The sequence below is a fragment of the Oenanthe melanoleuca genome, chromosome 1 (assembly GCF_029582105.1).
Source record: "Oenanthe melanoleuca isolate GR-GAL-2019-014 chromosome 1, OMel1.0, whole genome shotgun sequence".
NCBI classification, from domain to species: Eukaryota; Metazoa; Chordata; class Aves; order Passeriformes; family Muscicapidae; genus Oenanthe; species Oenanthe melanoleuca.
The window spans coordinates 83,542,455-83,614,543 of NC_079333.1; the positions used below are offsets into that span (position 1 = coordinate 83,542,455).

Genomic DNA, 72,089 nt, shown 5'->3' on the forward strand with positions numbered 1-72,089 from the left:
GATTGCATGCTTTCCCTTTCACTGTTAGAAAAAATAAATCAGATTATTTGATAATTTCAAAACTTTGAAATTTTTTATACAGGTCTACAAGAATACAAAATGCTGAGAATTGTACACAAAGAAAGAGGGACATATATCTGCCTTGGAGTTCAGCTCTACTATACAAAGGCAGCTCACAATACAGGCTTGTAACAAATTGGGCAATCCAAGATGCCACAGTCAAGAACTGTATGAAACACAGGGATCATTTGTACACATGGAGCTGAAAAATGCGGCTGTTGTTTTCACTCAGAGATTATAATCACATCCCTGGGCTGCAGGATAAGGCTGCTTTCTTGGTCCACAGGCATTAAGAAACAACTCTCCCATTGTTAACCTTCCTGAGGAGAGGCTGCAAATGCAGGGTTCTACAGGAAACAAAGATGTGGAAATCATTTAGTGCAACCCTACACTTAGACAGGTGCCACTCTTAGCCTTTTTAATTGATCTAATTTGTTACTTATACCTGTAAATCACACTGTTATCATCTCTGAACAAGCAATGGAAACCAGAATTTGTCACTGACTAAAGATAGCAGACCAAGCCCTGAAATGGGCTCATCATATAGACTTACTGGCTTAATTACACAACAGTACATTAGATTGAAACGAGATACTTAGGAAAATCCAAATTACATGCAGGCCTCTTGTTTCTTTATCCCACATTGACACAAAACACAGTTCAAATGCAACTGCTAAAAGAGTAAGTTATAGTCTTCTGAGAGAGACAGAGCCAGACAAGATGCAGGCCTAACCCAGTCAAAGATTTTGGAAGTAAGATTAATCTTATACTGATATAAAAGTCTGTGTGGATGGCACAATGCTCACATCCCAAAGCTGCTGCAATGTCATGACAGGAACAGGAGTATCATGAAGATGAAGAGCTGGGAGCCTTCTCAGAAGGATAAATTCAACTATTTAGGAATGGTTCATAGGATTTAATTTTCTCTCCTTGGAATCACTCAGTTCTAAATAAAGTGCCTTATATAGTAAAAGGCTGCTTCAATAACACATATATAACTCACAACTTAATTTCTTGTTTTTCTAGCAGGTTTTCCAGAGTCCAGCTCACACTGAAGGCCACCACTTAAACGTCTTAAAGCCAGCTCTTGGATACAGTAGTGTGGAGAAATCATATTTCTTTAATTTTTTCCACCTGTTTCCAAGATCAGACATATTTATCTTTTTTAGTTTTTCTGCCTACCTGTGACAAAGCTAGTGGGCAGACACAAGTTCCATGACAGACATTCCTCAGTTTCTGAATCCTGAAACCAAATCTTAAGAAAATGGTAAATAGACTCAAGGAATCACAGCCTTATTAAGGTTTGAAAAGACCTCCAAGATCTCCAAGTCCAACCTTTGATTGAATACCACCATGTCAACTAAAACATATCACAAAGTGTCATGTCTGCTTGATTTTTGAATACTTTCAGGGGTGGTGATTCCATCATTTCCTTGGGCAGCTTGTTCTCATTATTTAACAAGTTTTCATTGAAGATATCTTTCCCAATATCCAACCTTGGAGCAGCTGAGCACTGTTTGTCCTGCTCCTGGTTGCCTGGAGGAAGGGACAAACCTGTACCTCACCACAACCTCCTCCCAGGGGTCTGTATCAGGTCTCCTCTGAGCCACCTTTTCTCCAGGATAAACAAGCCCATCTCCCTCAGCCATAGGGCTAATGCTACAGAGCCTTTCCCAGCTCTGTTGTACTTTCTGGAGATGCTCCAGCACCTCAGTGTGAATTGAGGGCCCAAAATTGAGCACAGGACTCGAGGTGTAGCCTCTCAGGTATTGAGTGCAGGGGACAATCCCTGCCCTGCTCCTGCTGGCCACACTCCTTCTGATACAGGCCAGGTGCCACTGGCCTGCTTGTCCTTCTTGTTCAGCCCCTGCTGACCAGCACTCCCAGGCTCTTTTCTGGTGAGCAGCTTCCCAGCCACTCTGTCCCACTGTAGCACAGCACAGGGTTGTTGTGACCCAAGGGCAACTTCACCTTGTTGAACCTCATACAACTGGCCTCATCCCATCTATCCAGTGTTTCCAGATCCCTCTGCAGAGCCTTCCCACCCATCAGCAAATCAAACCTCCTGCCCAGCTGAGTGTCACCTGCAAACTGACTGAAAGTGCCCTTGATTCACTTCTCCAGGTTACTGACAAAGATATTAAACAGGACTGGCCCCAAAACTGGGTCCTCAGGAGCATCACTTTTGACTGGCCACTAGTTGGATGTAGCACCATCCACCACCACGGATTCATCCCTTTTTTTTTCACCCAGTAAACCCAGTATACCTGCCCAAGCAGTGAGCAGCCAGTTTCTCCCAGAGACTGCTGTGGGAAACTGTCAAAGACTTTACTACAGTTTAGGTAGACTATATCCACAGGCTTTCCCTCATCCACTAGGCAAGTCACCTGATCCCAAAAAGGAGATCAAGCTGGTCAAGCAGGACATCCCTTTCCTAAACCCATGTTGGCTGAGCCTGTCCTGCACGTGCCATGTGATAGTATCCAAGATAATCTGTCCCATAATCTTACCTGGCACTGAGGTGAGACTGACAGGCCTGTAATTCCCTGGATTCTCATTCCAACTGTTCTTGTAGATGGGGGTTACCCTGGTGATCTTCCAGTGGTCTGGGCCCTCCCTGGTTACCCAGGGCTGAGGAAAAGGAAAGGCAGTGGTTTGGAGAGCTCTTCCACCAGCTCCCTCAGCAGCCTCAGCCAGATCCCATCTGGCCCCATCACCTGTGCATGTCTGGGTGGCACAGCAGCTCACTAACTACTTTCTCTTGGGTTGCAGGGAGTCTAGGCTGCTCCCCATCCCTGTCTACCAGCTTGGAGCCTGAGTACCTTGAGTATAACTCATCTTTTTGTGAAAGACTGACACAAAGTCTTTGGTGGCAGCGTTCCCATCTGCATCCGAAAAAGGATGGAGACTCTTCTTGGTTCTTTTATTTTGTCTCATTAATGTATTTGTAGAAACATGATTTTTAAAATCTTTTGCAATGATGTTGCAGATTGAGTTCTAGTTGGGCTTTTGTCTTTCCAATTTTATTTCTACAGAAAACACTGACTTCAATTTCCCTTCTTATCTTAAAGCTGCTGTCAGATATGTTTCAATAATCTGTGAGCAATTGTTCAGCTGTCCTAGCCTTTGATATAATGCTGTTTCAGCCACAAGCCTGCCAGGCACCAGTGATGGCACCCCAATGCAGTCATGTTGCAGTATGGGGAAATGGCAAGCTTCAGCTCTGCTTGGCATGTGAGTCCCAGTGGCAGCAAAGATCAGAGACAAGATGGCAAAGATGTGGAGTTAGCCCATGCCTGGCACCAACCTCATTCAGACATGAACTCTGAGGAGGCCTGAACTCCTCTTGCAATGTGGCTTAAGGAGAGTCCTTGTCACAGCCAGCCACGCTGCTCCTTCTGGAGTCCAGAGCAGAAGCTCAGAGCACAAGCCAGTCCTTGTAATATTATTTACCCTGTGATCTTAAAAGCACTACAGTTAATTAAGATGGTTTCCCTTTGCCCTAAACTGTCAAACCTCTGAGATATTGAAAGAACATCAGTATTGATGGGGAGAAGTCACTAATGCAATTTCCAAGGACAACACATGCAGTATTACTCTCTTATCTCCTTTCTCACAGTACTATGCATTTTTCTCAAGTCTGTGTTCTGATGGTCATGATGGGATGTAGCCTTTGGGTTTTCACAGACATGATCATAAATGTCATAATTTTGGAAGCAGACAAAAAAGGATGGTGCTTCTGTAATTTTTCTGTTAAATCACCTTTCACCTGAAATGTTTTTTTCACAAATAAACTCTCATTGAATCAGTGTGAAAAGATTTTTGAATAGAGAATGCTTGAAGAGGTTAGTCCAGATAAAACAGGGGCCTGAATTTAAAAGAATTTAAGTAAATGGTGATACTCTTATTTGGAAACAGTCTTAATTCAGTTTACTCTAATTCATGAAGCTATGTCATGTTAAAGACAACTTGAAAGTTTGCAACACAATTTCCTGTGGAATTGAAGTAGTTTAAGAATTTACTTTAAAAATTAATTCAGGTTAACTTTTCTCAAATCCTCCCAAAAAATAAATTACCAATTATGGTAGGTGTTCAAGAGTGGATCAGTTCTAAAACCTTGTAATATTTGTTTAAAGGATATGATATTATGTGTAATTTTTATTTTTCTTTAGGCATATGGAAAAAAGTTTAATGCTTTTATGGCATGATTTTGGCTTTTGAAGCAAAATAAAGTGTTTTCAAATTATGATTTGAAAATCCTGCCTCCTAATCCACATGGCAAATTCAGAATGGGAGACTTTGTGGAGTATAAGGAGAAATTGCCACATTTTTGTCTTAGAATAGAAATCAATTCCATGAAAATTAAATTTTAGCTCCCCATGCTCCATTAATTTTAAGTTTTATAACTGAACTCATTTTATTGGGACAATACTGTTGGAAGTTGTATTTAATTTAGTAATTTCAGTTTGTTTAATAGTTGAGCTTGCAGGAAAAAATCCTTTGGATGTTGACTAGAACTGCTAGTAGCAAAACTTTTCAAGAGATTAGAGCAGATTGGACTTTAAAAATTTCCAAGGGAAAGTAAGCAAGCATCTGTCTTGCAAAGAAAAAAGAATATAATGACATTGATTCATAACAGCAAAATAAATATTTTTATCAGACAGACAGTGGTTATTTTAACATATGCTTTTTTAATCTGCAGTTGTACCCTGCTGGACATATGCAGCATAAAACAGCAAATAATAGATGACTCAGCTTCTAATACAGTTGTCAGAGCACAGGTTTGGAAGTTCAGACCATCAAAAAATGAACTAGAAAAATGATACCTACCAGGAGATTTGAACACTTCTATAGACACCAATAGACCCTGCAAGTTGATTTTTTGGATTGAATTTTGATTTTAACATATATTCATCTCAGTATCAAATGTTTAGATATTTTTACCCTACTAAAGTATGCTAATAAATCACAGAATTACAAGCTTTTATTAGCTTTAACGAAGAAGCAACAGTTGGTTTAGTGTGGCCTGTTTAGTTCTACTGTCCTCTTTTCTAGTGCAACATTAATAATAAAAATTGAAATATGAGTCTCAGTCTTTTATTTGCTTGAAGCAGAAGAATGGGCAGGGCTTTTTCTGTGTATAGCAGCTCCATAAGTAAGAGTTGTCTCCATCTTTTCTTGCTTTAAGATCTCATTGTGAAAAGTGAGGTGGAAATTATTGTTGCCTGGCGTTGCACTTCTGACTCCACAGCTACATTTTATAAGGCTTGTGTGCAATTAGCCAGTTCGTTATTTTATCCTAATTTTATAATAAATCACTTCACTCTTTTTCTCTCATCCATCATCAACTTATCTGCCCGCAAGTCAAAATGGTACCAATTATTAATCAGGGCCAGAGGCACCCGTTCCTGCATAGGAGCACCATGTTTCAACTGTCAGGTGGCATCCATCCCAGCCCCTCTTTGTCAGCAATAAAGAAAATGAAATTGGACTAATATGAATCTCATTTCTGCCCTGATTAAAGGCCTACATTTTCCCTAGGCATTGCCTGACCAGGTCCTGACTTGTGAGATATTCAATGTTCTTGTAATGTCATTCGGACACAGCGCGCCTGTCTCCTTAGGTCATTGTTCTTCAGATTCACTTGTTTTACATGGAATATAGGCTAGAAAATCTAGACTTCCTTTGGGGTGTTAATTAAGAGGAGCATCCAAAATTAATCAGCAAATTCACTAGGGCGAAGGGGAGCTGTCTGAAGGCCTCGATATAAAATGCACTTCTAGTACAGGGAAATGAGCCTTCGGCTATTGACAAAGAAAAAACAAGTGCACAGACGGCAGTCTGACATAAAAATTCATATACGTATACAATTTTACATTCATTTTCCTTGTCAGCTTGTCACCTTTAATTATAAAGGATGATTTGCTATTTGGCAGATCTGGAAATTGTAAACGCTTGGCCATTTGAATATCATCATATGGTCAATGTCTTCAGAAAAGAATGACACAGGAACGTATCAGCAAAGGAACGTTCTAAAATCCAAACTGAACTTCTCTGATGCTCACCTGGAAGGATTTTACAGGTCTTCAGGATAACTTTGAGCTTAGCTATAAAAGCACACAAGTTATGACCATCCAAGTCAAACCATTGTCTTGACAAGTTGCTAGTCCCTACCCCTTCTTTACTTAGAGTAGTTTCTAATCTTCATTTCTTTAGTTCTTTTATCACTCACTTCATTCTAATATTATTAGTGTTTGGTGTGAAGGATTTGCATAGACCTCCAGGCTACTAATGACCTTTATGTAGAAACAGCAAATTCTGTTTTGCCCAGTGAAGATGAAAAAAGATAAAAGATAAATGCTAAGCCCATATCATGCAGATACCTCAGAAAGAAGCTTTTTAGAAAGTTAAAAATTTTAAGATAAGTTTGCTTGTTTTCAGTAATAAATAATTTAGAAAAGAGTTTTTGTACCTGAAAACAGGACTTTTTATTCATACCTTGAAGGAAGTCCATGAGCTCAGGTTTCAGAGGGTACCTGTTGTAAGTACTTTTTGCAGTTCCATCTTTCTTAACTATTCCATCTTTCCAGTTGTCTCTGGTTTTGTGCAGTTTTTCACAAGCTAGCATCTTTTTAATATTACAGGATGTCACAGCCACATTGCTCAAAGTTTCATGTATCACTATTACTCTTCATGAATTCTCACAGACCTAATGAAAATACAAAATTAGGCCTTAAAAATGCAACAGACCCATGCAGCAGCACACACGAAGGAACTTTAGCTTTCCAAATCTGTTCTGAACAGTCTGATAGAGAAATATATTACTTGGACCACCTATTGACTCCTGATAAACTTAAAATGCAGGCAGGCAAGTTGAAGAATTCAGACAAAGTAGACTTTGTACTGATTTTTGAACGCTTCCCTAATGTTATGGAACAGTAAGCACATAGTGTAGGGCTCCATATAATGAAACTTGCCACTGTGATGTTTGCTTCAAATAACTGCTGCACAAGAAATAGAATATTCCAAGCTGGAATGATACCCTGCACTGCATCAGACACTAATTTAATATTATCATTCCCTCCTTTTTTTTAATTTCATCCATTTATCCCTAAGTGAATGCAGTAAGTTAACCTTATACCACTGACTTTTCAACTACTGTATTTTTGAGGGTTTTTTCACTATGGAAGAAGGAAGATTATCAAGGGTCCAAAACTCACCTAAGGAACTTTTTTCTTGTTTTCACATGGCAACCAAAGGGAAGTACTCACTGGCCACCTATACTGCCAGGGCAGTTGTGTAAATACATGGCAGAACAGTCTTCATGCTGAGGACTGCCAGCAGTTCTCTTTGTGATTTTGAAATATGATGAAGTTGGGTCAAAACTTGCAAGATTGAGTATTGTTACTTACACCTTTGTATCTATAGGAAAGCAGTCAGAGCACTGCAGAATACTTGCTACTCTTTTGTTTTAAATTACTGCCAGCCTTCATAGAATCAATGATCCCATGACATGAGACCTGATACCAGTTTAGGAACTTCATGATGTCTTCCAACTCAGACAAGGTGAGACTCAGTCACAGTTCTGTGGTCTGCTATTCCTTTCCTCCAGCTAATATTATTTTATAACTATAAACATCACCTTTTACCTTCCTTTCCTTCATCTCTGGTTCTGAGGAGAAAAGGTTTTTTCATAAAAATCAATCAGGCAATCAGAAAGATTTTCCAGAACTAGGTGAGCATGATTGTAGCCTTAGTATGTTTTTATGCTCACTAGATATAAATGTAAAACAAACAAAAAACTAGGAGTAGAAATAAACTCTGTTGATGTTCCAACAAGAATTTAAAGAACTATTTACTAATCAGAAAATAAATCTCTTTACAAATTTTAATTTCCCTCTAAATAAACCAAAATTCCAATGGGAATAACTTTTTATATTATATCTACAAAGATTCTATGGTACAAAGATGGTGTTGTCCTCTATTTTCCAAAACACTCTTATCCCGTCAGTGAGCAAAAGTAATTAGAACCGCCAAAGATCTGAATGCCAGCAAAACTTTCAGAGAGATAATTAATTAACCAATAATTAATGCATAGTAAATTAAAATTTTTAGTAACTCAAGCCATTTCCCTAGCTATTTTTTCCTTACCTTTTTTTCAGGGCTTCACAGAGTAATTTTGTTACATTTTCACATACCCAAATTCCCAAAGCTGCTACAGAAGAGCTCTGTTCTGCAAGGACTGCAGTTACTCGTAGCCACCCTGCAGTTGAGTGCCTGAAAGCAAGTGCCAGGTTTGCAAGGGATACCTGCATCTGCACACTGTGGTGGTGGGTGGGCTGTAATCACAGGGGATAGACATTATTCCTTCATTACCTGCATTATTTTTAAAAATTTTAATACCACGAGGCTGAAGCATTTGTCACTCAGACTTCCTGCTAAAGAAGAGTGAAGCCAGACAATATTTGCATCTCTCAGGTTCTCTTTATGGTGTATAATTTACTCAAAACCAGGGAATTCACTTCTTGCTTTAATAGTAACTGATTGCTGGCTATTAAATTAATATTAATCAATAGGAATTGATTTTACGCACTACTTAAAGTGTGGTTAACATCAGAGTTTATCTGTACCTTTTGCAATTGCAATATCAAAACTTGAGGTGGATGAAGTTTCATTCTTGTTGTACCAGTGTCTCCTCCTAAATGAGGGAAACACCATATATCCTTTTGCACTGAGAAGACTTTGATGCTGTAGGGAGCCTTGCCAGTTCATCCTGTAGACTTATGAGCTGAGGTCAAGAGAAAAAGGACATTTCCCACTTGAAAACTTAAGCTTTAGGGATATATGTTCACATATCTGTAGGGAAAACCTGATTTGTGACAATAGCAAAACCTTCCACAAGTTTGGGATCCGAGTGTGCACTCAGCAGTAGTTTGGGGGCATATCAACATCTGTGAAATATCAGGAGGATGGATGTACCCTCCACATGTCAGGTGCTCCTCTGGTGGAGAGCTGCTCCATAGCATACAAGACAACATCTTTGTTGATCAGGGTAGCATCTTGGCTAATGAGGAAGAGAGCTCTGAATGTTTAGAGTTGCCTCCCTGCAGCCCAAAATGCAGGGGGCTGAGCATCGTAGCGCAGGTGAGTCATCACTGCCAAACCAGGCACTGATGTATTTGCATTACTGCCTCCAAACCCTTGCTCTAAGACAGACTATAAAATATGGGCCTTTCTCAGCTGAAGGAATCTAGCAGAACCATAGCCTCAGAGCTGTTTTGGCTGAAGAAGTGTACCCTCATTACTTTAGAGTACATTAAACATATAAGAGGTTTCAGTCTGGTCAGCTCTGGGATCAGTTGTGAGCTCACTTGGCCCTGGATAGTTGGCCACCAGCCACTCTATCACTATTCTCTTCAACAGGATGGAGAAAATAAATAACAAAAAAAACCCCTGTGCTGCAGGGTGCTTTAATAAAGGTGCTTTAATAAATAAAAAACAAATGCTGCACATAAGAATCCAAGGAAAATGTTTTATTTTTTGTTTCCCATCAGCAGGCAATTCCCATCCACTTCCCACAAAATAGGGCTTCAGCATTTGCTCTGAAAGACAAATGTAATAACAAATGCCCACTCCCAATGCCCCCTACTCTTCCTGCCTCCTTAGCTTATACTGCTGAATAGACATCCTATGGAATGAACTCTCCCTGTTGTCATTTTGGGTCTGCTGTCCCAGCTGTGTCCCTTCCCAAGACTTTGTCCACCCTGGTCTACTGGTGAGGGGGGAATGTTGAAGAGACAGCCCTGAGGTTGTGGAGCCTGGCTCAAGAGTAGACAAAACATAGGTGTGTTACTAACACCTTTAGAGCTGCCAATACAAAGCTCAGCACTATGAGAGCTGCTGTGGGGAAAATTAACTCCATCTCAGCCAGATCCAACACACCCTGTAAATTTCTTAGGGGGAATCTTGACTGAAATAATAGGTTAAGCCCTAGATTAGGTTGATATCCTGTTGTGATTATCAATAAGAGGCTTAACTTTGCTTTGGCTCCAGTCCAGTCTGTATGCTTTCAGTTAGCTTTCTGCAGCAAGCAAGAAAGAGCCATGGAAGGAGGGTGGGTAGGGAGTGGGTGGGAACAGATCCAGAGTGCACCTTCTATTATGGAGCATAGCTTTGGGACAGGACTGTGGAAGCAGAGCCTAGTTCCAAAATTAAGGTATATTTATAGATGTATAATCCTCTTCATCCTTTCAAAGAAAATAAATTTATAAACCTAGGTATTTTTCAGCATTCATTTTAAATGTAATTTATTTAATTTTAAAACTGAAGCTTAATTCAATTTTTTGAAAACACTGCTGACTTTTTTAGGATTTAGATTTGAACCCTGATTTTCTTCCCTTTGTTCTGTTTTCAGTATATGAAAATTGTCTGGCTTCAAATGCATGAGTAACTGAGAAACTGTGGAATAGCATGTTACACTATTCAGAGCAGTTAGATAAAATACCTGCCAATCCCGCTTCATATTTAAAAGATATGCAGAATGATGGGGGTTTTTTGGGTAACACTTCTATCACTTCTGAATTTTACTCTTAAATAATTAATAAATAAACCAAAGATAACTGCATGGAGGAGCCCAGCTCTGATTTACCCACATTTTATTGTGATTGTTTTCATCACACAAACTAGTTGCCCATACTGAGATACAGATGTGAGACCTGGGGGTTATGGAAATATCAAACTATGTCAGACCCTCCCAGCTATTCACCATAAAGGGATAAAGACAGCCAAGATAACTGCTGGTGAAGTTGCTCAGGTCTACAAGCAGGATATCTAAGTTTGAGGAGTGCCAGTGGTGAGCTAATAATCACTGATGATTTATGACCTCCTTGACAGGGCATATCAGATTGTCACAGGGCTGTGATAACTCACTGAGACTGTCTCCAGAACAGCACTGTACAGAGGGTTTGTGGTTTTGTAGTGCATGGACTGAGTAAAGGTCCTCACTGCTCCTCACTGGGAAATCTCTCTTGAGATGCCACTGTAAAGTGGCAAAATATTGCTGATCTCTGTAGTTTACTTTTACATACCCAAATATAATCCCTGGGAAATTTAGCATGCCTGCAGACTTCAGTGGATTGTATGAATTGTTTTCTTTAGTATGTTTCTAAAGGAGATGAACTGAAAGTCCTGGGCTTACTGCAATGTCTGCAGCCTGCTGCAGAAGGGTTTTCAGTCTAACTCCTTGTTCTGGAGTAGAAGGAGATGCAAGACTTTCTTTAAAGAAACTAAATGGCTGCATACTACACTGTTGAGGAGGTTGCACAGGGGTCAGAAAGTAACTTAAATTCCAAGAATTTCTGTACCCTGTGTTCATCTAGCTAGAAGGCACTTCTAGACTGTATCACACTCACAATTTGATTCACAGTCCTTCAGTTTCCTCATGTTACTGTACTCTGTTTTGTTGGACAGTGTAGTTTGGTTCCTGCAAACTAGATACTCCCAAGATGGATTTCAGAGACAAGTGAGTGAGGTTCTCCACTTCAGAGGTGCACTTGGTGTGGTACATCCCCTAATGCAGCCCTAAGCATTTGGATGTTGAGCAGGTGACTTTGAGCAATGAAGACACACAGACCAGGAGATCAAAATGAACATGAAACTTTCAACCACAGGATGTAGGGCTTCAGCACTGACTGCTTTGATCTACTGATTTACTCTTATCAAACTGAATTATTTGCTAGTATAGACACAGCCTTAATCCTCATTTTCTAATCACATACTATGTTCACTGCACACTGAAATGCAGATGAAAGTGCTTCATTATGCAAGGTTAATAAACCTAGTTCCAGGTTTAGGATCAGTAAGGTTTCCACCTTGTATTGCAGGGTGTCAAGATATTCCCTCAGCAAGATGTTATTTAAAAAAAAAAATCCCAAGTTTCTGAAAAATCTAGAAGTTCATGCAATTTCAGAAACACTTCCTGAAAAATAAAGATGGAGACCTACTTTTCCTCACCAATAATAATAATAATATTGATTTTTTTTTTAATTCATTTTGGTTTATTATCTGAAGCCACTTTTCATATTTAAGTTCATGGAAAGTCTCTGTAATCTGGGTGACAAATCCAACACTTGCTTTTGTATATTTCTACACAGGCATTTAAAGTAACACTACACACTGCAAGTGTGCAGTGAACAAGACAGAATTTCCTGAACAGACAGAATTTCATAATTTCTATTTTTTTTTTTTAAATATGCTTATTTTTCAGTAATTGTGAAATAAAGAGGTATTTAGGACAACAACAACAATAACAGCTCACATTAAATATTACTGTACCACCCTTTCTAGCAACAGCTGGGAAAGGGGTAAGAAAATGCCAGTTTATTGATATCTTGTTTCATATAAGGGTTTCATACCTTTTGGGACTGATGAGATAGGAAGGGACCTTGTCTCACAGAACTTTGACCCAAACTGTTCAAAACAAAAGATATTACGAACTGCAAAAAGAGAAGGATATTTTAGATCAACCCATCGATTTTTCAGATAGGGTGAGATTAAAACACTTGCACATTCTTCAGTTAATGGGATCTATCTCGTAAATAAACATGACAAAGATAAAACAGCATCAGTGTCTGAGAACTTAGTTGTAGCCAAGTTTCCACTACATATGTGAATATTTTAGTTACTATCTTTGTAATGCTAAAAGTTACATTTATAGCCACCAGGTAAAACTGGTAAAAATAGAAATGATTGTGTTTCTACCTCAGGAAAATACTCTACTTTTTTAGGCAGAATTTTCTTTTTTGCTCTTTGTCCACATAGAAATTTGGCGTGTCAGGATAAACAGAGCAGTATTACAGACTTTCCCTAAGCTTATGAGCTGTTTCCTTAGTGACAGATGGGAAAAGCAAAGCTGAAGTAGTTAATGTGCATTTCTGTTAAGCAACAAAACCAGAACAAATATTTAATTAGTTACTTTCTTAAATATTCAACTATATGAAGTGAATGTGTAGATGTACACTTTAATATACATGTATACAAAAGAGTAGAACTCTGAAACTTTTCCTTTAATGCAGAGAAATGCAATCTTCCTGTAACTCTGCCTGATTTCAAATTTTGTTTCTTTTCCAATCTAAACAATATTTGGAAAATGTTCACTTGTACAAATTAACACCATCAAGATTTTTTTTTAAACCAAGGCCTAATTTTAATGATAATATTTCACCTATAAAAAGTGAGGATAACAAGTTTGTATTCATACAAAAGTGTTAATTAATGAAAGACAAACCTTTGCCAGTTATTGACACATTCCTCTGTAATCCTGTTATGTGGAACATTCTAATGAAGTCATAGTTTATTACTAATGATCTAGCTTTGTTTAAAAAAAAAAAACTGTGAGGGGGAGGGGGGGTTTGAAATAATTTATTTGCTTTGGTGTATTTTTTATCACAGCAGGTAAGAATGCTGCATTTTGACTGCCACATTGTATGCAGGATGAGGGGGTATGACCTCAGAAGCAGCAATGGAGAACTTGCTCTTTCACACTTCAGCACACACTGCTGTGAACCAGCACTTTGGTCATATTATCCAAAGCTGTCCGCTAATTATCTCTGAATACCAATTTTATTGAACCTTAATTTTCAGTAATGGGGCCTGATAGTTTGAGAAGAAAGACAAAAGAAGGGTCCCTTTGTTTTTCCCTCACAATAACCTTCTAGTGCTGGAGCTATGGCAGAACTCATTAAACTTGAACAATGAGTTGAAATATGATCGTGTTATTTTGGTCCCTGCCCCCAAACCAGGCTGGTCCTGCCTGCCAGCCTGTCCATCTGTCTAATGATATGGGAAGAGACATTCATTTTGTAGTGGACACTGTTAAAACACATTCCAAACTCCTACTGAGTCACTGGGAGCATGAATCTGAGCAGAAACTCGATTCTTTTGTACACGTTTGGCAAGATCTCACGGCAAGTTTAGCAGCTATTCGGATGCTGCAGAGAGGAGATTTGAAAAACCCTGATTAAGCCAGGTTAGACGAAAGCTGATTTGTGCTTGAGGTGCCCTGCAGAAATAGATTCACACTAGCTGGAAATAGTGTTATCCATCCAGACTGTGAGTTAAAAGAAAGTAACACTAAAACAAAAATAGTGTGTGCAGCTAATTTGTGAAAGGACTGTAGGTTCTGCTCGGCTGAGAGATGGTAGAAGTTTTTGCACTGTCTTCAAAACTTGGCCATCACAAGGCATCTTCCACTAAGCAAAGGAGCTCTTAAAATTTATTGCCTTTGAATTTAGGGTTTTTTCTCAATTTTTTCGGTCTCCACTGAACATAGGACTGGATGTTGGGCTGTCGTTCATATAGTAACATACCTCAGAATATGCACAAATGCAGTTAAAATAAATGGATTATTCAAAACATAAATAATCTATTACATAGAAATAGAGTTATTTGTTCTCATGTAAGAAATGTATTTTCTTTCAGGATTGTCTTATTAAGTCATTGTAATGGCCATTTGGATTGCTCATAAACACTTCTCTCCCTCCTGAATGTTCTTATTGATTATGAGAACCATCAATGTGTTTTTGGAACATATCTTCCTCTTAAGCCTATCTCCTCTGTCCAAAATACTGCTTCAGAAGTATTTCATACAATTCTGAGGGTGATGCATTTGTGGAAAATTTACAAAAAAATGAGCCATCAACACCTGTTCCATCCAGGAAAACCTTACTACTGTCCACTTTAAGATTCTCTTTTGTACCTGAAAAGTCACACATAGCCTAGCCTTTCATTTTCTCTCAATTTTTGTATTAAATGCTACAGAATATTACAAGTTATATGACATTTTCCTTTATATTCAGCTTAAGTTTTCTTTCTGCTAGGTGCTATTCAATCATTATTCCTAAGTTAAGGTCATCAATATAAACCCAGCTTGTATGTTCAAACTGATTAAAGAATAAATTTCTAAACAAAACAATATAAAGGCAGCCTCCTCCCCCATCTCTGTGCCGTTGCAGAGAATTGACACACATTTAGAGGCACATAAACTCCTGTCTAGCTAGGACTGTGAGCCTGTTGAAAAAATTGCTCTTTTGCAGAGTGGAGAAACAGGAGATTGTTTCAGAGGGATTATAAATACATATATATTTATACTTTTTATGTCTACACACAGAAATTCATATCCACATGTATGCACATACACATATGTATTTATATGAAGACACCAAAGCAAAAACTCATTTCATTTTGACTTAACCTATTAAATGAATTTTATTTTAACACTCCATATCAAAACAAATAATCTATTTTGTTAATAATATTGCTCTTTTTATTACCCTGAGTATTTAAAGGCTGAAACGATTAGTAGCTCTACACTAACTCAATTTATAAAACTGAACATCTGGTTAACACAATGTGACTGTAAAGATTTTGATTTTCAGTGTATGAAAAGATGCTCATTCTGCAAGCATTTTGTACTAGAATCGTCTGCATTTGATTGTAAAGTAAATCAAAATAAAATCAGAAAGGGAAAAATATTTATTAACAGGCAGTAATTGAGTGCCCTTCAATGATATAATTTTCACATACTTTTTGCATCATATAAAAAGCCTGATTCTTCTGTCATTCTCACATTTGTCAGTCAGTAGTAATTACACTGAGATCAGCAGAGACACCAGTATTGAAACTGGCATAAGAAGACAAACATTGGAAATATAAAACTTCTAAATATAGCATTTGGTTAAACTTCTTAGTTCAAAATTTGGGAATTTTGAACATTTTCAATGACCTTGCATTTTATTTCACTAATCTAAAAATCTCCCCTTGGTCTTTTAAATGAATGCCAACTTCATTCAGGTAGTTGTTCTTCTATTAATTTTATCTTTCTTTTAATTTTGACACATTAAGTGAGCCATATGGAAAAATGTCAGTCTGATATTTGAGAAAGAATGAACTAAAAAATAGCCTTGATCTGTGATAAATGTGCACTGAAGAAAATAATCCAAAGAACACAAATGATATTTATCAGGCCTCCTTTAAAAGATGTTATTTGTGCTTGATTTTTTCATCTAGACAGGGTAGTGAGTGCAGAGTGTGCACACCTGTACCTCTGCTCTTCGGGCTGGGTGTGTGACCCTGTTTGCCTGCTGGTGTGACACTGGCAGGAGGGGTGTCCCTGACAGCTTACACCAGCACTGTTTGCAGGAACTGGCTCTGGTCTTCCAGTGGGAATCCCTGGATGCCACTGAGAGAGAGTGAGACAGCAGAGGAAGGTACTGTATATTCAAAAAATGTATAGTGGATACCATATGCTCCTTTCCAACAACCGCTACATTGCTGCATTAAAGTTCAAATTCCAAGCGTTCAAGGATGTAAATATATTAAAAAATGCATCTATTTGTGCAAAGGATTCTTTATGAGGGACATCCATGTGCTTTTAATCAGTTTCATGCTGAATGAAAGAAAATTGTAAACTATGCATTAAAAGAAGGTTTGGTGAAAGTTATTTTTCCTCTATCTTCTGCATCCTAATTCAATGCTTCCCCTTGCTTTCAGCGATAATATAAGTAATCTTCTAGCAACATTCATGAGGAAAGTTTGATGTGGATTTACGCTAGTGGAGCTACATTACAATGGGTAGATTTAAGGTATTATAAAATGAGTTTTTGGATTTGTTACAGAGGTATGAAACCCCTAAGACACAGACAGATAGGACTTCCAACATATGGCAACCACTCTTATTATAAAACAAAACAGTGTTAAGTCAAAGTACCTGATTACAATTCACTAGTGCAATGTAGCTCTGATAGCAGGCTTATATTTAATGCCATAGAAACAATATAATTTATTTTTCTGTCTTCCCTTATCCCTTCGTTATTGGGTTTGTAGGCTTTGAAACCTTAAGCAAAAGGACAAAATATAAATTATAGAAAACATCAAAGTATAGTGAAATCAAATGACATTCCTTACGATCCTTACAGAGATATCTAACACATTTCTCATGTGCAGTTTGGTCGAACAGCTATCACTGCAGAGCTTTAGTGGTTATAATTAGTAATCTTTCGGGAGCTACGGTAGCACACTTATAATGTCAAAAATATTTAATTGAATGCAATAGTTAACTTGGCAGTGCAAAAATTCATTTGATAATGAGTTAATCTGGCCAAGATTTTACCCTGTTATCAAAGGGATCATTAGGAAAAAAACATAGCTATATAATTTTACTACATGCTACTTCTTCAGCTAAGTCTGCCTATAGATTTCTCTTAAACTGCCTACTCTGTGATGTAGATTCTGGAGGTAGAGCTTCTAACACTGCACCTACTCACAGCTACACATTCAGTACTAAATACAATTTTTTGGTGAACATTTTATCATCTAAAGCATGTAAATTGAGAAATATGTGACTGTGATGGACATGTCAAAAGAAAAATCGCTAAGCCCTGTAGTTTAATAAACAAAATTCCGTTTGGGAAATGAATTGACTGACAGGCAGTTCCTAACAAATAAATGCACATTAGATTCAGATGCATGCTGGAGTATCAAATAACTAGATAATTTATCACCAGTCAAATTCAAAACCGCGTTTTTTTGTCTTGGTCTATGGTTCCCATGCACTGCTATCTTATTAACAAGACTCTAATTCTCGTACTGACACACAAAAGTGTTGTACTCTAATGAACTGTCTGCTTCTTGCTGAAATCTGTTGGTAATGTAGGATGTTAGTTACAATAATGATAATCTTTAGTATTTTTAGCCTGTCAGAACCCGCACAGCCAACAACAACCAGTCTTTTACTAAAACTCTACCTCATCAAACTAACTTAATTAGCAATTCAACTCCTTATTTTTGTTTTGGATTCCCCTCTGGCTACTAATTAAAGCTTAATCGAAACTGCTGAACTGAGGTTGTAAAGAATTCATTAATATTAAAATTAGCCCCAACAATTTTTTTGGGCTGGTGCAATTTGTATTTGTTACTGTCAGGGTTTGAAATTCAGTTGAATTGTTAAGAAAGCTGTACCAGAAATTTGCTGTATATTCATATTATAAGCAGAACAAATACGATGAATTCCAATAGTTGAACAAGTAATTCATGTTTTGACCATGCACAGTTCACATTACTTGTGTCACTGTTTAATACCAACAGACAAAATATATTTTCAGATCATTTTTCCAAAGTCATCCACATTTCTTTATCCTCCTAAGTGCTTTCATATTTTGGATAAAAGGGAATAAAAGCCTCTGAAAAAAAAAAAGGAAAAGATTGATTTTATGTATTATCTTGACAAGATTAATATGTTTGAAAAATGAACAGATTTACCACTTCACTTTGATTTTTCCACTTTTCTTAACATCAAAGATTACTCCAGCTGCAATAATGGTCATTCTGAACACTAAGATGAACTAAACTATGAGCTTCTGTTAAGGATGTGTTTTTGCTGGTAACATATATCTCACTGAATTATTTTTTAGAAGGGCAATACTTTATTTTTTAAATTGCAATCTCTTCTATATAAATTATTTGCATATATTCTTTTAGGAACTCAGTTTATTCTTTTTAATTAGTTTAAATGTATTTTTAATTAAATTGCTTAGCTTAAAATAAGAAATGAACTAATAATTTAATATTACTAAATACTCTTAACAATATGAGTGAAACATACTTGTGTTTGTTTTTTGTAAATTTCATAAAAATGTAAATAAGAATCTCATTCTTTTTATAGCAGATAAAAACGATTTTCATAATTCAAGTTCACTTTTCATTTTAACTTTTATGTTTTTATATTTTTATCGGAACATGTATATTTATTTTACCCTACAGGAAATTTTTGCAAGAATGTTTATAGGAAACAAACTTGCTAGGATTAAATATACAGCAACTAATACTGTTTAACATATTTTATTAAATATAAATATTAAGATTATTTATATAATGCAAAACTTTACAAAAATATACATGAAAAATTACATATGCATCTAGGTTTCATTTAAATAACATTTATGACAAAACAATCATGCACATATTTAAAAATCAACATATGTCCATTTTTTACTTACTGACTAAATCAACAGTGGCATACAAGGCACACAATTTAAAATCTTGGTGACAATTTCCATGAAGTTATTCAAATACAATTTGACTTCTGACAAGAGGATGTAATTTATAAAACAGAACATGCCTATCAGTGGAACCTAAATTTGCATAATGAGGATACTTTCATTTCTGCAAGCACAGTTTTTGACATCCCAACTTGGAGCGCTGGAAGAATCTGGTGAAAAATGTCAATATACATAAGCAGGAAAATGATTAATAAAATACCCATAACATTTATCTGATTTGAGTAAACAAAATAAATTTTGCTTGCAAAAAGTAATGATTTTGAAAACTATAATAACGTGTTTCCAAAATGTGTAGAAGTCTAGCACTGCCTTTAGCTGCAATCAGCCTTGTAAACTAAGGGAGATGCTCTGAGTTTATCATTAGCTGATAAAAACACTGCTCTGACATTAATGCTATGCATTTTTAAATCAGTGTTTTGATTTGATTCATTGCAGCATTTCATATAAATATACTGAAGTACTACCAGAAGAGTGGAAAGAAAAAAAGCCTTTATCCTTTCTTTAGTTGATAAACTTGAAATTGCTTCTTAACTTGGTCAGATGGATAAGAACATTCATCATTCTTGAACTAGAGAAAAAATAGCTCTTTGCCCTCCTCAATTTTTTTGAGCTGTTATTTCAGGTAAGCACATGCTCAGAGTTTAACTTCAAGAAATTCTGAAATAAATTTGCTTTAATTCAGCATCTCTTACCCACCCTAACATAAAGGATAGTATCACATGACAGTCAAAACCAAGTTACCTTTTTGTTTCAAAGCCAGAACTCAGGCACACTGATACAAATCTATTTCAGGTTTGCTTAAGAAAACCTGGACTGTCAAAAGACAGCAGAAGAATAACATTGTTAAAAAAAAAATTAAAATTATACTGGAAATGTGGCTTTCCTTGAAACACATTACTAATAGGATCATCTAGAATTAAAACCAAAGAGACTTGTTTTTCATTAATCTTGCTGCTCATTTATAGCTTCCTAATTCTCTAAATGATGAAATTATGCCTGGCTTCCTTTTGTTTCTTCTGAGCATTACTTTAAGGTCTCTCTGATATTACTATTGAACTGTAAATATTCTGAGGGGAGCTGCTTCAAAAGCAGCTTTTTCACTTAAAAAACCATAAAAATTGTATGTAAAATATATGTACAGACTCTGTGGCAGAGAAACATTTTTGCTGATCTTCATTGCTATAAAATTTAGAACACACAGTATAGTAAGAACACACAATAAGAACAGAAGAATAAAGAAAAAATTAAATGCAAAACAAATCAAGGAGGCAAATCTCAGTGCAAAGTACTCATTTAATTCTAAATCACACTTGTTTGTATTCAAATTAAAGAACTAGATAATGGCTTTGAAAACAAATTCATCATAGGCTTTATTTAGGCTGATACTTCTCACACACACAAACCATTTTTTAAAGTGAAAGAAGGGCAAGTCACCCTTATTTATTTGAGAACCCCAGTCTGACAAATAAGTACTTTTAACAGCTGATTGATAAATATGGCTATAAACCTGGCACTTTTGCAATTAAATAACAATCTAAATATAAATAATACTTTTTATTTCAAAACACATTGAAAATATTGCCTGGTATAGTTCCAAGCAGAACTGGAAGATGACTGTCACTGCCAACTATAAAAATCTTGATGCAGAGAAAATAAAAAGAAAAATTATACAATTTCTGTCAAATACTGTGAAACTAAAATAATAAATAAAATCATGGAACAAGACCACTGGCAGTATATCGAAGCAAATTGTAATTGCTTCTTAGCTGTTCTTATCATTACAATTTTGAGATAAGTAGGTATTTTATAAACATTTACAGCTAAGAAACTTCACCATTTCTCTTTAAAAATTCCTTTTTATTATCAGTGTAGATTAATAGGAAAGAAAGAAGCAGCTTGCTATTCAAACAGCTGAAAGGGGGAAAAATTTGGTTGTTTCAACATTGCTTTTGCATCTTTAATTTCTTTCAATGCTTTGTACATCGTGAATATGTCAGCTGAGCAGACATCTCATTTTCAATTGCTAACATTCCAGGTACAATAGGAACAAACACAGTGGCTTGATGCCTGAGAGCATTTGTGTGGTTGGGATGGAGCTTGCTGCAACCTGCTGGGATGCCTGCACATCCAAGGTGAATGGGACTGGCTAAAGCTGAGCTCTTCAATCCTCTCCCTCTCTGGGGCAGTACACGTTCATCCTGTGTTCATCATACAAACTCCTTCTAAAAATAAATACACTGATTTTGGTTGTATGTGTTTAGAAATTGCTATGAAATACTATGAAACACAGATTTTTAAAATTACTATATGACTCAGATATGAATATTTTTGGTTCTGAATTTTCTCAATATGGAATGATCACAAATGGAGCTCTGTAGCAGCAGGTCACCTGCAAAAACAAAATCCCACCAACCTCCCCCCATCCCCAGTTTTTAACAAGGAGCACCCTCACTCCCACAGCTTACTCCACACTCAGAAGTGGAATCAGACATAAATGCATATTGCTTTTTCTGCAACAGAAAAAAATTTCAAATATGTTGGCATATGTCTCAGAGATATTCACATTTGGGAAGGCTGGGAAAGACCTACAGATTTTTCACTAAAAAAGAAGTTCACAAACATTTTAAAATACACTCTTGTCACATGGCAGCTGGTAAACTCAGAGGAATAGGAGGGGACAGGCGTGTTCCAGAACACAAACCTTCTTCAAAACCAAGAGAGAGAATAGACTCTGTGCTTGGACTGGAAGGAAATCAGTGTTCCCTCTAATCCCTTACTGAGAGCCTATTCTCTTAGAAAACCCACAAATACAAAACTGAGGCAAAATTTGGTTGCTTATTAAAACTGGACAGCTGAGGCAGAGAATGTACCTCAGATTCTTGGGAATTATTCAAAAATTGCTGTTCCAGAAGAGTGGGGGTGGAACTCTTCAAGAAATAGCTAATAGATACTTGAAGGCAAATCTGAAATAGTGCTTGTTACCAAAGGATGAGAGCAAATGAATTATAACAAAAATAACTAGATATTGAGATTAGTATACCCATATAACTACTATTTTATTAAATATAGCTGAACATTAAGATTTTCAGTCCCATAGTTTGGATTTTTGCTGCTTTGAGTAATTGTTGCTGCTATTGTTTAAACATTCATAGAAATACTAAGGCAAACATTTCTGTTTCCAATTGTGGTTTTTGTTATGTTCATAGACTTCTTACTAAATGCTTAAAATGGCATCTCTTCATAACACTAATAAGTGATTCTGCTTCAAGCATTCATTGTCCTACCAGCTGAAAGGGTTACCAATGGTAAGTCCTCAATGTCCTGAGTGAACTGAAGTACATTTTAATATAATTTCTGATTTGAATAGTTTTATAGTTTTCTGTACTTGTGCCTTGAAATAAACAACAGCCCCCCTCCCTCCCCCCTCAAGTGCATGCATGCCACTGCTTTTTATTAAGACAATCAATGTTAAGTGTAGTATTTGACACTGGAGAGTATTTATAAAAATTCAGGGATGGAGTCATCTATAAAGCCATTTTCATTGGTGACAGCAATTTTGTTCATGCATTAGGAATGTTATAGTGTTAAAAAAAAAAAAAAAAGATAGTCCTCTTGATTTAAATCCTATATTATTGGACCATGTTTGGCTGCCCTGAAGAGAAGTGCTGGGTGGTGGGAAGGAAAGCAGTGCAGAGCAGGGAGAAGAGATTATGGAACCAGGGGGATGTCCCTCTCTATTCCCTCCCCAGCCCCATCTTCCACAAGCTGCTCACAGGAGCTGTGTGCTGCCCCTGGCGAGCCCCTGGCCAGGGGATGACCCATGGGTCCCCCCCTCCCTGGGTACTTCAGACACCATGCCTGGGAGTGCCTCACCACACTCAGAAATATCTCCTACACCCATGTGCTTACATTTCAAGGGTATTGGAGCACTACCTCCACTCACACAGGTTTCAGTTTTTAATGTGGAAGCCAAATGCACACATTTTGGAGGTAAATTATGCAGAAAAATACTTTACATTTCTGCTGAGGCAAATGGTTTTTAAGTAGGTCTCATAATTACTTCGGGTGGAGAATGTGCTTTTTCTCTTTGGTCTGTTCACTTGCAGTTCATATGAGGAAGGATTATATTACTATCATTACACAAATACTTAAATGGGTCCATTGATTTGTTTAGAAATGAGATATCAATGACAGTTAATTATTCAATAACTGATCATTAATTTTGGGCTAATGATCAGAGAACCCTAGGTCCTTCTAATTTTGCTTGGCTCAAAGGAGTAAATGAAATCTGTTTGTTAAAAGCATACAGCAGACTACTAAGCATTCATTTTCATTCTGCTACAGTAAAGTAGTGTTTTAAACAGATTCATGAAATGTTTTAATACTACTCAAGCAAACCTATCAATAGAAGGAAAGTTAAACACACAGTCAAGGGGATTATTATCTAGCTGTCTATATCTTTCATCTAATCTGACACCTTTCCATGTGTTTTTTTGGTGGAAAACAATTTTTTGCTTACTTAAATGGACTGGTTTTAATTAATCCTTCCCTCTTTTCTTTGCATTTTAAGCTATCCTAAAGATCAAGGACTGTTCATACCTACTGGGCTATAGCAGAACCGGATGATATTCAAAAAGCATTGCTTATATAATGAGAGTATCACCAGTTCTTACATTTTTAATTCAAGTTCATTCTAAGTGTGTTTTCCAATACCTCTGTCATTACCCTAACAATTAATAAGCAACACAATATTTTTTCTCACTTTGTCTGCATGGGATTGAGTTCTAAAATTTCCAAAGAAGAAATTAGAGAGGAATTAAGGCTACAAAATAGAGCTAATGTCAAGCTGAAACTCTTTTCATTAACTCAACGCTCACTTCTGCCAAGGTCTGCAGCACATATTTGATTCTGTAACATCAGTGTGCTGAGATCATTCCAATATAATAATAGAGCACACTTAAAATGAGCAATTGAAAGCTTGCAGTCTTAGCCCTGGATTTATTTGCTTTTCTTGGCTAAATGGACAAAAAGTAGCCTGGGTGGAGATCTGGTTTCCGTTCGCTTCAGCAGAGTTAATGTCGTGTTTGGCAAGTGCAAGGAGAAATCAGGGAGCTGAAGTGTGTTGCAAGAAGCTGCACAGTGTCAATTTTGCATGGGCCAGAGGCTTATTCAGAATGTTTTAGTAATTAAAGTTCCTGTGAAACATAATATGCAAGTCAGTTTTCAAGAAATAGTGTGACAGACGATAAACTTCTCTATCATGTGCAATATGTATTTTGAGAAATGTATAAAACTTATTTGAATAACAGAAGGACTGTGATAATTCCCATGTGCAAAACCAGAGCTGGAGCAAGCCCATAGGAGATGTACAAGTGTCTGTCCTTCATGGTGGAAAAGAGACTGAAAAATAGTCTCATTAATGGGGAGACACTGTTCTAGTAAAAAATCCCACTGTAGTTCACAATTGCAGCTGTGTCACTTCAGTGTGAGTGTTACTTGTGTGATCACCAGAGGTCAGTGTCACCACAGGCTGCAGCACAGAGAGGGAGGGAGATGCTGCCTAGAAAGATGAAAACAAGCTTGCCTGATCCCTCCAGAGCTTGCCTGTGCTCTAACACCAAATATAACAAATTCACAAACCTTTTTCTTCTTTGTGAGACGGAGGGTAGATGAGTAGGGAGAGTACTGAGGAGAGAAAAAGATAAGGGGAATAAAGAATTGGGGAGCAGTAAGGAAATGGGAGCAGGAATACAATAAACTTGGCCGGCTGCTTTGTGACCATAAAAAATATTGCATTCAGATTCTCAAGCAGACAAGTCCCACCTGCGTTAAGGCATGTACCTAGCAATATAAATTATTGCCAGCTTCAAATGCTGAGAAATTATGAGGCTGGCTCACAGTGCTTAAATAATTAAAAAGTACTGTTTTCTTTTCCTTTGTCCACAGACTTGGGCTGGTTCTTCTTTTTGCCGTATTCTCAAGCTTTGCTCCACTAACATAATACCTGAGAAAGCGTGTATGTGTGAGTCTGTATGCATGCAATTTTAATGACATACCAAATCTTCAGGTTGTCTAGTTTGCCTCCAGGGGTTGCAGTTTAAGAAAAATACAGGATGAGGAATAAAACTGTGAGAGCTAGGGAGACTGCTGCCTCAGTTGCTCACCGTGCTTTAACAAATGCTCCTATAGCTGTGGCCTTTGTTTTTGGGTCAGAGGTGATGGATGGAGGTGTGTGAGCTATTGCTGCTCCCTCACCTTGGTGTGACACCAGACCCTGACTCAGTGAGGGTATCAGCTGTGCCTCCTCTACCCTTATGTACCACATCCTGCACATGTGTGGGGCTGGGAGTGGGCATGCAGACACAGCAAAAGCTGTGCTAGGGAGCGATCATTCAAGAGCAGGAGGGAGAGTAGGAAGACTCACTTATTTTTCTTGGGCCACTTTGAGGTGTGTGAACAAGTTTAACAAAATGTACTTTCTACTGTTTTGTTCCTACTGGTATTTTTTGAAGTTAATCTCATACCAGTGCTAAAGCAGGTTGCAGCAATTTTAATACTGGTACAGAGAAATCCTGGAGTTAGATGCCCTGTATTTTGTGGGATTTTTTTTGACAATGGCAGAATTTTCAATTAGGAAACGAGATTTTCTCCTGCTGGAGTATAATTTATCTGTTGAGCATTTGCAGTCCACCAAAACTCTTGTGTTTGCCATGCTGGGGTTCAAACATCAATCCCGCCACGGTTTAGAAGCAGTGGTGTAACTTCCATGAAAGAAACAAGTTTGTTTCCAAGCTCCCTCTGTATAACATTGTGTTTCAAAATGAATACCTTCTTTATGTGATTGTATTAATGGTCAAATTTGTAAAAGGAACTACTTTAAAATATCACCTGTGGAGAATCATTTCTTGAGTAACCTGAGGTATTTTTTACAATCAAAGAATACAGACAATCTCTCATATGGAAGGCATTTACCTGCTATCAGGAAGAACTTCAGTATTTATCCAACCATATCAGCTGCTCTCAATTCACTTCAGGGTAAAGTCCTCTTCAATACTACTCCAGAAAAATGATACTACTTATCAAAAAGAATTATCTAGATAATGTCATGACAGATACATGACAAAATTGCTTTCTCTGCACAAGTCTTAGGGCAAAGCAAATACAAATTGAGCCTCTTTCCCACGGCAAAATGCAAGCTGATTTTTGCGTAACCCAACAAAAGAAAAGTGGGACAGTTCTCCAAACTGAGCTTGAAACTAGCACAGGGTAAAAGTTCTAATGCTGGCAGTCCTTAATGGAGACTCCATATTACTAAAATTTAGAAATACCAGATATTTTGGAATATTTGTTCTAATACACCTTCATGTGATGAAGAGTTGGGATTTGAATGATGTTTACTTGGTTTCAGCAAAGTGTTGTGACCTCTCTCAGCAACTTCTACAATCTACCATGAGCATGCTGTCACAGGTTGCAGTGCAAAGGGCTGAACAAGTGTACACTCCTATTTACAGTCTCACTATCTGAGATCCATCATCAGGCTAAACAATCCATGGCAGCAGAATCCTAACAAGTTCACATAGCTGCACTGAATTAAAGACCCAATTTTAAAATAATAACAGGAAAAAATGACATAAAAATAAAAGGCAAAAATGGAGTAAATTTGTGTATTTTAAACAGTTTGTTTTCCTCTAAGCATTTCTGGTACTTTACCACACATTTTCTTGTAATAATCATTCTCTTTTCTCCCCCTCCCAAAATATACTTTAACTTTCCAAAATGCAGACATATCTCATATCAAGGTGAGCCTTGAAAAAAGTTGACACATCTGGGAAGACATTTCCTTAAAAATTTAACATAGCAAAAGTTCTTTGACCTCTAAAATCATGATCTCTTCTATAATTCTTTTTATAGGTTAGTCTGGTCTGAAAGTATTAACTCAGAAACACTTTCCAGCCATATTTAATGGTGGTTAGTGAACAACACACTAATTGTAAAGTAATAATAAAAACAACAATAATAGCCATGTCAGTATGGGAGCTGGTAGAGATGAGTACATTTAATAAGTCCGATAGAAAGCATGAAATTTAATTAATGCTCTTTGGCAAACTTCCTAGTTGTGTCAAGACATGGCAGAAGCCCACTTATGGATTAACACTATGAGAGCTGCTTCCTCTCAGTAATAGGCAGCTGAAAAACTTTCTGTGCCACTTAAGCTGCAGACCACTCACACCATTTCTGTACTTTCTGCACCTCACAGGAGCAACAAGACACTACGATGCTGCTGGTAGCAGATGCAATGAAAATTTTCCCCAGAGGATGAACGTGTGTAAAAAAAGAGATGTGTTGCAAAAATATTCACCTCTCTTGCAAGCTTGGGATAACAACACATTGCACCCTGTAATGATCTCTGAATGCTGAGGCATGCTTTCAGCTCTTTGGAGAGAAAAAGGCAGCAGTGAAGGCAGTAGCTATGCAAGAAAATCCCGTGTTGTATCCACCAATGTTTACAGGTGCCTGAGTTTGTCTGGGATGTATGAACTGTGAAAGAAGGCAGGCAGGATATTCATATTGTTTAGCTGCAGGGACTTAATACACACATTCAGAACTGCAAATTTCCTTCAGTTTCCATATTTCAGTGAAGAGAAATAGGTTCTGGAAGGGACTGAGCTTAGGTGATCTACTTCTGCATCTGGCTGAATAGAAAGGATGGGAATGCTCCTAACTCAGGTACTTAATTATCCTACCCTTCACAAGTTAGACATCCAAGTGAGCTGCCTGAAGCTATTGCTCAGGCCATCTCAAATGTGCCCTCCTGCTGAATGCTCAGGCTGATGCCTGCCAGGGTTGGCTGCCAGTGCTGTAGAGGAGGAGCTATATCTGAGGAAGAGGTAATGAAACAATCCAGAGGTTTTTAAGGTTCCACATGACATGTGGTGAAGCAGGACGTCTGGAGAACTTTAAAGTCCCTGATGGTATACAGTGTAACAAAGCCAAGGAGAAAACTGCTGGGTGAAATTAGGTGATTAACAGAGAAAAGAAAAAAAACCAACCTATTTTCATAAGGAAATAGTTTGGCAAGATTTTGTTAATGTGTCCAAGGTTAAAAAATGAGGTTGGCTTTGGGTTTTTTCTTGCTGTTAAGTGATGCACATCCAGAGTGCCAAAGAAGGATGCAGAAAAAGACTGGAGAGTTCTGTGTTACTGAAACCTCAGTTTCACATATATCTGCCAGCTCCTGCTCTGAGACACTCATTTCTACCCCATCTAAACTGCAGAGCTATGCAGTGCATCCTGAGCTACTTCCTCACATCTTGGTCTTCCTCTCCTGGGATAGAGATAGTGGTCACAGCCTTACCCACAGAGGCAGGGCAAGGTGTTTTTAAGGGAACAATGCAATTGGGAAGCAGAGAGCTGAGGCACTTTCTGCTGGGACCTATTGACAGTTGGACAGCCTCTGGAAAAATTGAAAGGCCTAGTTCCTGCAAAGTTGGGATTTCTCTAACTACATATTTTGTTATAACCACTGGACAATTAACTGTGACTACATCTTGACAATTTAGTCTGTTCTGTAACTGCATGCTTATTTCTGCTGCCTGGTATGACTCCTAAAATGTATGTAAAATATATGTATGTATGTACACCAAAATGCCTGGTATATATACTAAAAATCTCCAGGTGCCCCAGTTGATAAATTTGATAAGTTTGTTCTAGGCATGCAGCTGATAGCATTGTGGGCTGAAGCTGCAGCAGTGCCTGTGATGCTACATGGAGAGACAAGTTCTGCATTTATTCACACAAGGCCCCACACTACAGCTCTCATAGGAAGGCAGATAAAGCACTTGTAGTTTGGATTCTTCTTGTCTTTTCTGAGGTCCTGTTCTCAGGAACCTGGGGCTGTCATAGGTAGTTTGGGAAAGTACCTAAAAACAGTACAATTTCATACCATTTGAGGCTGTGTTCTACATATTTCAAATTAAAAATTACTAAGCTTGTTTTTTACTTCAGAGCAAGATACTGTAATATATACGGCGTACATTCATACACATGTACATTCATACACCTTTACTTTTAAAAGACCACCAGGGAGACTTGCTGGCAATTTTCTATAGAGAAGGAAGTGGAAATGGATGTGGACTGCTAATACCAGAATATTACCTACCATCTGGATAGGCTTAACACATGATAAACTGTGAGGTTTGGACATAGATTTGTGGTGCTTGAGGAGATTGCTTAAAAGCCTGTCTACATTGTACTGGACTGACTCTCATCCTGTGGAGCCTTACTCTGTTTCTTTTTATAAGGTGAACACAGAATAACAACTGAGAGATATAGAAGCCTCAAATTTAGAATCATAAACTAGAAATAAGAGTGTGTTTAGAGCTTTTCTACTCATTTTATTTTTTTAAAGTTCACCTCTTGGTACGCAATTACAGAGCTCTACATTCATGGATTATGAAACCAAAGAGAAAAACTGTATTCAACCATTTTTCTACCTGCCATTTAACGAGGACCAAAAGGCTTTTATACTCTTTGGTTTAGCTCCAAATCTCAGCTTCTCTAGGAGCTACACAATTTATTAAAAATTTCTAGACTTGTTTCAATATGTTTTTCTGATGTGGAATATATTAAATATGTTAACACCTTGTTTGGGACTTAATTACTGTCACTGATAGAAAGTGTAACTTGCAACTACAACTTATGACTTCTGTAGGCTGTTATAGTTATGATGTCCAGCGGGGTGTAAAAAACCCAGATTTTATACGGCCCAGTAGTATTTTTTGTAAGACAGATTGATACAGTTGAGAAAAAACTGAGATTTAGTGCTTTTGTACCTAAGAGCTCACCTATCTTTTACAAATGAAATTAGTTAGATGTAAAAAATCATACTTTTCCCTGATAATGTTGCCTGACATAGGAACCATACAGGCACAATTTGTTGGGGTCAGTTATTGCAAGGGTAAGTTATAAAGCACTACTGCCTTCTGATGGCTTTTCTCCAGCCTGGGAAAAGCAGAACAGAGTGACAGAGGTTCTGTGATGCACAGTGTTAATGTACAGCTACAGGAGGGTGAGTTTTATGCTCCCTCTTGTCCCCTTCTCTCCCCCTGACCTCTTGCTGTGTTTTGTTCCTATAAGGTGTTGCTCACACGTGGGTTATCAGGAGACTGATTCAGCTGGCATTGTCTTTTTTTATCTACCTCTGCTACAGTTTCCTAACCACCCTCAAAATTGTGATCACTTTGGCTTCAAATCATGCACTTCTGGAGGGGTCTCAAAGGGTCATCTAGACAAAATCTCTGCTAGAGATCAGACAAAAGTGAACTTACATAGGCCCAACATAGCTAGTCAATTAGAAATCTTCATTGAGAAACCCTCAGCTTTTATAGGCATCCTCTTTGTGACAGTTAACTGTACTATATTTTGGAAAGTTCTTTCAAACACCTATTCTAAGTCTTTTCCTCTGAACCAATACAAATATTTCACAGCAGGGCATTAAAAAGTGACCTCAGAGGGCCTGGCTAGGAAAACATAATTTCTGTGAGAATTCCCTGTTTTACAATTTCAAGAAAAGCTCAGACTTTTAAATCTATGCAAGATACACCATATTGAATTTATTGTTGTTTTGCTTTCTTAATCAAAATTTTGTGAGGTACCAAGTCAAACGCCTTACAGTATTTGTGTGAACATTATTACCTTTATCAACCAATCTAAGACATTTGCTTAATCGTGCCTATTCCTTTCCAGCAGAAAACTCCAAACTTAATCCTTCCCCTGCCAAACCCCTCCTCTAGCTTATTTGAAATACCTCTTTTTTTAGAAAAATGGGAGGGAATGAATCTTGTTTTGCGAAAGGGGGAAAAAACAAAGCTGTTGCTTCCTGCTTTCTCCTTACCTCTTCTCACTGCCTACAAGAAAACTAGCTGGCTAAGTTGTTACGTGTTCATATAATTAAAGTGAAGCCATTTTGGAAATAATTCCAATTTACGATGAAAAAGTGACATATTAGCTCGCAAATGATGTGTTTCAAAATTAGAGGTGTGCATAGGTTAAGTTTAAGTTGATTGTTAAACATAAAATATGTCAATTAAAAAAACCAACAACCCTACTAACTACTGTCATTTTCAGAACAAGTGAATGAGAACAAGTAATGAATTGAAATTAACTTGTTTCTCAGTAATCACAGTCTATCTAATTTCTTATGTCTTAAACATCTGTTACTTACACATCAAAGGAAGGATGGTTGCATTGAAAGAAACTGGACAGTGTAGCTAGCTACTGGGGAGCCTTCCTTACCAAACAAAATATCCTACTACACCCAGAGGAAAAAGGAACCTGAGCTATTTTTAGCTAGATACATTTCAGCCATATATGTTATGGCTATGCTTCCACAGAGATTCCCTGCTGAATCATATGCTTTGGGATAAGAGGGCAACGAAAATTAAAGTGATTATTCATAACAGTTGTTTCCATTACATTCATTATAAACTCAGTTTCACTATCTTTTCTCCCCAGGTCCTTTAACTGAAATCTGGCTGAAGTGAAGCCTAAGTTCAGTGCAATGTAATTTAATGGAAGGTTTAGCTAGGAAGAGGTAATGAACACCTGTATCAAAAGTAGTGGTTACCATAAAATGATACGTGTGTTAAATATTTACCAGATCGCGGTATTATTTTCTGCTCAAAGTTTACGGAACTACTTAGTGTCCCAGGCTTGATGATGTGATAACCCTTGGTAAATATTGATTTTTAAATGGTGACCACTGTACAAATTTATACTTGCTAATGGAGGTCCACAAAGCAAACAGTACTAATTGAGCAAAAGCAAGGCACTTCTTCAGCTCGTATGTTTGACTTGACATATTGTGCCAGACACAATGCAGCTCCCATGTGTTTCCCACCAAAACGAGGGATGTTCGCCATGCCTCTGGGCAACACAGAGATGTAAAGGTAAAGAATAAAATATACAGAAATTTTTCCTTGTGTAATATACACCTTTGTAGAAGCCAAATGAGCCAACTGTTCTCAGAACACTCATCATTCTACCTTCTCTTAACACATACTTTTGCTTCCTCACAATTCCTTTCGTATTTTTTAGCCTTTAAATCTTAGTGTTTTCAAACTCTTCGGCAAAGCAGAGTCATTGCTAGTAATTCTAATGGCAAAGCTTTTCCTCAAACCATGATTCTAAGGATCTGTCTTGTCTTTCCTCATTGCAAAGACTCATTCTTAAGAGGAACTGAAGAGTCACTCTGCATCACAGGGCTAGACTTTTGGGCTGCAGAAAGTAAGGTGTTAAGACTTAGAGAACACAGATCTCAGTGACATGGGCCGGGATCTGAAGGGGCTTCATTGCCACTGCACAATGGCTTTGGAGCAACATTGGAAAGACCATGTAGAGACTTGTACTCTACCAATCTGTACTTGTACTTAGTTATCCGGCATTTTATGCAGAGCAGGAAATAATTCACTGTGCAAGTGATGTAGAGTTACTTACTGGGTGCAAATGCTTTGACCATGTTCCAAAAATACTTAACATACTGCAGGCTGCACACTACAAGATTCTTCATTTTAAATGCATAGAATTGAAGAGATTGTGAGATTACAGAGAAAAACTGCTTATGTATTGCTGGACCTTAAATTTCACCCATTTACCCTAGACTGAGCACCCCAATTAAGGCTAGAGCATATCTTCTGAAAAGAAATCCTGACTTGAGATGAGTTGAATTTAAAAAAAAATGGAAAATCCCCAACTTTCTTGAAGAGGACTTTATCAGATTGTGCATTGCTCCCCTGGCATTTCAAGTGCAGTGAAAGTCAACATGCAAAAAATTTCTTCTGTCACATTGTAGAGAAGCAGCAAATCAGTCATAGCCAAATTTGATATACTGTATATAAATGAAAAATAATAATAATAATAATTAAAAAATAGCTGTGTATGTATAGTGCAAACTTTTATCAAGAGCTTTATGCTTAGAGGGGAAGTTATTTAGTGAACTATTATAACCAGATAGAGCAAGAAGAGCTGAAATCAGATTTTCCTGCTCTGCCAGTGTCAACCAGCCAGTGAAAAGCTGTTGAAGAAGCACTAGAAATAAGGCAGTAATGACCCTCCCAAGCTTACCTTCATTTAGTCCTTGCAGTGCAAGGAATAAGTATAACCTAAGACCACTGAATACCTTCAGGCCAGAGGTATTTATAGGCTAAACTTCCCAAGAAGAGCTTGTATGAATAAACTCCTGCTTTACTTCTACTCTTCACCTCCTTCTGCAGGGGCAAGCTTTTCTAAAATATTTAATGATTTTTGAAATGAATTTTATGTTCCATGTAACAACGTACTGCAGCTAAGCTTGACAGCTAAAGATCTTTCATGTTACACTCATGATTTGACCTGTGTTTCAAGCATGGCCTCCACAGATAAATGGTAGTATTGGTTGATGTTGTGTACCCCTCAGCAACCTAGGCTCAGTTTGAGTGGGATCTCTAATTTTTAATGGTGCTCTAAGCTTATGTGTGTAAGTAATGAAGTTGTAGCAAATGACCAGCTAGCAGCCAAGAACATTGCTGGGTGTTTTGAATGTTTTTGCTGCTATAAATTGCAACTTATTTGTTACACTTCTGTAGATACAGAGCAATTGTATATTTTCATAAAATATATGGGTCACTGGTATGAGAACATAAATAGGTACTTCCAACAACCTTATTGCTTTCTTAGATAAGAGTGATGTGTTATCAAAACCTACAGCACTGTCCCCATACTATCTTTACTTCAAAACACTGAAACTGAAGAAGGAAAAAGACAAAATTTGCCCTTTCTAAAGGGAAAACCTGAGCAAATTTTGCTTAAGCAAAGATATCAGGTCTCACAGTCAGCAAGGGTGGGCAGTGAACAGAACAGAGTTCTCAGCTGGACAGTAGTGAGGGGCTCAGCCTTCCTGTGGCATGTTTGGGGACAGGTGTCCCACCAGCCACACATGCTCTAGAGCCACATGAGAAGCCTCCCAGCAGCCTGGCTGACAGAGTCTGCTGGAAACCATACACTTCAAACTGTTGTAAACTCGGAGAAAATCCTTGGCACAAAAATCATGTGGAGCTCAAGGCTTTCAAAAATCCTACTAGTGGATTATTGAAGATACTTAAGTCTTTCCAGATAAACTTTCCAAACTGGCTTTCCCAAGGTTTCAGGACCAATCCATCTGAGGATCACCAGCTGTCAGATCTGGAGGTAATCAGCCTTGTTGTCCACATGGTTTTGCGAGACCTTGCAACAGCTGAAGAAGACAACTCAGCCTGTGAACTTTATACACAGCTGAAGTTTAAAAATCTCATGAGAAGTCATATAAAATCAACTGCAGTAGAAGCTGCCCTAGAGCCTTGCAAACACTGAACTACACCACACAATACAGCAACATAGAAACTGTTTCATAACAAAAAACCCTTGCAACTCTATCTATTAATGGCACAGAAAATCACTAAGGCCAATAGGGAAGAGAATCTCCAAGTCTTTTTCTTCAGCTCCTTGCCAAATTGTGGACTGAAATCTGAGAAATACCTTTAAATCTGAAGCAAAATCTGGCAGCCCCTGCAAAGATTTGGGCTGGATTATTTGCATGACTTCAACTCTGAATCCAATTTATTTGTCCTAAACTTACAGTTACTATTAGCAGGTTTGAAGCTAAACATGTATACTTCAGTTTAATATATATGTGCTATTTTTTCCTGGGTATATACTTAGCTAATAAGTGTTACAAACTTTTTTTTGTCTTATCTTTGTACATTTACTCTGTATTCTCTGTGGAGAGTACCTTACATATTCCTAGCATCCTCTTCTCCTTTTTCTCTACTAAGACTTTGATTCTACACAAGGGAGACACATCAATGACTTGTATGTGTTAGTATCATTTAATGGTTCTCTAGGTGTTTTTATTTATATTCTCTCCTTTTCTAAGTTACTCAGCTATATAGATAAATGTATACATGCATACATACAGCTTTACTAGAAATAAGGAAAACATTTTACAGGATTCTGAATCTGTGTACCAATTAAATTAGTCAAAAGGTTTCGTTATCAGTTACAATCTGCTCTACTGAAATCACCAGATAAGTTCCATTCTGGACTTCAACTAAAATTACAAACACTCCTTTCTCCCTCATGCACATTTTTTTTTTCAGTTTGCACTGCTCACTATGTGCAGAAATGTTGGTGAGCAGTAATATTAGATGTACCCAGAACACAGACCAATGAAATATTTACAAACAGATGAAAGTGATAGGCGTGGGGGTTGTGTTGTTTGGTGGAGGGGTTTTTGTTGGTTTTTGGTTTTGCTTTTGTTTTTGTTTAAAGAACAAAACTGAAGTATATCTTGATCTTTTGGCAGGGTTTGGGAATGATTTTTAAAAATCCCAGAAGTAGGAAGAACAGGCTGAAGGAAAGCTGCCTTTTCCTACCAGTGGCTTGGACAAGGCAATTTATAGTGTCCTGCTCATGTAAGTGCTTGGATGTTCTGCAGGTCATTTCCCTTGTGACTGAAGGAAGTCTAGATTTTTTGTTTTTGAAAAAAATGTTTCATAGTATGGACTTCCAAGAACAGTTAGGCAAAACTACAATAAGAAAATGTAGTTTTTGACATGGATGTGAGAAATCCTGGCTTATATTTGGAAATTCTTAATTCCATACCATCTCCCCTCCTACCCACCAGAAAAAAAGGAGCAATAACATGACACAAATTTAATGAGTTAATATGTTGGAAGGGACCCATCAGGATCACTGAGTTTCAGGTAATTCTCTTGAAGACGCAGCTGATGAGAAGTCTCATTAACTGATGAGAAATCTACAGTGGTTCAAATATTTGCAACTCTCTGGACTTAAATTATTTTGCTATTTTGATTATTTATTTTTCTGGAACACGTGTGGGGTCTCCAGTTTTCCTAAAGAATCACATGACTTTTTCAAATGCCACAAATTGTTTTGGTTTTTTTTCATGAGAAAGCGATTTCCTACATTTCTGTTACATCTACCCATACTGTAAGACTATGAATTTTACAGTGAGAAAAAGCAAAAATATCTTTTGAGTAGCAGCACTAGATACTTCATCCTCTTACATATATCATTAAACACTTTTGGCCCATTTATTGCTGTGACAGCCAATGAAGAGTGCTCAATCATAATGAGTTTTTAATTGACAACTTAGATTACTTAAAAAATTAAGATTGCTGGCCTGGATTTCAACAACTGGACAGAGCAAAACCAACAATTGACAAACAAGACTGGGCAAGCCAAGATGGACTCTGACCTCATCTTCTTCCTAAAGAGACTGAATTTCTACTTTTTAGGCTTCATACGTATCAGAAGAAAGAATCAAAAACATTATCAAGTCTTTTGGGGTTCTGATAAGTCACGTAGCCTACTTTTTTTTTTAATCTAATTCTGAAATGTAAAGAAGTCAGAAGTCAGCTAAAGTAACAAGGAAATGAAGTGTGGGGATTTTGCCACCCCTCATTCTTGTTATTCAACCAGCTCAAATTTTCTGCCTAAAAGCTAATACAGAATTTTGCTGCACTTGTGTTGTCTGCCCAAATGGCTTCTAACTGGGCGCTGTCAAGAGTACTTGCTCTCCATCTGTGACATGTATGTGTCAGATAGAGCATGCATAAAAGGACACTGTTTCTAACTGCTCAGAAGGAGCCCAGCAAGCCACCAGGGCTCAGGGCAAGCCCAGCCCGGGTCTCTTGCTGGTAAATTCATTGTGCTGACTGACAGTGCCCTGCAGGTCTCGCTATTCAAGGGAAGGATGAACTTCCTCTACAGGAAAATTAGCTTTCCAATTTTCACCTCTGAATTTCAGTGACCATCTCAGATAGCAACAGTTCTCAGCCTGAGCCACCCCAAATGTTCCCTCTTCTCAAAGAAAAAAAAAAAAAAAAAAAAAAAAGAAAATTCTCCTTGCAATTCTGCAGAAGATCTTAGTTTTAATCCAGTACTGACCTTGGACTATCTAATGATCTCCACAATGCTACCCAGCTCTGAAATAAGCATCTAATTTTTCATTTAACTACACGAGACTAAATATTTAGTTTAATTATTTGTGGGTGGCCATCCATTCTTAATCAGCTAAGAAAATCAATATTTATTGTATTTGTGGAAAACAATATTTAAGGCTGGAATAGCTCATTATTTAAATAAACCCATATTTTCTCATTACTTCACATTTGTTTGGTTTTGGAGAAAAGTTATGATACCATTTAATCATTGTAAATTGCTGAACTGGAAGTTTTCAAAATTTCCCTAATTTGAAGTCACAAAAAATTTAATCATGTCCCAAAGCACCCTCTTCATATATTCTGTCTCTGAGTATATATGTTAATGTGCATTAATTATACTCTTTCTGAGCACTGTACATGTTTCTGACATGAGGATTCTACATTACAGTGAAAGATTATTGTACTTTCTAGGCCCACTGCAGCTACAGCAGCTTCAATCACTTTAATATATTTTATTACAAGTAGCATTTAATTAACAGTACATCTACTGTCCATGTGAAGGATCCAATATTGCACAGGCTATGGCACATTCTCAATTTTGTGCACTCTGGACAGTCCTATGGAACTGAGGGTTTTGTTAAAAGAATAGGATTCTACCCCCCAAAAAACCCATTTAGACTTTCACTGCTGCACGAAGTGGCTGGCACTGCAGAGACATGAAAGAGGAATGAGAACTGTGGCTGAGAAAAATAAGGTATTTTGGACTGGATCAGGTGATTAATTTCATTTCTGCCTATATTTTATTTTTTAAAAGGAATTGATTTGCTGGTACTGTAAGGTATTGCTTTGTGTACCTGAAGAGGCCTTCCTAATATGCTGAGATCTCTCTTGCAGGGTAGTTTTATGGTGATTGTAAGGGACAGTAAGCAACTGTGTTGGGACTGGTGCTTTTACCACCTCTATTGTGAAAAAGACTCTTTCAAATATATACTTCATAATTATTATGTTTTAGAGAAAAATTGGCAATTGGAGAGTCAAGAAAATACAATATTAATCTTTTGGGGAAAGGGCAGAACAGCTTTAAAAATTTGTCTTGGTCTGGTACCTAAGTCACACACATTGTGCATGTCTCTTCCCTACATGAATTTCCTGTAGGTTCCTCAAGGCAGATATAAAGTATCCTGAACATCAGAGAGTTATAAAACACATCACTGTGCAAAGGAGAGGTCTCAGGGCATTTTAAAAATCTTGCTAGTTGTTTTGTGCTTAATTTGTACCTTTGGCCACATTCTGCATTAGATATGTGGCTGCATGAAAGATGGGAATCTTCCAGCACTGCCTGAGAATGGTTTTGATGGGGTTAGAAAAAATACGCTGTGTTAAAAATTTGTTTTTCTGTTGGTAGTTGAAAGTACTTATTAACACTAACAAACAAAAGAGCCATTATATAATTGCACATGGGAAAAAAGGTCAACATTTAATTATCTATATCTATCTATGTATCTATCTGTGTATATTTAACCACAAGTTTTAAAATATTTCCATCAGAAAGAATGCAATTTCTTCACATTGGTGTTGAACTGCAAATTATCTGGAAGCTCACACTATTTGAAAAACGATTGCTTCCCCTTTCTGTGAAACCACTAGGTGGAGATGTAGGTTTACCAAGCTAGGACTGCATAAGCTTTAAAAGGAACAAGATTGAAAAACTCCTCTTAAAAAAAAAAAGTACCAGATTGATAAATTATGTATCTTGTTGGTTACAAATTCCAACACATCTTTGAAGGAGGAAAAATGGGAAAAAACTAAATGCTCAGTTGTAAAATTGTCCAAGCAAATTATTATTTTTTAAGACACAAGTTCTGATGTTTAAGACTGAGAGAATAATCGCTTCATGTTATAAATTGTCTGCTGCCAATACACACACATTTTCCTTTATTCTTCTACCAGCTGCTAGCTCGTGCTATCAGTGGTCAGGAACAAACAAACAAAAACTACCCCTAAATTTTTTTAGCCTGCTTTCAAACTTTCAAACCAGTGGATATATGCCAGCATCTGGCAAATTTCAGGACTGTTTGCTCAAGTTTAGGGAATTACTTTTAATTCTGGCACTTTTTCAGCAGCGTCCTGATATCCGGTATAAGATGTAAAAAGCAAAGTATGATATTCTGAGCTGCTTCCTTTAAAATAGACTTGCTTCTTTCTGTCTTTTTGCCATGTATGGTAAATCATGGAAAACAAAAATAAGAAGTTGAATGAAAGAATTGTTTATGTGTACTGCTTCCACTTTCCTTCTACATAAACCTTTCCTGATTCTACTGCTTATCTATGTGCAGTGCAAAGTCTCCCACATCAGACAACAAGAATCTGGGCATTTTACAGCAGTGAAGAAGGATTCAGAATTCATTCTTCCATATTCCTCCTGTTATTGGAAAATGCTCAAGCAGCTCATGTTAGTTTTTATGATGAGTAGGAAAAACAAGCGCAATCTTGACTTCCACCCCTCAGCATCAAAAAGATGTTCACTAATGTAGTCTATCCTGCCTTCAGATTGGTGTATGGGTTTTGTAAATTTTTCTTTTTGTTACTGTAACTTTCAAAGTCCTGTTAGAAAGGATGTGGAAATGAGCTCCCCTCCTTTTGAAACATTAGAAAAAGAAATGTGTGCCAGATATTAGTTTGGAAAAGGTCAGTATCTTCATTAAAATGACCCCTCCTTTTCTTTAACCTTGGATATGGACCTGCTTTTAGCCAAGTGTCTGAGATTTAATACCATTTACTACAGGCCCTGTAATTCTGCTAATAGTGTGTGAAAGTCTTAGATATAAGTGGGTAAATCATATATCAGTTCTAGCTTTTTTTTTTTTCTTTCTGATTTCTGTCAAAGTCTTCTTGATTAATGAGAAAAAAATTGGGAATGATACTTCAGAAGTAAAAATTGAAAACTGCACTGTTTTAGATTACATTATTTGGTGATACTATTATTTCTGTCAGTGCCTGCAATTTCTAGGGCTATTTCTAGGAAGGACAGCAGAAAAGGGAGTTACTACTAAATATTTCAACAAATTAGGTCAAAAGAAGGGAAATACTTCTTTTTCTGCAAGAAAACTCTTTAGACTCCCACCATCTGACAAACTCCCAGTACTGGTGCTGCAGGGTCCTGCAGCTGTATTCATCATATTCAAGGGAAAATGCAGGCTGTTAGGAAAATAAACAATGAAGCTCTTCCAATAGCTAAAGCCATAGAAGAAGAACAATTATAATAAGAAATATAAGAAAAGCAAGCTTCTTTAACAAATTATATTCCCATTTTGCAGAAGGTATCCTTACATCTTAAAAACAATATTTCTCATACTCTTACCCTACCCTTCCACATTGCAGTGCTTCACAATTAATGCTGTTAATAATGAAATGGGAATCCTCATTATTTATGTGGACTAAAAAATTTCAGGCTTCTTTATTAGAAAGTACTTCAGACTTGCATTAGATTATTCATTGTTTTATTTTTGAGTATTACAGCAAGTATTACACCACGAAATACAGGAAGATAGATAAATCAGTGCTAAGCAGAAATGCAAAAGGAAACCTGGTTGGGGAGGTGGCAGAGTTCAGCTTCTGACTTAAAGGACTTTAAGTCAGTGTGATTTATTAGAATTATAAAAATATCTGGTATTTTATAAACACATACATCTACACAGGCTACAAGTTCTTGTGTGCAGAAAGAAAGAAAGAAAGGGAAAAAGATCCCTCAGCTGGATAAAAAGGATAAGGTTCAGGCTCCAATTTGCAAAGCACTGCTTTCAGGAGGAATCTTTGTTTTTTGAGAAGCAGAAAGAGTGACTGAGGTGAGAGCATTTCAGCTGATGAAGAGCAGCCTGCCTGCCTCCAGGCTAACATTTTAGCTCCATCCCAACTAAAACTTGGGTTTGTTATAATCCAGTTCAGATCCTTACCCCAACCAACCCCCGCTTCCGCCTTCTAGCCGACAATCTGCCCATCTTTTCATCCTACATTAGCTCTGAATGCTTCCTAATCAGTTACAGATTTATAAGGACTACGAAGAGCCCCTGCATTAAACAGTTTTTCTCCTCAAATGTTGGATATGAAGTTCTTCTTACAAAGCATTTCCTACTGTGGTCACACATACACCTACAGAAGTACTTGCCAAAATAACCCAGCACAAAATTAAGGATCTTCTGACAGCTGGAGAAAAGAAAGATTTCATGTTAAACCTAGTAAAAAAAAAAAAAAAAAAAAAAAAAAAAAACCCAAACAAAAAAAAAATCAAAAACCAAACAAACAAAAAAGGAAATAAAAGAAAAAAATAGTGTTTTGCTTTTAGTCTGTAACGTTGCATCTTAACTCTTTATAAGCTGCAGCCCAAGTTTGCCTCGAGTCATACCTTTTTTAATGTCCCTTAACAACAGGCCAAATTGGAAATCAGAAGCTGAAAGAGGCAAGAATTTTCCAGCTTTAAGATTTAGGTGGCAGCAGTTTCTTTGCCAATCGCCCTGCACAAACAACCTTCCTATCTTCAGCTCTCTCTTTAAAACTATATGCTAAGACTGTTGGACCAAGTTAAAATCTCTTCTACCGAGCTGTCCCTGGTTTTAGTGTTTGATACGCGCAATGCGCAGGCTCAAACGCAGGAACATCCTAACTCGCAGCCACTGTAACAAACTGGAGGGCACAGGGAGGGGGGAGGAAAGGGGGGAGGACCACCCTCTGCCGATCACATCTGAGGAAAACAGACGTTCCCCTCACCTTGAAACCCTCTCTACTTTTAGATGAGAATACATTTGATCAAAACACGATGCCATTCATCTTATGTGGCTGTTTGTCGATCATAGCTCCTGGAAGGATAAGCAAACCCTATGGAAAGGCATTTATCTAAATTATCCTGATAAAATGCTATCACTCTGTGGGAAAAGAAAAATGAGGCAGAATGCTAGTTTCTACCCAATTATACTAACCTGGAGGAAAAGCAGGATGTGAAGTTGAACTACACTTAACGAAAGTCGGAGCATCGGCTTCAAAAAAGAAATACTTTCTTTAAATGAACTTTCTCCTTTGTGAGGATTCAGTCTGCTCGAAAACAAAAAGAAAAAAAAATTAAAAATATGAACTGCCTCTCCCATTCAAACAGCATATAGTTAGTGTTTGTGACTTTCCCCTTGACAACTAGATAAGAAGATAAATGCATAGTTTCTCTTAATTAGCCTTTCTTAATTAAAAACACCAGAGGTATTTGTGATCATAATGAACTCTTCTGACAGAATGGTCACTTGTTCTTCTGGATGTCACTCCATGAAAATTAGATTTATTTTTTTTAAGGGGTATAAATTCTGTGCTAAGGAAGAAATAAGTGATGCCCACAAAACAGTGTCCCCTCGGTTTTATCTGAATGAGATGGATGTGTATCTTGTGGGTTTTAGAATGGTGTGGGGCAGTATTAGCCATCATTAGCACCCCAGTATGGATCCAATTCACTAATTACTTATGCTGTCTTGGTTCACTGAGATTTAAGTACCAAGTCAATCCCATTATCTGCAGTCTCCCAAGCTTGCCAGAGTCATCCGTCTTTTATGGAAAAAAAAAGCACAAGGGTTATCAATAGGACCCTGAAATACTTGGGATTTTCCCACTTCAGGAGGAGGCAAGATTAGTCCTGACTAAAGTTGCATCTTCTCTAAGCTGCTACTTTGGATGTGATAAAAGTGAATGCTGACAATTATCCATTACTACATAAAGAGCAGGAGAGAGAGAGCGAAGGAGGCAAGAGCAGTGAGGAGAGAAGTCTGCCACACACGCCTGCATCTGTCCTACGGTCGCAGGCAGCTTTTCATATCACCTCAGAGCTACAAATTACAATTCATCTGTTACAAACACATGATAATATAGTCAGAAATCAGAAATTAAAATATTCCAACGGCCTCAGGCCTCCTCAGAGAGAAAGAGAGAGGGAGAGAGGCTGAGAGGGAGAGAAGGAGGAGGGAGAGGGAGAGTGAGGAGTATGCCGAGCCCCTGCACTGCCTGTGTTGTTTGTGCCCTCCCTTCTCCATCCTACATGTTTAATGTCTGCGGCAGTACCGAGGCCTTGTCTGTTTGGGATGGTTGATTGACATCTGCTCTGCCGAGAGGAAGGAACTGGCAGCTATTGGCAGCACTGTCACGTTCATTTGCACACTTTATGAAGCAGCAGTGTGGCTACTAATACAAAAAGAAATCTTCTAAGCAGCATGACATCTCTTGGAATGGAATATTTGTCTTTACAAATGATTGCACTGCTGCCAGTACTTGACATGGTGCTCGCAAACATGTGTAATTGTTGGAAGTGTAATGATGATTATTTGCATATTTAATGTTCAAACAAGTACTGGAGAAGCAACTTAGACTAAACCTTTTATGGGAAGGATTTAAATATGTTCAGCATCAGCCTGATGAGTCCCAGAAAAGAGTCGGGGGTCTGAGAGGAGAGCTCACAAGCATGGTTGCTGTATGAAAGAGAGTTTAAGAAATCACCCTGGAATGTGACACTTTTATAGGTTTATTTTGAGACAGATTTCATATAAATTCCTCTCCCATTCATTTTAATTGCTCAAAATTATATTTAAACGTAATTATACGAAAATTTAGGAATGATCTACTTACCATGTGTCTGAAATCAGCCAAACAGCAAACTGTGGAAAATAGATGTGCAAGCACATGTTTACCAGTAACATCAGTTTACAGAAATCCTGTGCATGATGGCAATAGCATTCATTTTAAGTATTTGGTATAAGTGTAAGGAGGGTGCAGGTCATGGGAGGGAGCCTTAACCCTTTTTCTGGGGCTGGAAATGCAGCACTTAACATTTGGTGTAGAAAGCACTCCTATATCTGCCTTAGAAAGACACTTTTCACTTTTCTCTTCCATATTATTTTTCCTCTTTTTTAAATCTCCTAACACAGCACACAGGCCTTACATGCACACATGTGCATGCAGGCATGCACAGCTGCACCTCTGAAGGGGTAAAATGTTTTACAAAAGGGCTTTCCAACACAGCAGAAAGAAACAATACTTTTAAAGGCAGTACTGCTCCCCTGGGATGGATACACGTTGGTTTTATCAGTGAAATAATTTCAGATGATAGAGATACATGAATGGCAATTTAGCCCTTCACCTTAAGTGAAGATTTTCTTTAACTGAGGACTTCATCTCTCAACTACTTTTCTGACCTTAAAGAGACATCTTCTCCATTTGAAACTTTCCCTTTCTAAAATATTTATCTTAGCAATTAGCTTTCTCCCCACCCTATCCCAACTCTTTTTCCTTCCTACTTTTTCATCTCTTTTTCTTTCTTTCTCTCTCTTTTTTTTGTGGTCTCAGTACTGAGAGATTTATAATCACCAAATCCTACATTGTTTGAGGGGCAGCACAATAAACTTGACTCAATTATCATGCTGTAAATTGATTTAAAAAAAAAATCTGATGGATGAATAGAGACTGAATATCTTTGTCTCTGACCCTGTCGTACCATCAGCAATTCTCTGGCAGGACTCCTACATGATTGACAATGCTGCTAATGAACACTGTCTTAGGCCATGTAATGATTTACCTGCCATGAACAAGGTTTGGCAATGCTACCTTTGCATACCCATCAAAAATTAATCCTTTAAAAATCACATATACTTCCTTGAACACAGAAATTAAAAGTGGAGGCATAAGATAAATACATGTCTGATCATTAAGTTAATTAGGATTGTTTTGTTGCTTATCTTGTTCCAAAAGCACTACCCCTCTATTTATTTTAGCCACCTGTTGTCTCATCCTCACAAGATGCCAGTATCATCCTTTATCTGACCAGCTCCTACCTTATTCTTTACCTTGGCCAACAACTAATACAGAGAGTATTCAGCTGACTGTGGTTGCAAGCATTCTTCCCTACTGAATATATGTTGGACTTCTGTATTTTTTTTTTTTATTTTTACACTCACTGTCAGACCATCTGCTTGCTCTGATTTGTCTTCTAAGAAGCTGAAGATACAGAAAAGTTTGTACTGTATCTAGTACAAGCCTGCAGCTCATTGGTCTTCTGACTCTACCTCCACATCCTAACCAATCTTCCTCACCATACAAAGAGAGAGAAAATGCTATGGTATGAAGGACCCCTTTGTTGACCACAGGTGTCCACAACAACCACTAGTCCCTGACCAGGATTCTGGAAGAAGGATATTTATGTTGCTTTGTCAGCAATGAAAAGGGTCTTTTACTTCTTCAGACATTGCAAAACATCCAAACCCATGTTTGCTGATTCACTGAACACTACTCACTGGATGTGCATCAGTATGTACTCCAGGTACACTGCCACAAAATGTAACTTACCTGAAATAAAGTCTTGCATTTCTGTAAGAAGCTAATTGCTTGCCTAAAGAAATGTGAGTGAGGGTAGGGGCACTGGAGGGTGGCTAGGAAAAGTGATGTTAAATAGAGGAGGGGCTCATGAAAGAAACAGACTGCAAAGTTGAATTTAGTTCCTTATGAAATTCTTTGAAGAAGCAAAAGTATTTAAAAAACATATGACAATAATTAGCAGTATTTCTTTGGGGATTTGCTTGTTTGACCTTAGCCTTTTAATCTGTCAAAATATGCTAATAAGCCTGACAGACAGAAAGATAAAATACAGAGACAGATGAACTAACTGAGAAAACATCAGTACAATGCTGAATATACTTGTGGAAAAAGAAAAGAAAAAGAGTGCAATTAAACATTACCTCAAGGCTTTGATGACATGCTCACTATAAGGGAAAAGTTGCCTTCAAATTGGAGGGAATGTATACATGAGATCACTAAGACTGTAGCTGGCATTTCTGATAGTTTTATTTTGAATAGGTCCTTTTAAAAAGTTCATTTCTAGTCTCAAATTTTAATCTAAAATAATGAAACACCACTTTCTGCACATTGCCTTACTGCTGGGGATCACTGGGCATATGACAATCCATAACTTCATGGCTTGGGAATACTAAAGCTGATAAATAGGCAAGCAATAGTATTCTTTCAGCCTTGAACACCTCTGAAGAGGCTTGGTTTCCAGTGGAGGTTGGTGTTTGTTTGGGTTTTTGTTGACTTTTTTTGTTTGTTTGTTTGGGGTTTTTTTTGTGTTAGACCTTTCAAGCTATCTGTGTGAAGCCAATGAGGATGATGGTCCCCAAAATAAATAGCCACTTTTAAGAACCAATCTATTCTTCATTCAAGGTGAGCTGCACAATAAAGAGTAACTCAACACTTTACTCAATAAGGAGTAAATGGCAACACAAGGGTCAGTTATTTTAGGACACAGGAAAAGGAGTTTAAATTTTCCTGATTTTATTTTTCCTTTACAAGGTAACTGGTTCTGTCTTCTCACTACAAATCAAAGAACTTTTGATGGTACTAGAATAAGGTCATATCATAACAACAGGCATTTAGGGAAGCGTCATCTTTCCCTACATGTAAAGCTTCTCAAGCCCTTCTGTTCAAAAACCTGGGAAAACTGTCTGATAGTGTTTTGTTTCTCATTGATACCAGCTATCCCCAGACCTCCAGAGAGCCTTTCTCCAAAACCAGAAACATGTTGTGATGATTCTCAGTGAGATAGTAATTCTCACTTCCACTCTTAGGAAGTTATAAAGAAAAGGCAAAAAAAAATTTCTGACCTAAAGTTCTCTCCACATCCTGGTGTACTGGGACCTGTTTCCTGATGGTGAAGATAAGAATTATTGGAACCACAGCAAAAAAACTTAGGCATACTTTCCCTTTCAGATATCCTGTTGCCATGAGCTCTAAACCAAGAAATTAAACCTAAATCAGGATGTAGACTTCTCTTTGCTGTGTGACTAAGTTGGGCAACTCACTTCCATGAAGTGAGACTGTGAAGGAGTTCTTCAAAATAAAGTGTTTGCACATTGTATATCAGTGTATCTTATTTCCTGACAGGACATCTGATACTCAGCTTTTCCATACAGCCAAATGAAACATGACATTTAAAACCCCCTTTTTTTTCCCAATGAGTGAGCTACCCACCCCACTTAAGATCCCTAAAAATACACAGAAAATGAAACACAGACATGCCTTAGCAGCCAGAAGTGTGTCTGAAATTACTGCCTTTGCAAAGCTTTTACACTTAGTCAACTTTATAATCACTTAAAGAGCTCATCCAAGATTGGATTTTTAAAAATGTAGCTAAGGGCTTTCTTCCTCTCTCTGAGCCAGATGCACAATTACAAGCCAAAAATTAAACCCAATTAAAATTTAAAAAGAAGTGAACGCGATCTAGCTGAAGGAGATACCCGGGGCCTACTGTTAAGGAACTGAGTGACCTGCCACATTCAGTATCTTGCCAAGGCCCTCACACTAGCAGGTAGCAAGCACGGTGATCTGCACAGTGCACGGAACGCAGCCACATCACTGCTTTTCTGATTTAGCACCAGAGCTTTGCTCCTTGCTCCGCGTTCACCTGCAGAACGTGGCGCCCGCTTCCCGAGGAAAAGGCTCCGCTCGGGTGTCACCGTGGCAAGGAGAGCAGACTTCCCAGGCAGGCTCTGCTCTACGGGCAGCGGCACTTGTGTCCCTCTCTAGGGACTGTCCCCAGCCTCCCGGGATGCAGGGGTGAGGAGAGCGGCAGGAAGGCACCTTCAAGGACGAGCATGGTGCCCATCCCTCCCGGGCCCACCTGCAGCCCCGCAGCCCTCGGGGCCCGGCAGCGGCTGCCCCGCGGCTCCGGCCCCGCCGGCCGTGTCCCGGCGCTGCCCGGCTCGGGGGGGCAAGGGAGGGCCGGGGAAAGGGCCCGGGGTGTGGGCCGGGGAAAGGGCCAAAGGAGGGGAGCCGGGCCGGGGGTGCGGGCCAAAGGAGGGGAGCCGGGCCGGGCCGGGCCGGGCCGGGCCGGGCCGGGGGTGCGGGCGGGGGAGCGGCGCCTTTTCTCCCCGGCGGCTCGGAGAGGTGGGCCGGGGCTTTCAGAGGGGCTGACAGATCTGAAGTTTTGGAGGCTGAATGAAAGAAACACTCAGCTAACAAAACAGTGCGCCACAGAAGAAGTTTCATCTGGTCTGGCCAAATCCCTCCTTTCTTTCCATCTTTTCTCTCCTAATAACAGCTGCCCTCTCATTCCCTGTTACTCCGCTGTGAAGAACAAAACCTCCCTCTGACTATCTGTTTTTCTTTTCTTCCCCAGAGTAGGTCTCATTACTGGTGATTAGCAGATGATTAAAACCAATTCAGCTTCCCCCAGTAGATATTTTCTCCCTGTTTGTGACTAACGCGTCAGTCTTCAATGAACGTGCTCCTAAGCTTATTAACGGGCTCAGAGGATTAGCTGCCACCGAGCGCCGCCACTCCGATATTGTGATGCAGCGAGTGACATGGAACCATTTGCTGAGCACAGCCAGGGCCGCTGGGACCAAATATCTAAATCACAATTTTAGTTTTCGTCTGGGGGGCGGGGGAAGGGGGAGGAAATCCCAACAATAATTACAAAAATCAAACGTTTGGCCAAGTCTGAGAACAGCCTTAAACTTAAGGGCAGGAGGACCGCCTTTTAGGAATAACAACTCGTCGCCTCACCCAAAAAATAAAACCCCGAGCCCGTCCCAACTAAAACATTTAGGAGGTTCCCTCACAGGGCGATTAGCTGATTTGAAGTCCAAAAGGGAGCGTTTTGGTCAGCCACCAGCGCAAAACATGCAGGCTCCTCTCGAGGCTGATAAGGAAAGGTGTGGGTATGTATCACATCTCTCTATCTGCTGCCCATATATTACTATGTAAAACCCCAGAGTATAGCACTCTCAAATCGGAGATTAGAGCAGGATGCAAAATTAGAAGCTTCACTTTATCCCACCCATCGCTTTAAAAAACGATCAAGCTTAAATAAAATTTAATAGCTAATAGTAAAGGAAAAGAGGTCGAAATTATCTGCAGGTTTGAATTATGCAGTAAATTATCCTAAGGAAAAAAAAATCATGAAACAAGTTAAAATAGGTCAAGAAAAATATTTTTGAATTACATGTTTTGTATTATTCTGTGCTTTCTAAAGGTTCTACTTTTTAAAGGATCGTGGTATTGAATTGTGGCCACCTTTATAAAATTGAGCCTCTGAATTACACTTCACTATACAGACATCTCTGTAAGTAGCCCAGATAAATAAACTGATTTTTACTTACATTGCTTTTAAGGTCACATGAAACTCATAAATAACAAGAAAATCCATTGGAGTTTTAGGAGAAATATCCTGATGAACAACACCCATTCCCTTTAGGTATAGAACAGAAAAGAACAAACATTTTTCTAGATATTTCCCATAATGTGAAATTATAAAAGAAATACTGATATCTGGTCAGATTAAATATTTTATTTGGCATGCCTTGTAAAATTTACTTTGCTTTGTTAATTTTTGCCATAATTGGTATTCATTTACTGTATATTGTATAAGCAGCAATTTGAAGGGTTTTCATCAAATTTCTCTACCTTAAAATCCTGGCAACAAGCACTGTTTATAAGGGCACTTTCAGAATTCTGGAAAATTTTTATCACCTATATTTTTTTAAACCGTTTTTGTTTTTTTGTACTGAAGATTGTTTCAGGAGAAGATTTTAGAGTGGCAAACTCTGGTGACTAAACAAAGAGGTAGAACCGTAACTTTAAGCATCCAGCTTGGAAAACAAAACAAAACAAACAAAAAACCCTAACCCAACTTTAAGAAGTTTACATGAAAATATCCTTACAAGGATTTTTTTTCTCACTCCCTTTTTAAATGCTTTAAAATAAAAGACTGCCCCAAATTTTAGTTCCCTTTTCACATCTTCAAATTTCTCCCATTTATATTTTTCATTGTCACTTGTGCAGCTTAACTCTGAGTGTGCTGAAGCTTGAAATGTAGCTTCCGATTTATAATAGCGACAGGACATGCAGCAAATGTCAACAAATCCCCTGTCACCCAGGCAAGGAGGAAATGTGAGAGGTAAGGCAGAGTAGCCCTTCCTTGCTGCATAACACACACACCAAAAAAGAAAAAAAAAAACCCTCAGTGAAAAATAAAGAACCAAGATCCTGCTCATGAAAAGCTGTATGAGCCCATTAATATCAAACCAAAATCAGCACAGGACGGTTACACACTGAAAATTTCCAGTTATGCATACAATGCAGGTATAGACATATGTAATTATTGATATGTACCTAATTTTAAAATGAAGTACCCCCACCATATGCCTCTCTCTTTGCAAAATTAAGGGAATTCCAACACACCAGACTGACCATATTCTAAAAAAAAGCACCCCATAAAACCCACATCGCTGACCTCGAGTGACCTCAATAAATAAGTAACTGCTGAAGGATCAGCTCCCTTGTTGTGAAACAATAGACCCAAACTTCAGTGGAGCTCATGCAAGAAAATGTCACAGGAGGGTAGCACAGGATTTCAGAGCAGAAAGAAAGTTTGGGGAAAAACAAGCATACACTGCAAGCTGCTGAACTAACCTTTAGCAAAGGAAATTCTGCATCTGTCTTAACTTTCAGAGCAGCAGATACCCGCCCCCCCCACCCCCCCTTCTCACAATTCTGTTAATAGAGATGGAGAGATGTGATAGAAATACATTGTATTCTTTGCCACCCACTCTTTTTTCCTGGTCTCTGAGATGTCATTTTATAAATTTATTCACTGGCCAACAATGAATCATGCAAAACATAGCAGGCCACTCGTTCTTTGCAAATTTTCTGTCAGTGGTTTTTACTCTTTTTAATGTGATCAGTCACCTGAGTCACATTACATACAGGCTTATTTCTGGCTCCAGCTTGGAACAGAGTACCTGTAAGACAAGAGGGAAAGCTGCCTTTGATTGTGTCAAAAGGTCTATGAAATTAGGAGCTAATAGACTGGCTCATAAAAGAAATTTAAGAATATTTTAAATCTTTTCCTTTGGACTACTTCCTGCCTGAAAAATCCTTACTAGGAAATGTGGATATTATGAGCAGGTTCATTCTTAAAATGGATTTTCTTCTTTTATCATCAGGGACAGAATGTGATTTAGACAAATGGAGTGTGGCAGGGAGCTTTCTTGTGTCATTTGAGGGCTTGTCCATCTGTAAGTTGAGGCCAGTGCCTATGAAAAGCAGAGCTTGCCTGTCCATCATATATGCAGATTTGAACTCAATACCACAATTGCAAGAGAGGGAGTTAGTTCATCTTCAGAGGCTACCACCACTGAGCTGGATATTACCTCCTTAATCCCAGCTATGATAACAATCATGTGTTAGTTAAAACCACTTTCCTGGTTGCTTCACTTCTTTTTCAGAAGAAAGAAGTAAAGAAATGATAAAGGGAAACATACTCCATCTGTGGCCAAAACCAGACTGGCTCAGAGAGTAGTAAGCTCATGTAAAATTGAGTTTTGAATGTTAATCCTAAAACATTCATGTCCTAGTTTAAGATATCTGACTTAAATTTAGAAGTGGAAAGACTGAGAACAGTTAGGAAGAGATGGAGAAAGCGAGGTGTAGGCAGAGGACTAGTTTAAGCCCTCAACAGTTGGTTATTGTTACTAGAACACTGGGCAACACAGCAGGAGTGCTGTTCAGCATCAACACTGGAACCTCTCTTCCTCAAGTCTCCAGATTTAAAACCCAGATGATTATGCGGAAGTAGTATTTTCCTCATCTTTTTACATGGAAGGATGGACATGTCTGGGTAGGAAAGACTCCATTTTCTGATTCACTTTTATGCTTACTCTGTCATGCATTCAGGCTTTTTTTTTTTTTTTCCGTCAGGAACATATAAAGTTGTTGCTAACTTTGTTTTCTGCTGTACCACAACAGTGGGTAGAGGGAAGGAAAAGCAAATATGCAGTTTTTCCAGGAGACGGATTTATTCTGAACTTCAGCACCATGGAACTTCCACCATTACACTCTTCCCTTCTTCCTTCATTCCCCTGCTCTAGGCATATTGCAGGAAATGACCACTCCTGTTTTGTACTAAAGCATTCAGTTCTGTTTAATCCTGGGCCATTCACAGCCCCACAAAACTGTGAATGTTTTCAAAGAATGGCTGTGAAATGGGTGCAACATGGAAAATTTAAGTGGCAAATCTGCCTAGAACCATCTGATCATTCTCTTCCTGCTTTCCTGCTTCCAAATGCCTATTTCTTCTTTGTGTTTAAAAGTGGCACTTGGAAAGAGGGAAAATAAATCAATCTGTTAATCTGTTTTTCTTGTGAAATAATATCTGTTTGCAAATACTCTTAAATGTGGATTAGGAATGGGGCAGAACTGGTGTTCCCCATCCACACCTCTGCCACATTTAGAGGATGATCTGAAAACACATGCCATCATAAGAAATGTATCTTTAGACAGTAGTTTTTTATGTTTTTTTCTGATCTGAAGTTGAATCCTGACTTGCAGCATAAACAGGAACGTACACAGTCTGAACTGATTTACCATCTCTCCAACTTTTTTTATCAATCACTAAACTGCACTGATTTTGATCTGACCATGAAGAGAAAAAACTTGGAAAGAAATTAGTGATATTATAGTATGGAAATTGTAGAATTAAAGAAACAAAAGCCCTATAATGAATATGAAAGCAACAAAAAGAGCCTTGTATGTCTGGAGAAAATATATACAAAGGCACACAGAAATGTAGCCTGCCTAGGTATAGGACAATGGAATACACTGCTCTCATATCTTGTAGGTGGATCAGAGTTGTGGAAACCAGAGAATATTGGTCAGATACTGGAGAAAGGAATTCTTTTAGTTGCAGTTTCCAAAGAACTTGAAGGCAGGACTATTTTACTGGAAGGAAAATGGATTCATTTTTAGGTATAGTTAGAATAGAATAGAATAGAATAGAATAGAATAGAATAGAATAGAATAGAATAGAATAGAATAGAATAGAATAGAATAGAATAGAATAGAATAGAATAGAATAGAATAATTTCAGCTAGAAGGAACCTAAAGTGATCATCTAGTTTTACTGTCTGACTACTTCAGAGCTGGTCAAAAGTCAAAGATGTTTATTAAGCTCATTGTCCAAGTGTTTCATTAACACTGGAGTACTTTGGGCATTGATCACCTCTCTATGAAGCCTGTGGCATTTTTTAACCACCCTCTTGGTAAGGAGATGGTTCCAAAGTCTAAACCTCTGGTCCTACATGTCCTGACACTGGGCACCAGAGAGATCAGCACCCCCACCTTCCTCTCCACCTCCTCAGGAAGCTGTAGAGAGCAATGAGGTCAGGTCACCCTTCAGCCTTCTTTGCAACTGAGTCTAATCACAGCTAATGCCAGTTTATAGTGATTGTTTCTTTAATGTGGGCCTTTCTTCACATTCCTGGGGGGAGATCATATTCCTCAAGTTTTTCTGATCTGAGTGCTTTAAACACAAAATATTTAATTTATGTCTAATTTGTGTTTTGAATCTCACTTCTTTTAAAACTGTTTAAAAGGACTAATTGCATCAGAGCTCTTACAGGTTTTATCTTAGTTATGAGTCACATTCCTCTGCTGTTATTGTTTACTATTTCTATTAGTTTTGTTCTTAGGTTCCCTGACATTTTATCCCCATAGATGTGAAAAATGCAATTCAGCCTTACAGCTATGCCACAGGTCTGGGTCTAGCATTTCCATTGCCTGGGAGAACATGCTAAGATCAACACTTGGATCTTACCTAGCTTAGTGCTTGCTTGATGTAAAGATAACTGCTCCTTCTCTGGTGTGGGATCCTCTGTGGGCTGCTGGGTGGATATCTGCTCTGACATGGTTCTTCATTTTGCGTAGGGGGAGAATCTTCTTTGTCATAGCTTTTGTCATGGGCTGGATGCAAACCTTTGCTCCAGCATTGAGAGCACCTCCTCCCTCCCCTTTTTCAGCAACCTTGGTGTATGCAGGGTTGTTTCTCTCACATTTTTTTTTTTCTCACTCAGCACAGCCTTACAGCTGTTGTGCAGCATTTTTTACCCTTTCTTAAATGTGAGGATTTACCAGCATCACTTATGGTCTAAGCTTTGGACAGCAGGGAATCCATTTTGGAACCATTTGGCCTCTGATAGACAACACCTGCAGACCACCCAATGCTACAACCTTGCCATGTAAGCCCAGTACAACATGGAAGCAATATGCTGGATTACATGATTGTCAAATTTATGCTGATTGAATAATTCTACAGGTAAAAATGAAACAATGGTGTAGTTATATGTGAATGTCACATGCGGGTGCTGCTTTGGATCCATGTCTGGCATATGACTTTGAAAGGGCAAGAAAGAACTTCATTTCTGTAAGTGAAGCTCTACCTAAAATGTGTCAGGAAGAGCTGAGACTATGGGTCTGCAATATGAGAAGACAATGCCTGTGAATGAAAGACAATCTTTTCACAAATATGATAAACTCCAAAGAGACTTTATCTACAGCTCTTAGGAACTATTCACACATTCAGTGAGTGCAGAAGAGGTTTTTTTTTTCCACAGAAAAGACAGAAGCCTAGGATGGAGGTAAATCATCTTAATTCTTCTAACAGTGGTTATTTCAAAATGCTCAAGTGGGTTCTTACATATCTGCTTTCTCTACTTGATTTGGCTGCAGTTGCCTCTGGTGTTGTTATCCACACATTTTTTCCTTTCTTTAAGTTACTAATAATAACTTCAAAACTATGGAGGGTTTTAAGTTAATAAATACTTTAATTAATAAATCCTCAACTTCAAGCAATATTCTCCAGCTCTCCAGTATATTAGAAAAGGAAATTGTTTTTTGTAAGAGGGTTGAAAATATAACAGTCAAAATAATAGATGTCATGAATTCTTATAAAGCAACTTTCTACCTCCCAAAATTTCCTGACCTAATGTTGATTCAAACAATACAATTTTTGCTGGGCTGTAAAAGAAAATTCTTAGTCTAACATATTCAGGACAAATTAAGACAATTTTAGTTTCCTAGTATTTTTAACATGTCCTTCTAAAAGCTGATCATCATGTACAGATTTTCCTGTTCATAGATAGTGTAGCTGGAATGATAGCAGGATTGATTAATTGCTTTCCTTTCCATTTGACATAGAGTCATAGAGTCATAGAGTGTGCTGAGTTGGAAAGACCCACAAGTATCATCAACTCTAACTCTTGGTCACAGACTGGACATTCCTAAAATTCACTCCATGTGCCTGAGGACATTATCTAAGTACTTCTTGAACTCTATTAGGCTTGGTGCTGACACTTCCTCATTTCCCCACTTCTTTAGGGAGCCTGTTCCAGTGCCCAATCCCCCTCTGGGTGAAGAACCTTTTTCTAATACCCAACCTAAATATTCCCTGACACAGTCAACAGACTGTGTCAAGAGAATGTGGCACAGAACAATGCTGTTCCCTTGAATTCTATTGCTGGTTGTTGTACAGGAGAGATAAATTCCTGCCCTTCTGCTTCTCATCATGGGGAAGCTGAAACTTCTGAAATTGTGGAAATCTCCTAAAGCAATAATGGTATGGAAAATTTTCAAGATACCTATTATTGATCCTATCTGTTGGCTGTGTTGTTTCTTTTCATTCTTTCTCTTCCTCTTTTCTGCATGGTATAGTTTTTTGGGTAAATTTTAAAGATAAATTTGTCTCAGCACCTCTTTAATGAATGTAGGGATCTGCATGTAGATAAAAATTGAAAACCTGGAGAAAGAACAGGCTTTAAAGATAGAATTTACTTCTTCATATACAACACCATATGTAAGGAATATACAGAATGTATATGTTTTCCTTTCTTCAGGAAAAACTACAGCTTTGTCTGAAAAACTAAAGATAAATCTGTTACGTAGAAGACCATCCAACAGAGTAACAGAATTCTGAATTTGATAGGGTACTTTGATAGTGATGAGAAGAGCAGGAAGTTGAGAAGAAAGAAACAAGAAAGGAATGCAAGAATGAAGAGAAATGGAAGCAGAAGAAAGTGTAGTCAATGTAAGGTTAAACAGAGAACAAAATGAGATGGAGACTATCAGAGAATGGTGACTGAGTTACTTTCAGGGGAATTTCATAGCACTGAGAGAGCAGACAGCAGAACATGATGGAGCTCTAAGAGACTATTTTAGACCTAAAAGGTCATATTTCAGCTGCCAAGAACTTGTTCGCAGTTACTCTGAGCTGTACAATATACTGTTCCATTTCTTGGAGACAAACCAAAGGATCCCAGATTATCAGCAGCCACCCGATCTGCAGTGCTGGAGACATGAGAAATTCATTAGTAATTTCATAAGGTGAATGAGGTAAAATATTTTCCAAGTAGCGCTTGCATGATTTTCAGTGACATTTATGCATACCACGTGTCTGTTTTCTTTTTCTACCCTACTGATCTCCAGTAAAAGTGAAAAAAAGGGAATCAGTCCAAATGAACAGAATCCTTGTCTAGCTCTGTGTACCAAACAGAAAAATCCAGAATAACTTTAGCTGTACAGTGGTGTGGATGCTTTAATTAAAATGATTTGGTTTTTTGGTTTTGTTCACACCCATGAGTATTCTGCTTTGTCTACACAGTAAAAGCCAATGGAGTATCATTCTATCTTGGTAATACATTCACAGGCACAGAATGATATGTGTTTGATCAGTTGGATGTGCAGAGCTCAGGAAGCCCTTTTCTTCAAACCTCATTGTTACTCCAGCAATTTTTTCAGTGTTGATAGCCCTGAGGGATATAATAAAATTAATTTCTTCACAAACCTCAATGACCACTTCAAAAATTGGTTTTCCCCTCTCTGCTTGTTAGATAACTGACTGCCCATAAAGCAGCATTCTTCTGGATAACAAATAGCAAAAAAGAACATATAGAATTCCTCAGATGGGTAAGTTGTAGCTCCATGGCTGGGACAAAGTCCCCTCTAATATTTTAATGGATGCACTTTAGTTTAACGAGATGATTCTGTATTTACTGATATATTTCCAGTGCAATTGGCTCCTTCTAAAGTGAACTTGTGTTCTTGGCTCTAAAAGGTGATATGCAATGGGATGATTTGTAATTCTGGCTGCTGCTGCTTTCTTCTTGTCCAGTAGTTCATGATACAGTGCTGGAATTGCTAAAGTGATGTTGGGTTTTTGTTTTCTGTGGCCTCAGAACTGACTCTGATTTTTCCACTGGTTTTCAAGGCATCTGTGAAGCAGCATGAGAGAGAAAGAACCATGTTCTTAAAAATAGCTATTTCTTTATTTCAGCAACAGCCACACAGAACCTTGGTATCTTAGACAAATAGGTGCACCCTATTGCATGATTCAAGCTTATTTCCTTTTACATCCCAAGACAAGTTTCCCCAAGCCACCCTACCAGCAGGATGACAAAGCAGCATACTGTCCTTTGTGAAGCTATGAATTCCTGCCCAGTAGTGTCAGATATTATCAGTTATATGTTTTACTTGACACTGATACAGAGCAGTGCTAACAGACACCCAAGGTGTGTCATCAAGCTGCTAATATCAATGAGGTTGCAGGGTAGGCCCTGAAGATCAATTCTTTGAGTTTTATGCAATAGGGAAAGAGGAAGGAGAATGCAGATGTGTTTTCAGTGTAAGACTTTCATCAGCCTGCAAGCTTTTAAATAGAATTAGTTCCCATGCATCAATATCACAGATGAGTAATGCCAGAGAAATGGCAGGCCCAGTGTGATGATAGTGCATCAAACAAGAGTGAGCAGGATCATACCAATAGCTCACTTCCAGGCAAAGCAAAGGGCAAAACTGGATGAAGAGATTACATGCTCATGCAAACCACATTCAGGGAGAAGCAGAGGACCAGTTACTTTATACTGCCTTAGTTTACCACAACTGAGGATGTTCACTGTAGCTGCCTTGAAGAAAACAGCTGGTGTAAACATCTGCTTTGGGGGCTACCTTACACTTCAGGTGTCAGCCTCACCATGTGGGTCTCAAAGACATGAATCACTGCAGTGTGGGTAGTGGAATGAAAAAAAAACAAAAACATAAAATGGATTACTGCAGATTAAGTTTTCAGAGAAGACAAGATCAGTCATGTCAATAGCCATTTGTTTCACATCTCTACTACTTTTGTCACAGCAATACTATCAGAACAGACAAATATTAATTTCTCTAATATTATTTTTCAGACTCAAAAATGAACATAATGAGGGACAAAGACTCAAACAAGTTATTTGCCTGACTTGCAAGCAACCAGACCAGGGAGGAGTACATAAATGCTGGTTTACAATGATTCTTAGGTATCACCACTGGCCTTAAGCACATCAAGTATTAAATGTGATCCTAAGTCACCTCAATTCAGAGCCACATGACTGGTTTTGTAAGTGATGTCCCAACCCAAAAAGACAGACAGAGTTTTTAAAATGGCCACAGTAAATTTTGAGTGTGACTTCTGAGTGTGACCATATACTAAGTATGACCCATATATCGGTATTCTAAAGTGGCTCAGTTTATCAGCCTGAGTCAGTGATGCTCTGAGGATATTTGCACTGTGGAATACCCTCAGGCTTCATAGAATCACAGAATGGGTCAGGTTGGAAAGAACCACTGTGGGTCGTTTGGTCCGACCTGCTCAGGAGGGATCATTCTAGACACATGGCACAGGATAACATCCAGATGGTTCTTGACTATCTCCAGTGAGGGAAACTTCAGAACATCTCTGGGCAATCTGTTCCAGTGCATAAAACTGTTCCAGGCTGTTCTAGTGTGTCTCTTCCAGGCCTCCAAGGGAACTTGCTAAGCATTTTGAGCTAGGCAATATCAAAACCAATAATAACAAAACAAAAGAGAAAAAAACAAAAAAAAGTACCTCAGAGAAACAGTGCTGTGATTGAAATATTTACATTTTATGTCCAGAATGCAGATCAGGAAGCCTAAATTTTCGCTGCCTTGATCTCCTCCCATGGTTATGTTTTTTTGCTTCATCATAAGCAGTTTCATGTGTGGTTGTGGTGCATTTGGCAATAGAGGTAGATACAACATATAACCTATGTTATTTGTCCTCTTCTGAAAACTCAAACACCATGATACTCTAATACCATTAATTAGATAAAACATCTGGCTAGTGATTCTTCTATTTAAATTGTGTAATGTTACTTTACTGAAGCAAATAACTCCATGGTAGTCAAGACATGGTTTCAATGCAATAACTCTCCATAATGAGAAATATTTGAACCTCATAAATGTGATAGAACAAAAATACATGAAAAACATGATTTTGGGGAAGAATTTTTTTAATAAACTAAAAGTCTGTCTGTTAAATTAATACTCTAACAATATCACAAGGCCTTTTTGCATTATTGCTGCATTTAATTCAGGTGACAACAACTACGTCACCAAAAGGAGGCACAGTATTTGTATATGTATGCAAATATACATGCAGAGTATAGTCAGGGCAAGAAAGAAATCCAGCAAACCTTCCTTTGTTAATTCCAGTCCTAGAATTTTGTTAAATAAAACACACAGAAGAATTACTTTCCTGTTCTGGAAAAAGAACATGAGATTGTATCTTTAGAAATATATTTTATTCTGGTAAGAAGTCAAATTACATGGCACTGGGTCTGTCTGACAGTCTTATGCATACTACAGAAGCACAGAGCTACAAATTAGATAATGTAAGTTAGGCTGTACACCAAACCTGTCCTGCTACAGTCCAAATGAGGTTATTGACTCAGAGAAGGAGTCATTCATAAAGCAATTATTACCAGCAGCCAGATGTGTGATAGCTCGTTTTTGGAAACAGACAGATGCCCCAGCATTAATGTCCTGTAGATATCCAACATAAGAAATTCTTTGAATAGGACCAAAATTACAAGCAGATTTATATCAGAATCTAGTAGATTTAATGTGTAGCTTTTCCTTGGAACCATAACAGAATAAACACATGACTAAGAGGCCAAATAAGCACAAATGAATCTTTTAAAGTTGACAAATTTGCTATGTATTAGTCAGGTTGTCCAGAAACTTAATGCATTCCAATAAAGATTTATTTATTTTTTTAAGCTATCAGGACGGAATGTACTCAAAAGTTAGGTGCATAATTTCAGGTACATTCCATTTATTTCCATTCATTGCACATCCTTATTAGAAAACTCTGCCATCTGAATATTGCACTGCTATGCCAAATGTGCAATTCTATAAATCAGCCTGTGAGAGAGGGTGCCAGCCCTTCCTGATGATGAATACGGTGGCAGGAATCTACTTTGTTTTGTAGCATGTAAGAGTGATTAATCCAAAGCTGTTTGCAAACTTCATTTCATACAGGGTACCCCCACCCTTACAATCAGATTAACAAATCAAAGGTACATTCAGACTTGGAGACAGGTTGCCACTTAAGCATTTCAGATAGTCAGGCATTTGGTTAAACTAAGCTTGGATTAACAAGGTCTGACTATTTAAAGGGAGTTATGTTTAGGGGTTCTCTGTCTCCACTGATTTTAAATGCTGTGCTCATGGGGTAGTGGCATCCAGTTTTAAGAGCTTACAGAGCTTTACAGCCTCCCTGCAAGCTTCATGAGCTTAACTGAAGATAAGTATACACAAACTCACCTTCCTAGAAAGACCTCTATTTATGTGAGGGGGAAAAAACCCAAACAAATCTTTTTATGCAGGGACTAAGCTGCATCTTTCCTGTCATAATTTATACTTATTTTTATACAGTGGAATTTATTAGACTAAACCCCTTAATCATGTAGAATAGATGAAAGTGGAATCATTCAACACTGTCACCTTTTGTTGTCACTTGAGACTCTCTAGGAGGTGATCAAATTATTTGTTAGGAGCAAGTCAAGCCAACCAATTTTGCCTCAGTGGAAAGTGGATCTGTGAGGGTCTGGGTCAAAGTCCTTATCTGGCTTTCTTTTGTAAATTTAAAAATATAAAGACATAACTTCTTTAGCTAATATTCCCAGCAGTGTCCCCTTATCAGTTGGAAATGTCTAACTTTGTAACAGAGAGAGACCAGATTTGTAATGGAGAAGTGGAGAAATGTGCAGCATCTCATCCTCACATGGAGAACCTGAGTGCACTCACCATTGATGAAAGGAGGCCATTGGAGGCCATATTCTTCAGGATTCATGGTGTTGTCATGTGGAAGGGTTATTGAACAATGCTTTAATGGCACTGCTGCACACTCATGTCAAATGAGAGTGTGGCAGGTGATTCTTACCCCAAATCCTCTCTCTGTACTATCCTCTTCTGGATATGGACTGCAAACTGCCATTCATTGGTTAGAAATCCTTTGGCTGTATAGCTAACTGAATTCAACACAATATAGTGTTATTTGCATGTAATTGCTCCCTAGTCAGTCAATAATGTAAATCTTGACAGTTCAGGAGAATGTTTGTTATATAAAATGAAGAGTTTCCTTAAAAATGTGCTTATGAATTGTTTAATTTTCAGCCCTTACTAATGAAGAAATGAAGGGTCAGGAGGGAAAAGAAGAGGAGAAAAGAACTCAGGAATATTAGGAAACAATTTATAGAGGAATAAATATAAGTGCTTTTTCTCTGCTATAATCTGGAGGCTTTTCATTTTCCATCCTGCCTTATTTTAAATAAAGAAAATACAATATGATATCATATAAGAATGGCTGAATATTTATTTATTTTGCCTTTTAAGTATTTTGCCTTTATGAGATTAGAGAAGATTTGGAGATGCATCAGCAAAAGAAAGTGTGAGTGCCAGAAAGGCTGAGTGGACTGTTACTGGTCGTTTATACTGGTCCCCTTCCAAAAATGTTTTATCTATTTTGCTTATGAAGAGACTGAGGAGTACTGTTAGAAGGCCAAGTCTTACTATAGCTTCTTTTCTAAATTATTCCTGAAATCTTCCATTATTTAATGGAGAAAGAGCTACAGTGGGATTAAAGGGTATGGTCTGCCTTTAGATAGTACATCCTGCAATGTCATGCTTTTATTTATATCAAAACTCTTTACTGTCATCTGAAATTTAGATTTTTGCCTCAAGAAATGAAATTATTCCTGTGTGTTTATCTCTGAACCCTACAGAGTTAAGGAAGGAACCAATAATTTTATTTCTATGAAAGTTATTTTAGGTTGTTGACCACTGCATGGATGTTTTCTGTAGCATCAGTGTTAGCACTGTTGCCACTCCTCACATTTATCTGCAAAAGCCCCACATATCTGACTCACCTGCCCTTTTTTAGTGTCACTTCAGTGGGTAAGTTTTGCAAGTCACAGAATCTGTTCTGCAACAAGGAGAGTACCAAAGTCTGTGTTTCCTCACATGATTTGTCTAAATCAGAAAACTCTGTTCCACTTAAATTGATGGTTGGACTGACCTCTGCCTGTCCTCCCTGCATGCATTCCCTGTCATTCCCTCTCACTTATATTTATATAAACAGTCTCAGTGAAGAAACCTACAAATGCAAACACTGACAATTTGGTCTACTTAAAATTCGGTGGCTAATAAAGTTCAAAATAGTATGTGGCTCTAGGGGCTTGTTAGCAATGCACAGGTTTAACACAGGTCTCCTTTCCTTTCTTGGACTCAAAGTTAACACTTAAATGATGATTAAAACAAAACAGATGCAAACCAGAGCCAGTTGCAGTTGTTCTGATTAACATTAACAGTTGTTATACAAACAATTAGTAGGAAAAGACTACAACATCAGTTCTGTTGGCAGGAGAAGGCACAGTCATGGCCAATCCAATCCAATTAAACCATGTCTCCAGTATGCAGATGAGCAGAAAAAGTGAAAATCAGAATATATCAATACATTGCCTTTCTCAAGGCACGGTAGATGCAGAGGAGATCCCAGGAGATGCAGAGGCACTGTGAGGAAAAAAGGATATATGGTGAGAAAACAACCCCATAGATTGAAATGGGTGCTCTGAAGCCAAATATCTTAGAGAATTAACATGGGTCCTTCACCACTGGTAGTGGTGTTAGTAATATCTGAAATGTTTGTCCCAAAAGAAATTTTGAAATTTCAGAATTAATTTCAGCCAGAATAAAAAAGAATTGAAATTTCTGAGACTTTTAAGGAATTAATTTTTTAGCATCCACACACATGTTTCTTAAAAACATGAATATAAATTTGCAGAAGCATTTAATTATTAGCCTATTTTTCTACATGATATATAAAATATTGAAATGAAGTTACATGACCTTATTGAAATTCTAACATTTCCATAATTTTGTAGGAATTATTTCGATGGTATTCAATATATTTTGCTAGAATATGTTGACTTTATTGAGTAATTGTCAAGTGGATTTTTTTTTAAAAGCCAAACAGTGCCATAACTTAATGCTTCCTCATTTTTGAATTCTCTAGAGCGAAATCTCTGAAATTCTTTTTGTTTTCAGTTTGACTCCAATAAATAACAAACCTGCAAGATACAAAAAACAAAAACAGAAACAAAAACAAAAAACAAACACAACAAAAAAAGCCTCACCAAAACCAACAACAACAAAAAAATTTAAAAAATTAAATTAACTCTAATTCTGCTAGACAGTTGGCTGGATCCTATATCATATATGTTTCTTGTTATCAAAACACAATATCTCTTGATTATCTATAGTATCATTTATAGAGTGATGAAGTGATAGTACTTGTTTCTGAAAAACCTTGTTGTAATTAAGCATTACCTTTGTAGGGCCCTTTTACACACTTTATTTACTCAAGTTTTTAAGGCACAGCATTCTGAAATGCAGAGTAGTACACATATATATTAAAAAAGCAACACATCAAAAAAGCTGAGGAGATGCAAGAATTCTCTTCCTCTTTGGCTTATAACTAAAAAGAAAATGCTGGACTGAAATGTGCCTTGCATTTTTTACAGATAAACCTCCTGAAATACATTAGCAAGCACAAAAGGCAGAAATATATTTTACAAAATCAAAGTAAAAATACCTCCAAACAAACAAATAAAAAATCAGGACAGATCAAGAGAATGCACATTAGGTATATTCTTCAGCTTAGGAAGAGCAACTTTAAGTTCATGTATTAGGTGAAAGTTCTCAAAGCTCATATTGTTATTTTCTCCCAGGGCACTGCTTACTGACAGATTCAACATGCAGGCTGCATTTCTGCTGGATTTGATAAAAATACAATTAAAATTTCGTACAAGGGGGTAGGCCAAATTGGCCTGCATCCTAGAACCCACTCCAAGCAAAACCTTGAGGAATATATTGTACAAGAAAAGGTCTGTCCCCTGGGATTACCTCCCACTTCCTTTAACCTGATATTTTGCTCATCCTATTATGAGATTCCTCAGAGGGGTGAAACACTAGATTGCCTCATTAAGACTCATCATTTACAAGATGTTGACAAACGTTGGCATTTATCCTGTTGTCATAACAAATGTGAGAAAATGACCACTTGGCAATAAGTGATTCTATGCAATTGCAGGTTGTGAAATACAAGAATATGGGGGTGGGGGTAGGGGGTAGTCTGTGGATAATGTATTAGTATCACTATGTAGCATCTCTGAACAGTTTCTCAAGGCATTGTAACAACTCCAGGCTGAAATAAATAATAATGGAAAGCTGCTTTTTATAGAGTTTTCTACATGTGCAACCCGAACATTAATTAGGAAAAATGAGAGAATAGTTCTAAACACAACATAATAATGAAACAGTTATTATTATCTTACTGGATGCCTCATCATGAGTACCCAGCATCCATACTGTCCTTGCTGACAGCCTGAAAACTCTCTGAACTCTGTTTGCCTACAGCTCTCATCTGCCCTGAGGCTGATGGCAGCATGGCCTTTGTTAACGAGGGTCATCTTGCCCCCTTGGTGTTAATAGTGTGTGAGGTCATCACAGGAGGAGATCCCACAACAGAGACTGCTGAGACAGGTTTGGGTGGGAGAGAGCTGCTCTCCCCATCCATGCACAAGTGTTTGGAGAAGCAAGTTTGGAAACACCAACAGTGTGGTCAGAAAAAGTATATCTTGGAGAAAGAATCATCATCCATAATAGCAGACAAAGATAAAAGTGGAGACGTAAATACCTAAAAATGGATGCAGTCATTATCTTTAAAGTTACATTTAGGAGCTCCCTGTTTAGCTGAAGGACCTTGAATCCTGCAAGTACTTCAGTCTTCTCAGGTGTCCCAAGTTCTGCTTCTGAATATACATCTCAATATTGACCTTTTTTAGAAAGTTGACATCTCTAACTATTGTTTTCTTGCAGCTAAATCAAAACAGAAGCAACAACTGATTATCTTAATTATAATGGCTTTATTAACAGGCACCAACTGTCTTGTGAGATGAAACCAGTAATACTGCTAATAGTCAGAATCAAAAGTGACAATAACTTGTTTGCCAAGGGTAGAGACTTGCAGGTGGTTGGTAATTCCATCCTACTTGACTAATACACTGCCTGAAACACTGCTGTTGTGGTGGTTGTATGGCTCTAAAAGACACAACAAAATTGCCTTGTCATTGGAATTTACAGCCACTGATTTCATAGTATCCAAATCCTAATTGAGTAATTCAAAGAGTGGCATGTAATTCATTGATTCCCATTTCTGTCATTAATCATTATTGCTCATTTCATGTTTCTGATTATTTGATTTGATTTGTGTGTATGTGTGAGTTATTTGAAGCACAGAGAGAGTTTAGGCCTCTTGGAAGATGATGCCCTTTGAGCCATGTCTTCAGTTGAGTGCTGATGCTCCTATAATACTAAAAAAGGAAAAATAACAGCTCTGAGGGAATCCTTATATTCTCTGGAGCACACTACACTTTTGAAGTAAATGCTTTTCAACACTAAATATATTTTGCTAGCCATATCAAATTTCTGTCTGGTGTATGGGACTTCAGCCTTTAAGATAAAGGGTCTCCTAATCTTCTCCTCAGCTGCAGTTACTCACAGACTCAAATCTACTTCTGAATCATTTAGATGACCCCTTTGAACATTTGTTGCTGCTCCTTTAGATCTGGAGAGATCTTATATGTGGTGTGATGGTTTTCCAATCACAGTACCCTAGAGTGTGGGTTTATCATGCTTTCTCCTTGCCTTTGTACTCTTCTATTTTGTTTATAGCATTTTTAATTGAGTCCTGGACACCCAGTCTGCACTCATTAAACACAGAGCCCATAAACACTTGTAAAGTAACAATTAAGTCACAGCCAGGTACTGGTGTTTTCCTTCCTGCTGACTTTACCTCTGCTGAATACAATTCATTAACATTTCCATAGCTTTGGTTACCCCATATTGGTATTTGCTTACTTATTATTGCTTATTGGCTATTCTAAACACTGCTGCTCCTTTGTTTTTGTCAGACATACAGTCCTAACTCCATGCACCTGCCCACAAGCAATGGGGTCTGAATGTCTCAACCTCAGTGTTTCCTAATGAACTCAAATATTTACCTGTGCTCCAAAAGATTTTTCCTTACCTTGGGCAAAACTAAATGTGCTCACAAAGTTGCATGCAGAAATACATGCAGTATTTACCAATTTCTTCACTGTAGAGCCCAAATGGAAAATGATCAGCATTATTATTGCAACGAATATAATTATCACTGTCTCACAACAATAAGACCAGTTGGAAAGCTGGTTCTTGTAAAGTGTTGTGTCCAGTGATCTGCTCATGATGAACAGACTGTTGCCACGGGTGTGTTTTAGTTCACCTTGTTGAGGAGGACTTCTCAATCAGTGTTAGGAATTGTATCTCTGATGCACTAGCTCACTACTCCATTGAGAGTGACTTCTTAAAGGTACAAAGCTGGACTGTGGAGAGATATGAAGGTGGGTTCCACACCTGAAAACTATCATGCACGGGTATACATCATGAGCTATACAGCTAGGTTTCTGTAGACATCCACATCAGTATCTCCACGTTGTTCTCTGCAGACTCATCAAGATGCAGAAGGTCACAGGACAAGATTGTTCATATTTCTACATGGCATAGCATCTAAGGATATAGGAATACCTAGAGATGCTGGGCACTATAAAACATACTGAAATATTTCACTCTTCTAAAAGAAAGTTTTGCAGAGTAAAGATGGGTGTGAACTTGATTGTGTTTAGTCCTTGGAAAAAATTAAAAACTTGCAAATAATTTTTTGCTAGTTTTATAAAACAAAACAAAAAAAAAAAAAAAATCCTTAAAAGGGCAAGTTTTCTCTGGATATTTTCTCCTATAGCTGTGTGAATCTCAAAGCTAGTTTCTATTTATGTCAGTAGAAGAGTTCCCACTGAGCATAGAAGGAGCAGGTGCCAGTCCTCTGTGTTCTGCCAACACACCTGTAGATGTTCATAACCATACAGTGCTATATGCCCTGTTTGTGCCTCATTGCTAATTCACCACAAATTCATCCTTGTCTGCTAACACACCCTGCACCAAGTAACAGCCACACACCTCTTTGATTTTCTTTTTGAACTCGTATGCTTATCTAGCAATCATCTATAAATAAAGGATAAGGAAAAAAAGTTAATTTTACAGAAGCCAATATGGACAATGAAAATAATGAAAACCAGTTTGCCAACACTAAAAAAAAGTTAATTGACCATCTGGAGGTGTGTGAAAACTTTTGTGAATGTGGTATAAAAATTGAGCAAGATCTTTTTCCTTGAGTTTACTAGTTTGTTAAATAATGCATTTGTCTTTCTTTTTCAGCCTGAATTTTTTATATGTATTCATTCAGAGTGAAAACCAGTTCTAATGCTTATGGCACCTGCTTCTGCCATTCTTCCTGTACATTCTTGAAACAATATTCCTGTACACTGTAGCTGGTGCAATTTTCCATATGAGCATATTCATAATAATAACAATACATTCTTCTACTCTAATAATAAATATGAATTAGAACTGTGGTTAAATCTGGTAGGGTATAATTATAGGTTGCCCCTGTGAACTGAATTTCAGTGGGGTTTGGTTCTATGGTTTAGGGTAGTCTCCATTAAATATAGAAAAACCCAGTTAATTAATTAGCCCTTAGTGTTAAATGAGTTTTTTAAGCCTGAGAGACAAGGGGAATGTGGGATTTGTGGGGACTTGACAGTGAACGTTTAATGATGTTAAACCCAAAGCGACTGTTAATATAGGCTACGGTACCTGAGAGTCAGAAATACAGTCAGAGAGATAAATGCAAATAAATCACCGAGATTTAACAGGAAATGAAGAATAATTATTTGCTCTGGATATTCAGATTATCTTTGTATGATTTAAAACTTTTTATGGTTAAAAATGCCAGTGCCAGGGTCCATCATTCTCTGGTCATACAGAAGACACTTACTAAGAGTGACAGGAACTGTTATGCAAAAATGTGAGTTGACTTTTTCTGAGCATTTATATTGTTCTTTTTCCACATAGATTTCCACCATGTGGAAAAGCTTCTTATGAAGAGTTGTCCTTGGATATGGGAGGCTTTATACTGCTGTCTTTCTTTACATAACTTTCTTCTGGGGCAATCTCAGCGAGGATCAGTCCTGGGCTGTGTCAGAAGCCACCCTAAGGTTTCTCTGCCTGTTGACACTGTAAGCCTGGCTGCTATTTTTCCTGCTGAGTGGACTTTTAGCTTCTTGGGGAGCCTCACCTGTTCTCTCCATGTGGACATCTCTCATGCATTATGATCTTTTCATTCTGACTCCTGTCCTGTCTTACCCACCCAGCGAGCTTACCAAAAGGGTATAATATACTAGTATAGATTGCCAGGGCTCTGGGGACACCACCAGCCCTTGCTGGTCCTGCCTGCCACCCCTGAGCTCTTTGCAGCCTGCCCAGGGTCCTGTTACACCCCAGGGCAGTCAGTGTCACTGCAGTGGGGCTGATCTTCAGCTCCCCACAGCCCTGGCCATGGTCCCTGCTGAGCCAGGTCCTGTCTCAGCCCCTGTCCTGGCCCCTTCCCCACAGCCATGACTGCCCATCCTGGGCTGTGTCTCAGCCAAGGTTCCCTCAATAAGTCTGGTCTTGACCCCAGATCACCAGCTATGAGCTGATGTTGTGGCCTCACCCTTGGATTGACCTTGGCACCTGGTTTCCCAGCTGCCTCTTGCTGCCCCCAGAAAGAGATCATTCTTACCCTAGTAAATATAATCACATTGCTTTGCTTTATTCTTTGTTCACATATTTCCATTTGTACACATTGCACTACAACAGTACTATCAGGAGCCATTATGGCCAAATAATGGCATACATACAGAATGAAATTCATCCTCTTTAACTTTCTGCATCTACAAAGTAGCTGTCTCCATCTTGGGTGGTCTTAGAATCATAGAATCACGGAGTGGCCTGGCTTGGAAGGGACCTTAAAGATCATCTTGTTCCAACCTTGCCAATTCTAGATTACCTTCATCTTCAGTGGCAATAGGAGACAATATTTCATTTATCTGGCCTATATCATCAGTTTACACTGGTGCATGAAATGTAACATGGTCTAGCTGAGCAGCATGCTGAGGGTCTGAGCTCTTCCGTGCTGCTTCTACACTCCCTCAGTCACTTGAGGCTGCCCTACATATGGAGCCTGGAAAACAGCACATGTATTCCCATGTAACTCCCTGACAGCCACTTTCCCTATACTGACTTCAGTCCTTTGCGGTTTTTTATTTCCATTTTCCACTTGGACCTTATGCTAATTCTGTGCATCGTGGGTAGTAAGGTTTATATTTTTGTTTTATCAGTTTGGTGGAGGGACAGTGATCAGGGACCTCTTGAGATGACAGTCTGTCAGATTGTAAATCAAGGAGGATCTCTCCCTTAGCAGCCATAAAGATTAAACAGACTAATGAATCAATGTTTTAGACCGTCCACTCTGGGGAGCCTTCACTTAAGTCCCAGCACTGTTGGTCAGGTCAGAAAATGCTCTTTTCTGTCAAATGGTAGGCTTCCCTATGTGATAGTGTGCCTTCATCCTCCTTTGTGCAAGCTGTAAAAACCTGACAGAGGCAGATGTCAATCCATACTGTTGTGACACTTCCTCATTCAGTTCTAAAAGTTTGTCAGAGATTTCACCATCCAGTAACATGCAAGAGAGAAGAGGCTGTGTTTGCTGATTTTTCATAAATGCATTTAAAAGTTCATATTTTTTTTTCTTCCTATAATTAGGAAATATTTTCTTTTGAAGAATGACCTGTTTATAACCATCCCTTCTCCACAAAACACCCAACCCTTTTGCTTTTTGTTTATGATGTTTGCTGTCTCAAGGGCACTTTATCTGAATCTTTGTTCAGTCTCTTAAAATTAACAATACCGCACGTGTAATTTTATTCTTAAACACCATGGTGTTTTTTTAAGCTAAAATCTTTATGGAAGTACTGAATCCTGTTAAATTTGGCAACAGTTCAGTGATACTGAAATGGCCATAAATTACAGCATATGCACTTTGAAGCAGATGTTCTGTTAAAGTTCACATGTTCTGTCCATCTCTCTGACAGCTGAAGCAATGATATTTAAAATGACCCTCATGCCATTAGAAAACCATAATTTAATGTAGAGAATAGGATAATCTTGTCAATTTTTATTACACTGAAGGAACACACACTAATAAAATAATATATTTTTTTAAAGTTGTTTTATGTAAATAATTTGTTAGAGAATTTTTAGCACAACAAATTTTTTATGATAATTTTTGAGAATCAAAATGTCGTGTGCAAGAGATACTCAAAATAATAAATGCACTTCGTTCAACACCTCCTCAGTTATAATTTTTCCTACTAGAGCCAGTAAATGAATAAGCTTGTCATCTTTGTTTTGATACTGTTTAAAAACACAGACCTGTAACGCAAGAGATCCAGTGATGAAATAGAAAAATAAATGACTGCATTAAAAATGGCACTGCCCAGATGGCCCCATATAGAAGTTCTGATCTGAGCACTCACTAATTAAAGAGAAGGTGACTGGAATCTAAATCTATCTTCTAATTTTATATCTGACCCTTATCTACACATGGGGGACATGAACACATTTCATTTTTGAACATAACCCAAAAAAGCACTTAAGCAGGTGCTTAACTATAAACTGATGTTTGACTCTTACTACCATAAGTAGAGATTATTTCCTGAATGTGGACCATGGAGGAATTTTAAGGCTAGGTCCTAATTTTGCCAGATAAGGGAAACTGATCATGATTTATGAATCTGAGCCTATTTTTACTATGATGATATTAAGATTTCAGGCATTTTCTGTCCATGGAAGCTGAAAAATACTTCAAGGTACACTAAAATCTTTTAATGAACAGCATATGAGTATTCTGCAAGGTAACCCAGTTTACTATTGTTCTTCTACCCTCTTAGAGAATTACTGTGTGTTTTGGTTGAGAGAAAATTGCAGTCTGCAGAACTTATTATTTTGTTCAATTTACATATGTATTTAAATCTACTATTGGAGAAAGATAAAATGTTACTAAACTGAACTTGAAATAGTGAAGCTCACAGTTTATTCAACGGGAAAATCTCTGTATTTTGCTTAACCATCATCTGAAATATGGAATGAACATTAGCCAAGGAAACAAGCAAAAAAAAAAATCTTAAAACTGGTGCATGTCTTTTATGACAATCAGCATCACAGTGTCTGTAGTGGGTAAATAATCTAGACTCAGTAATTTTTTACCCTTTTTAACTTTAATTTGTTGCCATGGCATGCAGACTTCTAATCAGCGATCTGTTTATTGAGAAGAAACTCCATCAGTAAGTGAGAAACTTATAAGCAAACAGCTACAAAAAAGTAAAGGAATCCCTTCCTGATCTGGGCTCATGTTAAGCCAAATCTCTCCTCCCTGCCTTCCTGATCACTTTTTCCTGCACTTTTGCCATGGGTTACACTCAGACAATCCCAGTTCCTTAGATGAGGAAATGTGTGGCCCAGAAGGTTTTGGGTTGTGTGCTTAATGGTTTCTGTCTGCTTCTCTTCACTTGTTAATGGTTTTCCTCTGGCCCAGGTGGGTCAGCAATGGCTGTGACCCTAAGGGTGTCCTCACTCTGATAGGAGTCACCCAGTAGTAAAGGCTCTCAAGGATGTCCCTGCCCACAGCTGCAGCACCTCAGGAATGCCCCTTCCCTGCATTTGGGAA

The 72,089-nt window shown here is 38.0% G+C and overlaps 1 protein-coding gene across 1 annotated transcript; it reads right to left on the bottom strand.

The window, feature by feature from the left end:
* Positions 1-21,020: 21,020 nt before the first annotated feature.
* Positions 21,021-53,910, bottom strand: LOC130253370 (WW domain-binding protein 11-like). Its single transcript, XM_056491890.1, has 4 exons — positions 53,820-53,910; positions 47,628-48,156; positions 42,127-42,238; positions 21,021-21,397 (listed from the first exon to the last, which is right to left on the bottom strand). The coding sequence occupies exons 1-4, from the start codon at positions 53,908-53,910 to the stop codon at positions 21,383-21,385; spliced, it is 747 nt and encodes a 248-aa protein (XP_056347865.1). The 3' UTR covers positions 21,021-21,382.
* Between the last annotated feature and the right edge of the window lie 18,179 nt (positions 53,911-72,089).

Bases quoted from the DNA above. Each gene is read 5' to 3' on its own strand.
- LOC130253370 (XM_056491890.1), bottom strand. From the start codon at position 53,910: ATGTCAGAGCAGATATCCACCCAGCAGCCCACAGAGGATCCCACACCA. The intron at 48,157-53,819 runs GTAAGATCCAAG...TCTTTCATTCAG, and splicing joins TCAAGCAAGCACTAAGCTAG to CCTCCAAAACTTCAGATCTG. The intron at 42,239-47,627 runs GTGAACGCGGAG...GTTTTCGAGCAG, and splicing joins GCGGGCGCCACGTTCTGCAG to ACTGAATCCTCACAAAGGAG.